At 33.4% G+C, this 67,577-nt stretch overlaps 2 protein-coding genes and 1 long non-coding RNA gene across 4 annotated transcripts in view; 1 reads left to right on the top strand and 2 right to left on the bottom strand.

The window, feature by feature from the left end:
• The first annotated feature begins 7,039 nt into the window (after positions 1 to 7,039).
• LOC134257312 (cytoplasmic aconitate hydratase-like) lies at positions 7,040 to 36,679 on the top strand. Of its 2 annotated transcripts, XM_062739946.1 has the most exons (23): positions 7,040 to 7,080; positions 16,110 to 16,208; positions 16,659 to 16,827; positions 17,275 to 17,412; positions 18,390 to 18,533; positions 18,970 to 19,039; positions 19,424 to 19,607; positions 19,839 to 19,978; positions 20,575 to 20,746; positions 21,196 to 21,296; positions 21,592 to 21,720; positions 22,072 to 22,219; positions 22,527 to 22,662; positions 23,058 to 23,142; positions 23,512 to 23,668; positions 24,449 to 24,513; positions 24,752 to 24,811; positions 25,102 to 25,206; positions 25,304 to 25,446; positions 27,912 to 28,059; positions 28,425 to 28,547; positions 33,787 to 33,972; positions 35,281 to 36,679. In XM_062739946.1, exons 1-23 carry the CDS (start codon positions 7,068 to 7,070, stop codon positions 35,389 to 35,391), a joined length of 2,826 nt encoding a protein of 941 aa, XP_062595930.1. In that variant the 5' UTR covers positions 7,040 to 7,067; the 3' UTR covers positions 35,392 to 36,679. The 2 variants fall into 2 exon arrangements, with proteins under 2 accessions (XP_062595930.1, XP_062595931.1); XM_062739947.1 differs by lacking the exon at positions 18,390 to 18,533.
• Positions 36,680 to 36,972: 293 nt separating this feature from the next.
• On the bottom strand, positions 36,973 to 39,476 carry LOC134257314 (uncharacterized). The gene is made up of 2 exons (XR_009989896.1): positions 39,326 to 39,476; positions 36,973 to 37,389 (listed from the first exon to the last, which is right to left on the bottom strand). It is a non-coding gene; the product is annotated as an uncharacterized LOC134257314 (long non-coding RNA).
• Positions 39,477 to 45,720: 6,244 nt separating this feature from the next.
• The window catches only part of LOC134257310 (uncharacterized protein in xynA 3'region-like), a 25,916-nt gene continuing 4,059 nt past the window's right edge, over positions 45,721 to 67,577 (bottom strand). Inside the window, exons 2-11 of the mRNA XM_062739944.1 lie at positions 65,538 to 65,630; positions 62,376 to 62,422; positions 61,710 to 61,835; positions 57,323 to 57,522; positions 56,655 to 56,962; positions 56,402 to 56,542; positions 48,997 to 49,215; positions 48,327 to 48,436; positions 47,893 to 48,034; positions 45,721 to 46,794 (exon numbers count right to left, since the gene is read on the bottom strand). Of these exons, the coding sequence (XP_062595928.1) occupies positions 46,066 to 46,794; positions 47,893 to 48,034; positions 48,327 to 48,436; positions 48,997 to 49,215; positions 56,402 to 56,542; positions 56,655 to 56,962; positions 57,323 to 57,522; positions 61,710 to 61,835; positions 62,376 to 62,422; positions 65,538 to 65,603 (2,088 nt within the window). The 5' untranslated portion in view covers positions 65,604 to 65,630 and the 3' untranslated portion in view covers positions 45,721 to 46,065. The remainder of the gene's footprint in view (positions 46,795 to 47,892; positions 48,035 to 48,326; positions 48,437 to 48,996; positions 49,216 to 56,401; positions 56,543 to 56,654; positions 56,963 to 57,322; positions 57,523 to 61,709; positions 61,836 to 62,375; positions 62,423 to 65,537; positions 65,631 to 67,577) is intronic.

Here is a 67,577-nt window from a genome sequence, read left to right as displayed (position 1 = left end):
TCAGGAAGTGTAGATTCAAGTTTGTTCAAATCATGACCCCCGGGGATAGGGCGGGGCCAAAATGGCCGACCAAACTTTTACATAGAAATATATAGGAAAATTCTTGAAAAATCTTCTTCTCAAGAATGACAAATCCATAATTCATCATATTTATATGGAAGCATGCTCAGGTAGTGTAGATTCAAATTTGTTCTAATCATGACCCCCGGGCGTAGGGTGGGGCCAACATGGCCGACCAAAGTTTTACATAGAAATATATAGGAAAATTCTGTAAAAATCTTCTTCTCAAGAATGACAAAGACATAATTCATCATATATATATCATTGTGGAAGCATGCTCAAGTAGTGTAGATTCAAATTTGTTCAAATCATGACCCCCAGGGGTAGGGCGGGGTCAAAATGGCCGACAAAAGTTTTAAAGATATATAGGAAAATTCATTAAAATAATTTTCTAAAAAATAGCAAATCCATGATTTGTCATGGGACTATTTTTGGATTTAAACTTTACAATAAAAAAGCCATTTTCTACTTTTTCCTACCATTAGTGCTCAGGTGAGCGGTGTGGCCCATGGGCCTCTTGTTCCTGTATATACGGGAAAATCACACACATCGAGAGCGTCCCACCCAGTCTAAAATTATGAGCAAGGTTCAACCAGTCTAAAGTTATGAGCAAGGTTCAAGTTTATGCGGACAACTATAGACAAACAGACAGTCGGACAGACAGGTAAAAAAATATATAAAACCATATGAATAAAACTTTATTTTGAGTTTTGCAAATTATTTATTCAAGGTAAACTCAAAGATTTATAATTATCATTAATATATGGAAACGTTTTTTTTTCTGACAATAGCGAACTGTGGAAACTTACTGTATCAAATGTAATAAACGATTCTATGAGTGCGCATATCATTGCCCTAATAGCCTTAGAACATTTTAATACATGTAGATATTGTTTTTAGCTCATCTGAGCCGAAGGCTCAAGTGAGCTTTTCTGATCACATTTTGTCCGTCGTCCGTCCGTCCGTCCGTCTGTCTGTCTGTCTGTCCAGCCGTCTGTCTGTCCGTCTGTAAACTTTTCACATTTTCGACTTCTTCTCAAGAACCACTGGACCAATTTTGACCAAACTTGGTACAAAGCATCCTTATGTGAATGGGAATTTAAATTGTTAAAATGAAGGGACATATCCCCTTGCAAGGGGAGATAATCAAGAAAAGACAAAAAAAGGGTGGGGTCATCAAAAAATCTTCTCAAGAACTACTGGGCCAGAAAAGCTGAAACTTATGTGAAAGCATGCTAGGGTAGTGTAGATATTAAATTGTTCAAATCATGACCCCCGGGGGAAGGGCGGGGCCACAATGGGGAATCAAAGTTTTACATAGAAATATATAGGAAAAATCTTTGAAAATCTTCTTCTCAAGAACTACATGGCCAGAAAAGCTGAAACTTATGTGAAAGCATCCTAGGGTAGTGTAGATATTAAATTGTTCAAATCATGACCCTCGGGGGAAGGGCGGGGCCACAATGGGGAATCAAAGTTTTACATAGAAATATATAGGAACAATCTTGAAAAATCTTCTTCTCAAGAACTACTGGGCCAGAAAAGCTGAAACTTATGTGAAAGCATCCTAGGGTAGTGTAGATATTAAATTGTTCAAATCATGACCCCCGGGGGAAGGGCGGGGCCACAATAGGGAATCAAAGTTTTACATAGAAATATATAGGAAAAATCTTGGAAAATCTTCTTCTCAAGAACTACTGGGCCAGAAAAGCTGAAACTTATGTGGAAGCATCCTGGGGTAATGTAGATATTAAATTGTTCAAATCATGACCCCCGGGGGAAGGGCGTGGCCACAATGGGGAATCAAAGTTTTACATAGAAATATATAGGAAAAATCTTTGAAAATCTTCTCAAGAACTACATGGCCAGAAAAGCTGAAACTTATGTGAAAGCATCCTAGGGTAGTGTAGATATTAAATTGTTCAAATCATGACCCCCGGGGGAAGGGCGGGGCCACAATGGGGAATCAAAGTTTTACATAGAAACATATAGGAAAAATCTTTGAAAATCTTCTCAAGAACTACATGGCCAGAAAAGCTGAAACTTATGTGAAAGCATCCTAGGGTAGTGTAGATATTAAATTGTTCAAATCATGACCCCCGGGGGAAGGGCGGGGCCACAATGGGGAATCAAAGTTTTACATAGAAATATATAGGAAAAATCTTGAAAAATCTTCTTCTCAAGAACTACATGGCCAGAAAAGCTGAAACTTATGTGAAAGCATCCTAGGGTAGTGTAGATATTAAATTGTTCAAATCATGACCCCCGGGGGAAGGGCGGGACCACAATGGGGAATCAAAGTTTTACATAGAAATATATAGGAACAATCTTGAAAAATCTTCTTCTCAAGAACTACTGGGCCAGAAAAGCTGAAACTTATGTGGAAGCATCCTAGGGTAGTGTAGATTCTAAATTAAATCATGACCCCCGGGGGAAGGGTGGGGCCACAATAGGTAATCAAAGTTTTACATAGAAATACATAGAACAAATCTTTAAAAATCTTCTTCTCAAGAACTACTGGGCCAGAAAAGCTGAAACTTATGTGAAAGTATCCTAGGGTAGTGTAGATATTAAATTGTTCAAATCATGACCCCCGGGGGAAGGGTGGGGCCACAATAGGGAATCAAAGTTTTACATAGAAATATATAGAACAAATCTTTAAAAATCTTCTTCTCAAGAACTACTGGGCCAGAAAAGCTGAAACTTATGTGAAAGCATCCTAGGGTAGTGTAGATTTTAAATTGTTCAAATCATGACCCCCGGGGGAAGGGTGGGGCCACAATGGGGAATCAAAGTTTTACATAGAAATATATAGGAAAAATCTTGAAAAATCTTCTTCTCAAGAACTACATGGCCAGAAAAGCTGAAACTTATGTGAAAGCATCCTAGGGTAGTGAAGATATTAAATTGTTCAAATCATGACCCCCGGGGGAAGGGTGGGGCCATAATGGGGAATCAAAGTTTTACATAGAAATATATAGGAAAAATCTTGAAAATTCTTCTTCTCAAGAACTACATGGCCAGAAAAGCTGAAACTTATGTGAAAGCATCCTAGGGTAGTGTAGATATTAAATTGTTCAAATCATGACCCCGGGGGAAGGGCGGGGCCACAATGGGGAATCAAAGTTTTACATAGAAATATATAGGAAAAATCTTTGAAAATCTTCTTCTCAAGAACCACTGGACCAATTTTGACCAAACTTGGTACAAAGCATCCTTGGGTGAAGGGAAATTTAAATTGTTAAAATGAAGGGACATATCCCCTTGCAAGGGGAGATAATCAAGAAAAGACAAAAAAAGGGTGGGGTCATCAAAAAATCTTCTCAAGAACCACTGGGCCAGAAAAGCTGAAACTTATGTGAAAGCATCCTAGGGTAGTGTAGATATTAAATTGTTCAAATCATGACCCCCGGGGGAAGGGCGGGGCCACAATGGGGAATCAAAGTTTTACATAGAAATATATAGGAAAAATCTTTGAAAATCTTCTTCTCAAGAACTACTGAGCCAGAAAAGCTGAAACTTATATGGAAGCATCCTTGGGTAGTGTAGATATTAAATTGTTAAAATCATGACCCCCAGGGGCAGGGCGGGGCCACATTAGGAAATCCAAGTTTTACATAGTAATATATAGAACAAATCTTTAAAAATCTTCTCCTCAAGAACTACTGGGCCTCAAAAGCTGAAACTTATTCGGAAGATTCTTTGGGTAGTGTAGATATTAAATTGTTAAAATCATGACCCCCAGGGTTTGGACAGGGCCACAATAGGGAATCCAAGTTTTACATAGAAATATATAGGATAAAAATGTAAAAATCTTCTTCTCAAGAACTACTGGGCCAGAAATGCTGAAACTTATGTGAAAGCATCCTAGGGTAGTGTAGATATTAAATTGTTCAAATCATGACCCCCGGGGGAAGGGCGGGGCCACAATGGGGAATCAAAGTTTTACATAGAAATATATAGGAAAAATCTTGAAAAATCTTCTTCTCAAGAACTACATGGCCAGAAAAGCTGAAACTTATGTGAAAGCAACCTAGGGTAGTGTAGATATTAAATTGTTCAAATCATGACCCCCGGGGGAAGGGCGGGGCCACAATGGGGAATCAAAGTTTTACATAGAAATATATAGGAAAAATCTTGAAAAATCTTCTTCTCAAGAACTACTGGGCCAGAAAAGCTGAAACTTATGTGAAAGCATCCTAGGGTAGTGTAGATATTAAATTGTTCAAATCATGACCCCCGGGGGAAGGGCGGGACCACAATGGGGAATCAAAGTTTTACATAGAAATATATAGGAAAAATCTTTGAAAATCTTCTTCTCAAGAACTACTGGGCCAGAAAAGCTGAAACTTATGTGAAAGCATCCTAGGGTAGTGTAGATTCTAAATTAAATCATGACCCGCGGGGGAAGGGTGGGGCCACAATTGGTAATCAAAGTTTTACATAGAAATACATTGGAAAAATCTTGAAAAATCTTCTTCTCAAGAACCACTGGGCCAGAAAAGCTGAAACTTATGTGGAAGCATTCTTGGGTAATGTAGATTTTAAATTGTGCAAATCGTGACCCCCAGGGGAAGGGTGGAGCCACAATGGGGGGATCAATGTTTTACATAAAAATATATAGGAAAAATCTTTGAAAATCTTCTTCTCAAGAACCACTGGGCCAGAAAAGCTGAAACTTATTTGCACATGGAAGGATCCTGGGGTAGTTGATTTCAAAATGTCTTAATTATGATCAGTGGAGTAGGGTGGGGATACATAATGTATTACAAGGAGGAAATCTGGTAAAGAACAGAATGGTCAAAGCTTCTCAGGTGAGCGATGTGGCCCATGGGCCTCTTGTTCTTTAATATAGGTATAAAACTGTTTGTATTATTAAGGTAAGTTTACTCACTAAGGTATTGTATTATAGCTTTGATTTTGTTATTTAAAATTAAAAGCTTTCAGAAATTAACACTCAAAGCATAAGGCTGCTTGATTATTACCCGTATACTTTCGTCTAACAAGAATATCCCTAGCCTGTTTCCCTGGCATAATTATGGGAAGGCCGGGGACCTCCAAAACGAAAGTTTTTGCATCAAAAAAATGACAGGGGGTCATTATTCTACGGGTCATTTTTCTACATTGCACACGGAGAAAATCGACCCAAGGCCATAATTTCTACAGAAAAAGGGGTCATTTTTCTACGTAGAATATTTACCAAGGGGTCATTTTTCTACGTAGAAAAATGATCCTCGGTCAATATTCTACGGGGGTCACTTTTCGTCGTTACACCTGTAACATACTGTATTTGATTTTACGTAATCACTATATGTGTACAAAAAGAGATCTCTTTTTTGTATACATAAACTTTAAGTATAATGTTAAAATAAATTTAGTATGTTACCGGCCCTTTTGGGGCCCTGACGCTACTTTTTCTAAGGTTTATATTTTCATCAAAGAAAAATAAGTAATGTCAGGTGCCTTTGAGCCTTCCTATTATCAAAATACCTGACCTTATTATAGAACTTTATACTTTGGAAAGACGCTTCTATTTTAGTACTCATCATTTTACAGTTTTAGAATTGAATTTTGAGATAGACTATTAATTTCGAATTTCGAGTGGAATTGAGTTTCATTGGCGAATCACAGTAGGAATAATTAAATACATGTATAGACTTGTATGTTTGTAATCGACATTTTGGTAAATCAAACTGTTAGAATTCAATCACAGTTAAATATTTGCCTTCTTAAAGCCATATATGGCGTATGTACAATGAAAATTATTGACTAAAATTATAAGAACTTAATATTTGTATCATTACTTTATATAAAGATAGAACTTTTCCGTAAATTACAAAATCTAAGTCAATTTGCGTTATAAAGATATTGCAATTTAATTTGGATTCTCGGAATTTTCTCTGACTCGGAAGAAAATACAAAAGATTTAATTATCACATTACAGAGAAGATAAAATTGTATTATTAGATGAAACGAGGTGTTCTCCGTGTTCAGGATTGTATGAAAAGCTTTAATTTAATTGTATTAACTATATTTCTTTACTTAATTTTGTATTTTTCAAAAATATATTTTTTTGATCAGTTACGTCATATATGGTTTTAAAACAATGATTTCGACATACATGCATGTGTAATTGTGTATTTAAAAAAGGGGTCGACCTTTATAGTCTATTCAATATGATTTCAAGTCCATTATGATTGTGTGGTAAAGTAGAGAGAACATACATGTATGATAATTTTTTGTATGTCCAATGTATGTGAAAGCCAGAAACGATTTTTAAATTGACTTTTTACAATTTGAAAAAAATACACATAAGTTTGTGTCAATGGATCGAAATGGAGATACATGTAAGAAGTAATATTAAAAATCATATTATAAAAACCGTTTGGAATAATACCTGGTAATATTGTATTGAAAAAGGTACCAGGTATTTAAAAGAAGAACATGAAAAGGTCTTTAAAAGAATAGCATGAAAGCTTTATATAAACACCATTGGTTTAAATGCATAATTAATTTCTAGGGGAGGGGGGTGCATCTCGATCATCCAATCCGTTTCCAGTTCATTTCAGGATCGAGAAAGAAAGTAAGTAAGTAAAGTAGATTTTTATTTAAAGTCGGCATTTTGTAACATGAGATAAAAATATTATTATAGGTATTACGTATTTTTTTTATTTACTGAAAATTTCGGTCAAATTGATAGGTACGCGAACTCCTGTGATTAAACATAAGAAAGAGGTTAAAACATGTAGAATGCATTCATTTTAGTTAAATACATGTACGAAAAAAATGAATTTAAAACTATAATTTAATTGCTCAGATTGGTATATAATATAGGCCTAGACCTTTACCATAATTATTGAATTTATCAAAACCTTAGAGTTAGAGCGTATTTATAAAATTGTCTTCACTTTTGGCATAAATAAATTAATTTTGTATCTAAGTGGAATTATTCTTAGTACGACTTATTTTGCGCTTGCATTGCGTGCGTGACTTCCGCAACAAGGAAAATGGCTACCGAAGGTAGATTTTCTGTCTCTACTACTGAAGTTGCATTGTTGTTTACTGTTTGTGCTTCCTTTTTTAGCCAGATACTTAAGATGCAAATATCTTTTAATCGGGTGCCTTTCAGTCTTAGAATTTACTAATTTACAGATGATGAAAAGTAGTTAAAGAACCCAGTTTCAAAGTCTTGCGTAATATGAATGATTGTACTTTGACCGTACACTAATTTTCGTTTATTGTAAGTTAGTAACATGAGAAAATATTTGTGCAGAGTTTCCGACGACGAAATTTAAGACCAAAGTATATTTTGATTTTTAATATGATGATTTAATTGTGCAGCTTGTAAGGATGACCCCCCCCCCCCCGATCTCCAGATAATTTTTTACCCTAAAGTGTATTTACTCCCTGATTTGGCTATATCCTGTTATCTGCAACGCGTTGCTTATAAGTTTTGGGGTACTTCAACTGTATTTGAAAAGATAAATGGTAGTGCAACATTATCAGAAAATGGCAAATTATCGATCTAATTTACGCTTTTACGGAATAAGCCGCATGATTTTAAACTACCATAATAACAAACACACTCACTCACAAAAACAATTTAGCAAAAGAAATGTAAGTACCAGGAAGTCGCATATTATCGTATTTTACGCTTTTACGGAATAAGCCGCATGATATTAGAACTCCTTAAAAACAAACGCACAAAAAAAAGAAATCAAAACCCTTAAATGCAATTATACTTATGAAAGGAAAAGTACCACGAAAACGCAAATTATCGTTCTTTACGCTTGATTTAAAACCATCCTTAAATAACAAACACACACAAACTCGAATTCAATAAATAAAACCCTAAAATGTAGTTTGCAAAGAAAAAGTACCAGGAAAACACAAAATAACACACTCATACCAAAGCGAAAGTTAGCAGAGAAAATCGTATGGTATCAATGTTGATAAACTCCTACTGTAGAGGAATAACCCCCGACTGCATAAAATTAAGTATTTTGTTAATATTCATGATGAAACACGTATAAATATTTTTCATCACTTTAATTTTTTAACACAATATGAATGTTGTTTATTTCGATATTAATTTTTTTTATATTTTGTATAAATAATCTTTTTTGGTTCTACAGAAAAAGCCACATGAAGGACATAATTATGATATACTTGATAAATAACTATTTCTATATCGCATGTAATTTCCCTTGACTATTTTGTTAACATTCATAGAAATTGTTCTCTTCACTGCATCTATTTGTAAAAAAAAAAAAAAGACTGCATTCGTTGCGTTAGATATCACATTTTATTTCAATAAATATCCTTTATTATCCTTTTTAGCGATTTAACCAAATTTCTTGCAAGAAAATACATTTTTTTTGGTTCATTATATATTTCAACTGAATTATTCAGTTGAAATAATGAACACGTGAATTGAATAAAACAATTTTTTTTTAAATATTCGACTATCAAACTATCTTCCAGGAAAATAGTTCGTTTATAACAGAAGTTTAAACAACATAACAATGAAATTCGTCGCCTTATACTCCTGTTATTTGCAACGCTCTATGGAGAAATCGATCATTTTACTATGGAGTGATGCGTGCAACGCATGCAAAATGAAATATAGCGCTTTATTCCGTCAAATGTTTTCATTTTAGCTTGATCCCCCCAAAATAACCTAGCCCCATTTTTTGATATTAACCCCCCAAGAAAACCCTCTTCCCGGGAAAACTTCCCCTTTATGTACACTAATAAAGTTTCAATATCAGATAAATAAAATTCGTCGCCCTATATATACTCCTGTTATTTGCAACGCTCTATGGAGAAATCGATCATTTTACTATGGAGCGTTGCGTGCAACGCATGCAAAATAAAATAGCGCTTTATTCCGTCAAATGTCTATATTTTTATCTTGATTCCCCCCAAAAAAGCCAAGCCCCATTTTTCTTATATTAACCCCACAAGAAAACCCTCTTCCCGGGGAAACTTCCCCTTTATGTACATAATATAGTTTCAATATCAGATAAATAAAATTCGTCGCCCTTTATATACTCCTGTTATTTGCAACGCTCTATGGAGAAATCGATCATTTTACTATGGAGCGTTGCGTGCAACGCATGCAAAATAAAATAGCGCTTTATTCCGTCAAATGTCTATATTTTTATCTTGATTCCCCCCAAAAAAGCCAAGCCCCATTTTTCTTATATTAACCCCACAAGAAAACCCTCTTCCCGGGGAAACTTCCCCTTTATGTACATAATATAGTTTCAATATCAGATAAATAAAATTCGTCGCCCTTTATATACTCCTGTTATTTGCAACGCTCTATGGAAAAATCGATCATTTTACTATGGAGCGTTGCGTGCAACGCATGCAAAATAAAATAGCGCTTTATTCCGTCAAATGTCTATATTTTTATCTTGATTCCTCCCAAAAAAGCCAACCCCAATTTTTTCTTATATTAACCCCCCAAGAAATCCCTCTTCCCGGGCAAACTTCCCCTTTATGTACATAATAAAGTTTCAATATCAGATAAATAAAATTCGTCGCCCTATATATACTCCTGTTATTTGCAACGCTCTATGGAGAAATCGATCATTTTACTATGGAGCGTTGCGTGCAACGCATGCAAAAAAAAAAATAGCGCTTTATTCCGTCAAATGTTTTCATTTTAGCTTGATCCCCCCAAAAATAGCCAAGCCCCATTTTTTCTTATATTAACCCCCCAAGAAATCCCTCTTCACGGGGAAACTTCCCCTTTATGTACATAATAAAGTTTCAATATCAGATAAATAAAATTCGTCGCCCTATATATACTCCTGTTATTTGCAACGCTCTATGGAGAAATCGATCATTTTACTATGGAGTGATGCGTGCAACGCATGCAAAATAAAATAGCGCTTTATTCCGTCAAATGTCTATATTTTTATCTTGATTCCCCCCAAAAAAGCCAAGCCCCATTTTTTCTTATATTAACCCCCCCAAGAAAACCCTCTTCCCGGGGAAACTTCCCCTTTATATACTCTTATATAGTTTCAATAGCAGGTAAATAAAATTCGTCGCCCTATATATACTCCTGTTATTTGCAACGCTCTATGGAGAAATCGATCATTTTACTATGGAGTGATGCGTGCAACGCATGCGAAATAAAAATAGCGCTTTATTCCGTCAAATGTCTATTTTTTTGTCTTGATTTCCCCCAAAAATAGCCAAGCCCCATTTTTTCTTATATCAACCCCCCAAGAAAACCCTCTTCCCGGGGAAACTTCCCCTTTATGTACACTTAAATATAGTTTCAATATCAGGAAAATAAAACTCGTCGCCCTATATATACTCCTGTTATTTGCAACGCTCTATGGAGAAATCGATCATTTTACTATGGAGCGTTGCATGCAACGTTTTTCAGAATCAGAGAATTAATATTATAAATCTGCTTCATACTTGTAATTTTAATTATTCTTAGACGCCTTAAAAACATTACCTTATCATTTGCTTTATTTGCTCAATGAACCTCAAATATACCTGAATGAATTTAATTTGATAAGGATCGGTATACGTACGTTATTTCAATTATTTTCTGTGGTAAAAACTTATATGCAACGCGTTGCAAATAACAGGATATAGCCCCTGATTTTTAAATCAATGCAGATTTGGATTTTTAGCAAAACGATTGAAGAGGTATTGTTTTATAACTTATATCTATAGAAATGTTTTGACCTTTATTTTGAGCTTGTAATCGAAGTATGAGTTTTTGAAGAGGGAAAAAACTTCAAAGGTCAGTTCCTGCATTTATTTAAATAAATTTTGTAAATACCAACAAGACTTTATGCTAGGATTGGGAAGCATTCTTCTTTGAGAAGGAAGATAATACAAATAGGTCAAGGTACACTGTACCATAGAGTCAGAGACACAGATAACTTTTCCTTCATTAAAGATATTGTATCAAGAGTAAACTGAAAGAATCTTCGTTAATTTGACAAGTTGAGATAGAAGATGAAAAATTGGCTCTAAACTCATAATAAAAAAAGTTATGCCTAGTGCATTGTCTTTCTACATAGAAATTGATTTTAATCTAAAATCTCAGATTCTTACTCCCGAAATGGAGATCATCGTCATCATTACTAGAATATCCTTGGTCACTAAAAAGCTTTTAAAACTGCACTTCGTTTTGAGAAAAATCAAACACTGAGTTAACCTCAATTCTTATTATTAAGTAAGTCCTACCTGTATTCTTGAACTTGTACGCAGTACTTTCGTGGTGTAATGCGTATCTATGATTGCTAATGCGTAATTGTATGCTCTATTTTAATTTTCAATGCGTATTTTGAAAAATTTAATGCGTATTTCTGCAAACATGCACCTTATCTGGAGCTCTGCCCCCCCACACACACACACACTCACACACACATACACAAGGTCTAGCACAATCTCTTGATTAAGTTATATAGCTTTATAAAGCTATTCAATATAGCTTGTTAAAGCTATTTATATGCAGTTTTTCACAAAAATGTTTTTTGCAAGAAATAAACAAAAAGTCATAAGTATTTTGACCATTTTTGCAGTGGAGTCGCCAATTCCGGGTCGTCTCCAATTCCGGGTCACTCGCGTGTATTTTATGCCATATTGTTAAAATTTAAGCGCAAAAAACTTAATGAATATGCCGGTCATGAAGAACTGGTCTTTCTGTATGTAATTGATTACAAACTTTTGAATATAAACTTTAAGAGAGGATCTGACAATCGAAAGTCTGAAACACACGCATTAAAGACTTGGATGTTTCTACTGCGGTGACAGGCTACTTTCGTTTTTGTTCGCTGCAGAAAGGCTGATATAAAAGTTCTAGATAAATAATAAGAGCTCGAAAGTATGGCAAATGCATTTAGTTTTAACTCAGAAATCAATCATAATGATCGCTGCTCAAATAAATTATAATGATTAAGAGTGCAACGATAAACCGTTTGTCGGTATACCACGGTTTATTTTTCCACGGTTCAGTTCACGATACGTGAAACTGATACCACGGTTCGGTTCAATCGGTCCGTAATTATCCGAATCGTCCATTTTGGTTCGTCATTTACAATTTCAAAATGGCTTCCGCACGAAACATGAGGTCAATGAAACTGCAGAAACGGCAAATAAACGTGTTTCCAGTCTCATATTTAACAGGCCGAAGAATGTTATCACTTTTCTAGTGTTAGCGTAATGAGCATTTGATAAGACATGAGTTTTAGGCATATGATGACAAACGTCTGACTTTTTAACCCAATATGTCATGTATCGTGATATGTATCGTACCGTGAACTGAATACCGTGATACGTATTGTATCGTGGGGTAGGCGTATCGTTGCACCCCTAATAACGATAATTAAATCAAACTAGTAGTTTCTCCAATTGCGGGTCACACAATCTCGTGGCATGAACATGTCAAAATTCTATGTACAAAACCAATTGGCAACCATGTATTTACCTTGATTATCAAAAGTATTCTAGCTGGAAAATATTTTTTCTAAAAATTAAAATCGAGTTAACCCTTCAATGCATTTTTTTTTTTTAAATAAATGAATTTAATTGTATTATAATTAATCCTAATACATTTTTTTAATTCTGCATACTGCAGTTTATTTTGTTGTAATTGTTTTGAAAATAATTTAAACATATTTCTGTGGTTGTTTTACTTTTTTTCCAAGCTGCATGAATTGTTTTATATTTCAACATCATAAAAATCGTGTTCCGAAACGTTCCATGAATATTACACGACCGTGAAGTGACATGACCCGGAAATGGAGAAAATGATTCGTAACTGGGGAAGCTAGGCCTTGCTGAAATACCCCTGTAAATATTGTTCCCGTGTAGCTACTTTGAAAATGAAAAAAATGTTTGGATGACTCACTATTTGCTCTTTCAATACATATACTGTGTAATGGTTAGGGCCGTGGATATCGGCCTGGATAGCTCAGTTTGTAGAGCACCTGACTAGAGATACAGGGGTCCCGGGTTCGATTCCCGGTCCAGCCATACATTTTCTCCTTTCCTGTTACAGATTTGGTGCCGTTGACCACCCCTGGACTTGCAGGTGAAAGTCCTGCCAGGGGCAATAAGAACTTGGGTTGTGTCTTCGAGGGCGAAGACCATTTAAGGAGGGAGGAATGTAATGGTTAGGGCGTGGATATCGGCCTGGATAGCTCAGTTTGTAGAGCACCTGACTAGAGATACAGGGGTACCGGGTTCGATTCCCGGTCCAGCCATACATTTACTCCTTTCCTGTTACAACTGCATAAAATATAAATTGAACAGATTTACACAATATAAATGAAGCACCCTAACGTGACCCAGAATTGGCGACTTCACTGTATATGAAATATGGACTATCATAAATACAACCCAAATCATAGAAAGTTCTAACATTGCTGCTGTTGAATACTTTTAAGCAAAATATGAATTTCCATTGTTTGAATAACTGTCCACTATATGGGTGCAGTGAGGCTTGAGTAAGTATGATCATGATGATTGCTTCTCATTGTCAGATTGTGCTGAACTGTTACCAATCAATTATTCTGTTGGCCATAATTGACCACCTTTATAACTTCATTCAAAAAATAATTGTGTGGTCACTCATCAATAGCCCCAAAACTTGTAAAACTTGGAGTACAAAGTCTCTGAGGGAGTCGAGATGCAATTTGGTGAGTTATTTTTCCATGCATTGTATTCAGAAGAGTTCAAAGTTTAATACTGTATCATCACAAATATTCATGGGGGATTAAATTTCGTTTATTTTGTTGTTAACAATTATCAACGAAATTAAATCCCATACGAAATTTTATATGACTATATATTGAATAGGATTACTTTCAAAACAACAAAATTAAATGCCCACAAAACTATTTTTGATGACAAATCAATGAAATTTTATCCCCACGAAAATTTTTGCTTCTACAGTATTTCAACTGCACCAAGGTGCGACTTTTTGCACATGTTGAAAAAATAACACATTTGAAAAAAAAGTATAATAAAATAGCTTAATTAAGCTATTCCGAATAGCTTAATAAAGCTATAAAGCTAAATTAAGCTATATAGCTTAATCAAGAGATTGTACCGGACCTGACACACAACAAATGTTGAAAATGCATATCAGACAGTTCCATAACAGTAACCATGCCATTGTAAGAAGATTCCTACAAGTGTTAATGAATCACAGCTGAGATTTTCTTTTGGCAATTAAGATTCTTGAGATTTGGGATGAAATTGCATTAAAAATATATACCTGACCACTTTAGTTAAATATATACAGTAAAACACGTTTAGTGCGAACACGGATATAGCGAATTCACGGATATAGCGAAGTCGTTCTAGGTCCCCGGCAAAATTCTTAACAAATCTTTGTAAAATTTTACGGTTATAACGAACTCTGATATAACGAATTAACGGATATAGCAAACTGATTTTGAGTCCCATTGAGGTTAAATATAATAAAATTTACATCTTTTATAACTAGTGATGGAACGATTGTTGGCGAAAATCGATTGTGGGTCGTTAGAAGCTCTTCGATGCTACTAATCGATTATAAAATAAATGTCGCCGACATCGCTAACAAAAAAGTAAAATTGTCATACTTTAATTTTATTACCAAATCCAAGTGCAAAGAGCATAAAAGTAGTGATGAATGTTGAAAACATGGAAGGATCCCGTGTCTTGTTGATACTTTTACCGCCATGATTAAATATGGGGTTAGACTAATACCAGGAAACGGTAATATTGCAAGTAAAGGAAAACATAATTAGTCTAGTCAATCTTTAAATGTAATTATAATCATAAATACAAGTCTTACTTCTGGATAATTACTTTTACAACTTGCAATTTTAACTAATTAAAACTAATTTTAAGAAATAAATATGTACATGTATTAAATGAAAGGTGGCACTATTATCAGTAAAATACCCATTGCATTGACTTTATGAAAAAAAATGAATTCCCATTCTGTTTCAATAGTCCTATATTGTTTAAAGTAAACAAAATACTATTTTCCACTTTTTAAAAAAGAAATTTCAATTAACATTTTTGAATATTTTATGTAAGTTAATGTTTTTTATTGTAAAAGTCTGACAGAAATTTGAATAAGTTTTAACTTTTCTATATTAATTTTATTAATTTCAAAATTTCGATTATAATCGATTATTAATCGATTATGCCCAGCCGATTATTACCCATAATCGATTATGATTTTTTTCCGATTCCCCATCACTATTTATAACGAACTTTCAAAGATCTCAAAATTTGGTAGGTTGAACTGACTTTATTTTCTTTTAGCTTTTGTATATAAAATTCAATTCACAACAAAACCTTAGTTATCTAAGGTATGTTTTGTAATATTTGCTTCACTAACATGTTTGGTAGTAATACTTGAGGGAAAACATGCATATTGCGAATTCGCTATATATGATTATACGAATTCGTTATACTTACATAACGAATTACGGATATAGCGAATTAAATTCACTTGTCCCCAGGACTTCGCTATAACCGTGTTTCACTGTATATCTGAAATCTCATCCCCTTCCCTACAACCACCCAAAGAAAATTCAAAACTGTATACAGGGTTATTTTCGCCCTGTGTTATTTTCACCCTTTCACACTGTATTACCAAATTGCCCTGTTTTAAATTCGCCCAATCATAGTTTTGTTTAAGAAATTATACTGAATAATTTGAATTCGCCCTGTTTTAAATTTGCCCTAATTAGGTAAGGGCGAAAGGGGCGAAAATAAAACGTTGGCGATCATTTGTTTAAATGACAAAAAAATTGTTCTACTTTGCTGTTTTTCCCCTATTAACAATCCAGTACTGGATCATTTCCCAGTGGATAGAAAAAAAAGTCACTGGTTTTAGAATGTTTAGTGTAGACATATGCACACACAGAGTCAGTCTGAAGGTTGAAACTAGCAAAATATTCTAATTTTTAATCCTTTCAAATCATATTTAAGATATGTGTTATAATAATCATTGGACTGTTGAATAAAGGTAAAATGTAATATTTTCAAACTTGATTTTACAGGATTAACAAACCCCTATGAAGGAATAAAGAAGAAAGTTGAAATTGATGGGAAAAGTTTCTCCTTCTTTAATTTGGCAGATCTCAAAGATGCCAGATATGGTGAGTTGTGTTTTTTTAATCTTACCGGACAGAGCATTGCTTATATCTACCATCTACCAATGAACATGATGAAAACTTGTGAAAAACTTCCATCAAAAAAGTTTAGTCATTCATAAATCAATAATGTTGTAACAATCCTATAAAGAGAAAAACACTCTAGCCGTATCAATTTTGCTTAAATTCATGAAAAACATCTTTAGACCATTTCCTCAGTTATCATGGTTATGAATGTCACTTTAAAAAACAGTAAAATGAGATGTACTTCAGTATCTAGACTATCAATATCTCGAAAACCATGGATATGTGATCATAATGAGATGGAAATTCCAAATAACATATATTTATGTACTTTACCCAAGATATCTCAAATTCTCAAAGTATTTTCTTGATCCCATTGAGTTCAAAAAACAAATTTTGACTAGAAATATAGATTCAGCTTTTTCTTTCCAGAAAAATTGCCATTTTCGATTCGAGTTTTATTGGAGTCAGCGGTGAGAAATTGTGACGAGTTTCAAGTGCAGAAGAGAGATGTGGAGAACATTCTGGACTGGGATAAAAATCAGGGACAGAGTGTGGAGATCCCATTCAAACCGGCCAGGGTGATCTTACAGGACTTCACGTAAGCCAGTCAAAAGGGGCAATACTCACCCTCTGGTAAAAAATGTGTGATTTTTAGTAATGAAAAATTTAATTTATACTCACTGTAGCAGAAGATATAAAATAAAAGAAAGTTAGGTCAAATTTTGGGGGCAAAATTTTGATTGATGTTGAAGGTGAATATTTTGTGAAGAATCCTAAACAATTTCATGAATTTAGAGTTATTCCCCTTAGCAAAACATTATTCCTCCATAATTTCCTCTTCCGTTTTGATCATGAAGCCTTTGTTTGGCTGTTTATTTTCTAGGGCTAATAAAACCGATTCTTTTCTCTTGACTATCAAACAGTTCAACATATACAAAGATACTTTCAATTCTTGACAAAAGTGTTGATGTAACCAATTACTTACTACTAGATTAATTAAATGCTCAGACTTGTGCTTTGTAAATCTGTTATGTTTTACCTGTAGTGGCGTACCAGCTGTGGTAGATTTTGCTGCCATGAGGGATGCTGTGAAGAGACTGGGGGGAAATCCAGAGAAAATAAACCCCATCTGTCCAGCAGACCTGGTGATTGACCACTCCATTCAGGTGGACGTGTCACGCAGGTAATGATCGAATGGAGGAAGTTTGTTTATTCTCTTGGGAGGGATTTTGTCTGTTTTTTAGAAAAGATTTTGTTTATTCTTTTAAGAGGGATTTTGTCTATTCTTTTGGAGGGATTTGACTACTCTTTTGGGAAGGATGTTGTAATTCTTTAAGCAGGGATTTTGTTTATACTCCTGGGAGAGATTTTGTCTATTCTCTTGGGAAGGATTTAATCTATTCTCTTGGGAGGGATTTTTTCTATTCTCTTGGGAGGGATTTTTTTTTTATTCTCTTTGGAGAGATTTTTTCTATTCCTTTGGGAGAGATTTTGTCTATTCTTTTGCACTTGCACTGTATTCCTCATGAATATACATTGCCATATGCTTTCAAAAATTTATATCAGTTTTAAACTACTGAATAAATAATGGTTGACACTTTTAAGAAGCAAATGAAAGGAATTTACTGTATGCTACAAATTGTAACTACATGTAATGATAACAAAAATTGCATGAGAGTCTTAATTTTTTCAGCTAAATGATACATGATAAATTGAAGATTTCTACATTTAGATTAATTGATTTTATTTTATACCATAACTCAAGATAGATGCATGCAACTTTCTTTTTATTTTCTTAACACATTTCTTGTTTTGGTCTCACTCTGTTTTCTTGCTTTGCTCCCCACTCATTAGATTTGTATTGTCTAGTATGCTAGTTATTCTAAAATGAAATAAGGCTGTCAGCCTCATTTAAATTTGCCTAAGTGTGGATAAGGGATAGGGGAAGAAAAATATAAAATGGGAGTAAGAAAATTTTTGTGTGTATTCAAAAAATCAAGAAGTCAATTTTTCTACCAAACGAAATAGTGAACGATATTTAAATTCAAAAGTTATCTCCCTCGAGCAGAGCACTGTTCCTCCGTAAGAAACCTCCACACTTTTACCTTGATTATGTATCCAGCTATTATTTGTAACCTCACTCCTATCATTCTGTTTCAGTATATTGAAATATTCTCCCAACCCTGGAGGAGGTCAAAGTTCAGGGGTTCAGGGGTCACAGAGGTCAACCTGCAACCTGTGTCTTGACCCTCGGTCTCCCATCTCCGATCACATATGCCCCTTTCACAAGCAGAAGACACAGGGGTTGGTAGTATATTTTGATAAACTGTGAACAGCTTTGATATTCTTGCATGCTTATTTTTGTAGATTGAATTATATAAATTCTATTTTCATACTACAATGTTTTTTTGTTATTGTTGTTTTGCAGGGCATGGGAAGGGGTGTTTATTTTATTACCTGTATATTTTTTATTTAAATTCCAGTAAAATTCTAATATTAAATTATAATAGTAAAGCATTTATTCAGACACTGTGTTACTTTTGCTGTACTATGACTGTATTTTGCACTTTCTTTGCAGGAAAATCTGCAATGTATGCATGTGCACGTACAGAACAAGAGAAAATTCAGAATGAATTTAAAGCTAAATCTTGTGCAGTCAAATGAAGAATGTATTATAAATGAAAAGTTATATAGCTGTATATATTTTATATTTCATCTTGGAGTTGTTTCTTCTTTACAGTGCAGATGCTCTGGAACAAAATCAAGAGCTGGAGTTTGAGAGAAATAGAGAAAGATTTGTGTTTCTAAAGGTATCGTAACTTAATCCAAAAACACAAGCTAAATAAATTAACTCATCACAAAAAGCAAGCTAGATTGACTTTCTTCATCATTTATTACTAATATTTTCAAACAAGGCTATTGAAAACAACTGAATTAAATTTTACAGGACAGTAAAGCACATTGAAAGCAAACTGCCAAGGACCAACAATTCTGCTTGGTTATAAGGCTTAATTAGATATATATAAAGTTTGCAATATACCTATTTTAGGGTCATTGTGATTGAAAATATTTTTTGCTGTAAGCGTCAATTCATTATAAGCACGTTTGCTCTAAATCACTTATACTGTATTAGGACTTTCCGTTGTTTAAATTCTTAGTTGCTTCTCATTTTGATTCTGTCCCTTCTTTTGTAGTGGGGAGCCACAGCCCTGAAGAACATGCTGATCGTCCCCCCGGGGTCAGGCATCGTCCACCAGGTAAACCTGGAATACCTGGCCCGGGTCGTCTTCAATGAGGGGGGTCTGCTGTACCCTGACAGCCTGGTGGGGACGGACTCCCACACCACCATGATTAACGGACTAGGGGTGGTGGGCTGGGGTAAGTACTTATAATGGGGGGGGGGGGGGAGAATAAGATGGAGATCAAAACAAGGCTGGATGGAGAACAAAACAAGGCTGAATATAAGCCATTAATTCACATATATAAAAATTTTCGTCTTGTTAACAGTGGTAAATGTGAAGTGGACATGATTAAATATGCTAATCTATAAACTATAATGATATATTTCTGCATCAATTCTGTGGGTACTACCCTTTGAATTGTTTGTAGGTGTGGGGGGTATAGAAGCGGAGGCAGTAATGCTGGGACAGGCCATCAGTATGGTGTTACCAGAGGTGGTAGGGTACAAACTGACCGGCAAGGTGGACCACCTAGTGACCTCAACTGATGTTGTCCTGACTGTTACCAAGGTAAATAAACTGAAAGCATTATTATCTCTGATGTTCAAACTAGTTTTCCTTGTAAACCTCTCCATCTTGAACATGGCTGGACTTCTGAGAAAAAAAATGATGAACTACATGTATTTTAAGTTTTCAATGTGCAATAAATGCAGATTGACTTATTTTATGACCTAGAAATTTATGGTATTCTAGAAATATTTGCAGATATTAATTAAAAAGTGCAGAAATGAAGTTTTAGTACATATACAACCTGTGAAGAGTCTTGGACAATCAAACAGGGTCCGCTGTTATAAAACATGCTTAAGTCTGAGAATGTTCTCAAGTCTGAGAATTTTCTCAAATACAAAATTCTCAGACTCAGTGGCCATCATGAAAAAAAGTTGAGAAAAATAAAAAAACCTTAAACTCTTTTATTCTCAAATTCTCAGCTGAGTAATTCTCAAGAGCTTAGTTGAGAATTTTTTTGAGAATTCTCAAAGTTTTATGTCGGCGCACCCAGGATTTCATTTAAAATGCATGTAATAATAGATGCAACCATTGAACATTGAGGAAATGTGATATGGGAAGAAAACAATGAATCTAAACTTTCTTGACTTATTTTGCAGCACTTGAGACAGATCGGAGTGGTGGGAAAGTTTGTGGAGTTTTATGGACCTGGAGTGTCCGAGCTGTCCATCGCTGACCGCGCCACGATCTCCAACATGTGTCCGGAATACGGCGCCACCGTGGGGTTCTTCCCAGTGGACGAGAAAAGCCTGGAGTACCTCAGACAGACAGGTAAATAGCTGTTGCATGATTTGCAGCAAGTTGTCAAATAAATATCAATATGGCAACCTTAAACACATACCCAGGTACAGAAATGCCAACCCTTACGATTTTGGCCTAAGTCTTACGAAATTAGCATCCAAAACATGCCTTACGATTTCTCTCCATATTTTTCCAATTGCATGTCTATTTACAAAACATCGATATTGGCAGAGGGCCTAGGCGGTCCCCAGACGGCACCTTACTATTTTTAATTTCAGAATGTTGGCAGCTCTGCAGGTAATTTTCAATGCATGAGTAACATTTTACGACCAATTAGAGATTGGATATGCTTATTAACAACACATGAACACAATGTTTATGAATAAATTCATATGACAAGTTAAAATTTATCTCTCTTTGATTCCAGGAAATTGTCCTGGTCTGTTTAATTCAATTTCTGTGTTAAATTTATCTTACAGGGAGATCAGAGGAAAGAATCAAATTTATTGAGGAATTCCTGAGAGAAATCAGAATGTTTAGGAACTACAGCAATCCAGAGGAGGATCCAGTATTTTCACAGGTGAAGGGTGAACTAAATACTTGTCCTGCTGGCATTTTTACAAGATGAAGGAAATTAAAGACATTATAGTATAAGGGATTAAAACGTAAAAAGGAGGCAAATTTTTTATTTCACCTGCAAGAGGAGCAGACTTTTTTCTCTATCAGAGCTCTTTCTATCATTCAGAGCTATTAGGGTTATTCTAAAACCTACTTAATTATTTAAAATAACTTGTAAATTAAATTGATATGAACTCTCTTGTGACAGAAGAGGCATAGTTCTCAGTAAATATAAAATACTTTTCCAATATTTATAGGTGGTGGAACTGGACCTGAGTACTGTTGTGTCCTGTTGTTCCGGACCTAAGCGGCCCCACGACAAGGTCGCCGTGTCCGAGATGAAGACCGACTTCAAGGCCTGTCTGGATAACAAGATAGGATTCAAGGTACTGGGTTTGTGTACATTAATTCATGTTGGTATTATGAAGTGTTATTAAGATTAAGTTACAAAGAAGAAATTTTCAATACTTGTCACAATTTTGGGTTAGTGTGATACGAAACGAAAAAGGACAGCTATTTAGATGGCAGAAATATACTCCTAAAATTTAGTAAATCAAATGTAAGAATTTCACTCAGACCAGATATATTTTAAATCTGACATACATGGAAGAAAGACAATTTAAGACTTAATTGTAGGCTATGAAATGGAAAAAGAAGAGAGCTACACTTGTATAGAAGTTTTCAACAATGTTATCAAATGCTTCAAGTAATAACTGTTTTCGAACTGTTCATTTTAGGGTTTCGCAATACCAACTGATAAGCAGGATACAAAAGTTCCCATTGTGTTCGACAACAAAGAGTACATCCTGTCACATGGTTCTGTTGTCATAGCGGCAGTCACCAGCTGTACCAACACCAGTAATCCTAGTGTCATGCTGGGGGCTGGTAAGTGGGGGGGGGGGATTTTATGCATGTCTGAAAACTTTTAATGTTTAGATATAGGTAACTTTTGTCAGTATTTGATGTTACACCTGTACATACATTTAAAGTACATCGTTTCTTGTTCCATGATTATTTTCCTTTTCATTTTTTTATGTATCATTTATTGATGAAATTTTAAAATTCCAAGGATATTGTACATAATATTATTCTGAGTAATCTGTTTTATGTAAGTGCAAAGATTATTCTGAAGTTCATGAGGATCGTATGTACCCTATGTTGTGATTAATTTGCATACAATTTGTTCCTGCAGGAATATTGGCTAAGAAGGCAGTAGAGGCGGGGCTAAGTGTCAAACCTTACATCAAAACCAGTCTGTCTCCAGGAAGTGGAGTCGTCACCTACTACCTCAGGGAAAGTGGAGTCACCCCTTACCTAGAGAAGCTAGGGTAAGTGTCAAAACTCACAGGGAAAGTGGAGTCACCCCTTACCTAGAGAAGTTAGGGTAAGTGTCAAAACTCACAGGAAAGTGGAGTCACTTTAAACTTAAAAAACTAAGCCATTGAAGGGTTAAAATATCAGGGAAAGTGAAGCATCTTGTACTTAAAAAAAACAGGACAAGAGTCAAAACTTTAAAGAAAAGTGGAGAAACTTTATACATAGATAAGCAAAGGTAAATTTCAAAAGTCTATAAACTAACTAGGTCAGATAATTTCAGTTTATCTATTTCTTTTGCTTTCTGAGGTTATATTCTTCTTTTTGTTCCATCACATTGATTGAAAAGAAAAATTCCATTCAATTTCTAATTAATAGTCTACTTCATTGAAATTTAATTTATTGGCAGGTTTGACATTGTGGGATATGGTTGTATGACATGTATTGGTAACAGTGGTCCTCTACCTGAACCCGTGTCTGAAGGCATAGAAAAGGTAAGGGCACAAAACTAGCTTTATAATAGTGTTTTGATACTCAGGAATACAGCTCATATTGAAATTGTAAGTTTATTTTGAGTAACAGCAGCCCTGAAAAATGTGTCGGAAATACTTATTAAAATGTATTAATTTTAGAAAAAACAACTATTATTATAATAATAGAACAAACAAATACAGTCTGAGGTGATTGTTGGTGTTTTATGAAAAGTACATCAGATGTTTTTTAAACCCATTTATGCAAATGTATAATAGTCTCTGTAGCTTCATTGAAATAATAAATTTTTCTTATTCTATGTATAAAAGATGATCTGAAGACGTTTCATTTTGTTTACTTGTTTGCTATTTTCCTTTTCTGATGTTTTACAGGGTGACCTGGTAGCCTGTGGTGTTCTGTCAGGGAACCGAAATTTTGAGGGGAGGATCCATCCACTCACCAGAGCTAATTACCTCGCCTCACCACCCCTAGTCATCGCATATGCCCTTGCTGGAACCGTCCTTATCGATTTTGAAAAAGATCCCCTAGGTTAGATGTTAACATTTACCCTGTACCTTTACATTTACTTGGCTTTGTGGATTCTGTTGTCCTTGTATATAGTCTTCCTCCTTTTTTATCCACACACAACAAATTTACGATGTGTATGTTTTGTAGTACTTACCATTAAGTTATTTGTAAGACTTATCTAACTTGACATTTCCGTGTAAAGTAATTTCCATGACTGAATGATTAAAAGGGAAAAAAAAACAATTCAGTTCAGGATGCTCACACCTTTAAAAGTACAGCAAAACTCGGTTTTAACAAAGTCACAGGGACCTATGAAATTTCTTAGCTATATCCTTAATTTTTTATAAACCTATAAGAAATTCATTAAATTGATATAGCTGGGAATCCAAGATGACTTGGCTATATCTGTAAATTCGCAATGTCTTTGTTCGTACTAAACGAGTTTCGCTGTCGAGAAATTTCATCCCAAGTTGATTTTTGCAGCCAAGGGAAATGAATTTAATTTGTCAGACTGTGAAGAAATCATTTCAATTAAAACTTACAAATATTGCACTACTGTAAATCTATTTTTATTCGCGAGAACTTTATTTTCGCGTAATTACGCGAGACAGTGTACTTGCCAAAATTTGATTCTCTTGTATGATTGTAATCCTTTAGATTATATAGAGCAATAACCACAATTCACGAAAATTTTGTCCCGCTTATCAAGAGTCCATGACAATCTCGCGAAAGTAAGATGTCGCGAAAATTAGGTGATTTACAGTATTTATTTTCAAAGTCCCTTGGTTTTCTTTATACTAGGTACTAATCCTGAAGGCAAGCCAGTTTATCTGAGAGATATTTGGCCAACAAGAGAAGAAATCCAAGTATGTTTCTTATGTGTACAGACAGGGAGTAATTGTTTCATTTAGAGATTGAAAAGGAGTAAAGGGGGGGGGGGGTAAAAATTAAATGTATTGTTGAGCTTATATTCTAAGCTTCACATAAAAATGGTTCACTTTAAAAAAAAAAGGCTAAATGTAAACATAATTAGTCAGAATTTCTGTATCATTCATAAAATTATTAATGTTCTTACATGTGTGCTAATGTTGTATTTTATTACAGGCAGTGGAGAAAGAATTTGTTGTCCCTGCAATGTTTACTGATGTCTACTCAAGAATCCAGGTTTGGTTTCAAATTATTCTTGCACACTTTGTCAGGGACCGATAAGCATTTGTACATTTGCCAACTTTTTCACAAAAGAGCGCACGAAGAACTCTTATGCTTACATACTGGAAATAGAATGTATTTTATTTTCTACTGTCTAGAAAATTGTTTAAATAATTTTTTTTTTACACATTTCAGCAGGAGTGATTTAAACTTACACTAGACAGAAAATGTTCTCTGGAAATGTTCTGTAAAATATCTCTGATCCTTGTTTATCATAATTAATGTTTGAAATCTTTATTTAACAGCAAGGAAACAAACGCTGGAACTCCTTAGTAGCTCCTGAAGGCATGCTTTATCCATGGGACGAGAAGTCAACCTATATTAAGTCACCACCTTTCTTTGAGAACATGGTAAGGTTTGGTCCTCAATAACGATTACTGATTTTTTTATACCTATGGAGTTCAATTTTTACATTGAAGGTTTTTCATGATTTTATTTTCATAAAAGGGTAAAGAAGTCGCTAAACTAGAAAGCATCAAAGATGCCCACGTTTTACTTAACTTGGGAGATTCCGTGACCACGGATCACATATCCCCTGCTGGCAGTATCGCTAGAAACAGCCCCGCAGCACGTTACCTAGGCAACAGAGGGTAGGTATTCTGAGCTTTTAGGACTTGTAAGCTCTTCTGAGTGAAATTATGAAAAATCCACACCGCATTAAGTATCCTTTATAATGATCTTTCTTTGGGATGTTGAATTCTTTGGCTTCAGAAAAAAACATCTTTTGTTCATATCTCCTAAAGTTTAAAAATGTTTTACAATTTGTGTATCTATTTTATGTATAGTGACAGGCATGCAGGGAGGGGGGGGAGTGAGTGGGGAGCTTTGTTCCCCTTCCTCCCCACATTTTTTCCAGACATTACTTTTCCAAAAATTATGCAGCATCCTGGAATGAAATTTTCTTTGCTTTCATTTTGTTTAATGTTAAAAATTAAATTCACTTTAAGTTAATTGTTTGCAGACCTGCTTACCCTTCCGCTTTTTGTGTAATTCTTCCGCTTTTTACCACAAAATTACGCTATTACTCCACTGATATTAATTTTACGCTTTTCATATTTTGGTTGAAATCAATTATGAACGTCTCAATTTAGAGTCCAATTTCGACCTGCTGAAATGATATGAGAAGTTTTTGTTAAAGTTATTAATAGAGGACTAGTAGTTATATGAAAACCGGTATGGCAGAGATTCGGTAGAATACGAGATGATTGATTAATAGTATGTTTATTAATGTCCCTCTCAAGAATTTTTCACTCATATGGAGACGCCAACGATTGGCGGTGGAGAGTTACAAATTTTGTTCTGCACTCGGGTCTTTTAGCAGTAAGGGATCTTTTTTGTGTTAGCACCAACTGCGACACAGGACCTCGGTTTTTAGGTCTCATCCGTAGGACCGGTCTGCACGCAGGCGCGTAGCCAGCATGGGCATGAAGTGTAAGCAGAAAACGGTCAGGGGTCTTGGGGCCCCCTTCAGGCCACCAGTGGGTCCAGGGCGAAGCCCTGCTGGGGACCCAGGGGGAAGCCCCCGGAAACTCCTGGATTTTACGAAATTTTTCAGTCATTTTCTTGCAAAAAAAAATCATGATAATCACTTTTCTCGAGCAAACACTTAGCTAAGTTATATACTGCTTCCTTCGATACTTCGGGAAGAGAACAATAATTAATCAAATTAATTTACGCATATTTTGTTATTGGAAAAAAATTTCCAAGTGTATCAAGATAAAAAAGAGTAGCAATTTCAATATCGTTATCATTGGAGTTTAAATATTTCAAAATATAAACAGGGGTGTTGTTATCTTTTGATTACCTTCATATTTGATAGCTGAAACGATTCGAGTGATAGCTGAAACGATTTGAGAATGCTTCAATTATAATATAATTCTTTAAATTGGTAACATCAGTAAAAGAAGCTATATTATTATTTACTTTGTTCACCATACTTTAAATTGTTTAACGACATTTATTCATTACCTCTACGGAAATTAAAAATCTTAAAAATTAAAAATTGGTATAGTTGTCCAAGACCTTTGTAACTTTTTCTTTCGATTAAAGTCCCTTAGATCGCTTTCTTTCATCAAATATTTGTCCGGATAATCAGGATTACGAGGAATAACAGTTGAAAATTTTGGTTCAACAATATTTTTTTCCTCAAGAATGTTGAAAGATGTTTTTGGAATTGATTTTATAAAGGACTAAATTTGAATGTGCAGACATGCTGAACAAAATTTGAATCGAAACAATAAGACGCAAAATAATTTGAAACACAGGTAGTGTCTCTTTTTCCCCGAATAAATTTCTCCAGAGCTTTCTTTTTTTCCTTCTTTTCTTTTATCCCTCTTTCTTTCTTTTTGGAAAATGATGTGTACGCACTTGCGTACTTGCGTATGGGCAGCTACGCGCCTGGCACGTCCCACTTTGGGATTCAAACCTGAGACGTAATGATTGACTCCTTTCTTCTTGAATTTAGAGCAGACGCTCTAACCATTGCGCCACGCGGGCGACGAAGAACACCAGAAGGCACGGCTTATGTAAACTATTAAATGACATTGCAATAAATACACCCTTTTCTATGCTCAATTTAGTTCATTTTAATATTGCTTTGAACAAGATAGAGAAATGTAAGTGTTTAAAACAAAAAAAGTGTTATGTGCAATTTGTATAAACATGCACAATTTTTATAAACATCCAAACGCAGACCTTTAATTAAGTGATTTAATGCATATTGACCAAATGCTCCATTAAGGGTGTGTGGTTGATTTGAGTTAAATGTAGGATGCTGGTATTTTACAACACTTTTTTTGCCAATAGATGATTCGAAAAAGAAAAGTTTATGCCAGGTTTGTTTATTTATGTACATTTTTGGTGGTTTTGAAAGAAAATAAAAAACTGTTTGTAAAACAACAAAATAGGAAAACATGATTAATTACGCTTTTACCTCTGAAATTCCACCAAATATTTTCATAAATTACACCCTTGCAACGAAAAGGGTAGGCAGGTCTGTGTTTGACCTGAAAAGGAAGCTGATTTTAGTCATTAAAGTTGTATGTTTTCTTTACAGGTTAACCCCTCGTGAGTTTAACTCGTATGGATCTCGTAGAGGTAACGATGCCGTGATGTCCAGAGGAACCTTTGCCAATATTCGTCTAGTCAACAAATTCATGAGCAAAGCCGGTCCTAGGACCAGACACATTCCATCCAGTGATGAGGTTAGAGAAGAAATAAGTCTCTTGGTTTATTTAAAAAGTAGCTATCATTTCTGTGCTGCTTACAACCAAAGGCAATCTTAAATTGATTATTATTTTTCATTTTGGGTAGGTCCAGTTCTGATTTGGATCAGTTGCATTCTGATTATCATCTCTGATTTTTTTTTCCTACACCAACCTTTTCATCCCTTGCTAGGTCCTATTCACTGTATTCATTATTCAATCATCTTGACCAAAGCAATTTTGGAAATAAAGTTTTTCCAATAACGCTCTTCTCTATTTTACTTGGAAAGAATTCCTTAATCTAACATCACATTTGCCATCATTTAATGCCAAACTCAAGATTGTTTTCATTTTTTTCCCTGTAGATGGACATATTTGATGCCTCTGAGAGGTACAAGAAGGAGGGTCGACAGGTCATAGTTCTTGCTGGGAAGGAATATGGGTCAGGGTCGTCCCGGGACTGGGCCGCCAAGGGACCCTGGATACTGGTAAGGAGATTTTAGGAATGAATATAATTGTAAAATTTGGAGATGTCATGGAGACAGATTTACTTACTTTGCGTAAAAAGACAAAGATTTTTACATGGGACAAACAGTGAAGTAGAATAGATATAATGAACATGAGTTAAATGGAAACAAATTTGTCTGTCTTCGGCACTTCAATAAAAGCATTTGTTAGCATCCACAAGTCATTTTACGTTATTTATTACGCTATGTGACAGTATACAAAACTACCAGTTTTAAAAAGCGTATTTAACATACTTTCGTGTCTCTAACTTCAAAAAATCTAATTGAACTGTAAAGATGAATTGTTAAACAATCTAAAAATTATAATTTTATAATTTTTTATCGCTGTTTTTTGTTTTAATTCCTATCAAATGTTCAAGCCTGTTCTGAAATAAAACGTCACGATTTTAGCGCATCGTAAAAACCGCATTCTTTTATTCCGCTGTTTATAGGACAACAGAGGATATATTCAGATTTCTTTGTACAGTGGTAGATACAGCTGATTATTCTGAATATAATGATACCAAACACGACCAGCCAGATTCGTATATTGCTATGATTATGGATAGTCAAATGTAAGCATTTTTTCGGAGAGTATTTTCACTCGTTTGACGAACCGGTTGCATATGTGTTACAATAATAGATCGAAAGAGAATCTTCTCCTCTTTAAGAAACTGTGTAGATTTATTTTCCTTACATCGGCGCTAAGAAGCGATCTTTCAAATAACAACACAACATATAGCCAGCGCGAATGATATTTGACGTCATTTTCACGCCCTCCACGATTCATGGAAATTGTTTTGTAATGGAGTTTGTTTACTGTAACTATAGAAATATTCAGAGGGGGATAACTCTCGGTGTCTTTTTTATAGGGTACCCGAAGGGGTAGTTTTAAATATAATAATTTTTTATCTAAGAAAAATACTAATTAAAAATGTCAAAAATATAAAACAAGGAACGATGATTAGGACTGAAAAAGAAAACTTCTATAAAGTAAAATTGACGTTATAATTTTGAAGCAATAAAAAATTATAATCATGAGTAAGAAATAAAATAAATATGTAAGAAAACAAGTATCTAGTGTAAAGAAAAAAAATACAATAGCCTTCTGATTTTTTTATTAAAAGAAATGTAAATAAATTCAATTGAGTTCATGAATAAATAAGCTTATTGTATGATATGCTAAATACCAGAAGAACGTGTTTACAAAATTCATGTCACAGAAAATTTTGTACTTTTGGTACGTGGGATATCTTTTTTTTTATAACGTTCATTCAGCTTGTCTCATATGATTTTTTTCTCATTGAAATACAGTTTATATCCATACATTGGCATTTTATTGAAACTTAATACATATGTTTTTATTATTTTTATATACGACACAAATGTAAAAATAGTATTTGCCAGGTGCTCATTTTTTTTCAAGAGACAAAAAGGCCTACAAATATTCTTGATTCGTTTTCCATGGGTATAGATCATATGCATTTAATCTAATACGTTGTGTAGATTTTATTATTTTACCTAGATTATATTTGACTGGTAAATACTATCTCTGAAATTTCTAAGTATTCTTGATTACAACACTAACAATAAATTACATGCATGTTAGGGCATAAAAGTCGGAAACAAATTGAAAGTGGGGTGGCTGATTGAAAGTGGGGGGGGGGGGCTAAACCAACAAAAAAGGTAAAACACAATTTTCAATGCCTAAAAATATCTATCTTTGAAAAAAAGGGGGGGTTAAGACCTCTATACCCCCCCCCTTACCACCCCCACCCCCTCGGTTTCGATGCCTATATGTAGAATATGAACATATGGATGGGTAGACGGATGAATAGTAAAATTCAAATAGGCAAAATAATATTACTGATGCATCAAAGAGGTCTAAAATTTTTAAACAAGAAATTAAAATTGTGGTGCCCCAGCTGCATTTCATTTCTGGTATTTTTCACCTAGAACATCTCAGGCGGCTCATATATCGCACCTCGGAAGTTTGAATGGAGCCTAGCGGAGTCAGCCGAGGATTGCCGATTGGAAATTTTTCGATATTTCAACTTTTCATGGCCGACATGTTTTAGTTTTTATTTCTTACATTTTAAAATTTTTATTTCTGACTCTTTTCAGATTGTACTTTTTGGTTATTAAAACAGTATTGAAGAATTCACTTATGAAAAATTTCGTTTACGTGATGAAAAAAAAATTTAAAGTGTATATCAAATGTCTTAGACATTGACATCTAATTTAATGAACATACATGGGGATGAAAGTGCTGCATGCACCGATGTACATGTACTATACATGTACGTGTATAGACAAAATCTTTAATTTGTTTTACTGGCTGTTTGTCTCTATGTGGGTAATATTACATTATTTATGGCATATTGTTCCAAATATGAACGCCCTATAATATGTCATTCAAAAGTTATAACTAAAGTTGATTTTTTGAAAATTAGGTCAAACATATAGGCCCAGATCAAGGGGGTCAGAAATCATATCAATGAACATGTTAAATATGAAAGTATTATCTCTTCTCAATCAGAAGTTATTAGGGGAAAATTGCATTTTTGAAAAGTATATCAAACGTCAAGGTTCAAGGTCACAAGGTCAAAATCCATAGTGTATTTAGAAATGATAATATACATATGAAATATGAAAGCTCTATACAGTGCATTTTCCATCGTCACAAACCACGACTAAAATGTACAATCCTATCACATACTAGTAAGCGGACGCCAAACCGTGGCTTGTGACTTTGTATCTTTTCTCATTCAAAAGTTATGACCAAGGTTCAAGTTTTTGAAAAGTATTTCGAACTTCAAGATCAAGTTCATGAGGTAAAAAATTATTAGGGGCCGCCAGGAGGCGGTCGGTTACTTGATATGAAAGTTTGAAGTCGCTGTGCGTTTCTGCGGACTTAGAACAATTTAAATAAAAATATTTAATATTTATATTATATAGAATATTAAAAAAAGCTATTTTAAATGTTCAACAAAAAGCACAATAATCATAAAATCAAAATTTTATAAATATTGGGGGGTAAATGTTTCATCCAATCCTGATTGACAAACTCTAACATGACAGAGACTTGAAAGAGAAGAAATGTAGTTGTGGATCTTGGGGGAGTTGGAGGGGGGGGGGGGGGGGGGTTGTTAACATTCTCTAAGAGAGAGCGAGGAGCCCCACATATTTTATATTTGTTGCGAAAACTACTTTAACATTAAACTTCTACCATAGTTCGTTTACAAGTACCAAACTGAGTGCAGATACGCAGAAGTCTATGGACAGTTTGCTTATACAAATACAGTTTATTGTATATGCATTATGCATGAAGAAAATTGGCAATGTCGCATGCATGTGTTTTTTAAGTCACGAGGATATTTTAATAGATAAATGTAAGAAATTTCAAAAACAGATCACGCAAATTTCAGTTTCTTATTACTATATCAAAGGAACAATTAATTGTTTTTGCGGCCGATTTTTGACGCTTGCGACAATATATTGGTTTCTTGTAGTGTATTTAGAACACATGAATAATATAAAATTCCATCTCTTCTCTGTTCCAATTCTAAAGAGATGACCAAGGTTGAATTTTTGTGACATACAAACAGATTTACAGTCTGACTGACAAACAGACAGACGAATAAGATTTAAAGAAACCTCGATCGCTTTCTCAAAAGCGGGGCAAATCAAATGTTTTACATCAGAGAGAGAGAGAGAGAGAGATCTAGAGAGAGAGAGATCTAGAGAGAGAGAGAGAGAGCTTTAATAATTCACAAAAAAATTCGGACAACCTTTAACACACATTAGGAAAGATCTACATGTTTAATTAAATGTTCAAAGGAATTTTAAATTAAATTCCCCCTCCTTTTTCAGAATTTATCATATGCTGCTGTCATATCTATGACTTATATTCTTCTAGTTTTTTTAGTTATTCAGAATATTAGTCTCCACTTACATATCGGAATAATTTAAGATTTACACCACGCTCCCAGTTAATACTAGTTCATTACCAATTCTCCGCATCATATCAAATGTTTCGTATGAAGAATTTAAGATACAACTTTTTGTTTTTAATAATTTATATCAAAAATTCATGATTCTTAGTTTCCTTAGGGCTATATAATTTATCACTCTGACTCTCTATAAATCCCATGCGCGGATCCAGGAATTAAAGTTAGAGGGGGCGCCCATAATCGGCAGGGGTCTGGTTTAAGCTGAATTCTAGAGATTTTGTAGGAAAAATTGAGGTTAACCGAGTGGACATTTTTACATTTTCTCGACGAAACTATGATTTACGCTAACTTTGACAATTTTAGGGGGCGGATGCGACCCCCTTTGATCTGCCACGGAATTTTGTAATTGCAAGCATTGTGCCCAACACAAAGATTAATTTTACAAAAGGATAAATACAGTCTTTAAATTTCTAGTTATTAAAGACAAAAACCCAGTGACCTTGACTGTGACCTGTATGTTAAAAATAGTTTTTTTCGTTTTTAGTTAACCTTTGCAATTACTTTTGAACCGCAAGAAATAGAGACTTCATTTTTTGTATCCATATTTTACTAATCATGTTCTCTCAAATGACACCAAGGTCAATTGCCTTGTGACCTTGACTGTGACATATGTGCCAAAAAGTTTTTTTTTTAATATTTTGTCGTTTCCGGGCGCATAGTGTTTCACAAACAAATCTTGTTTTAAATTAATTTGTGATCATTTTTATTGATTGGATTTGTTGACGTCTTTTTATAAGCATAACGTCAACGCAACGTTGCGTGTCCCATGTGACCCAATTTATTATACTGGAAGAAGACTCTCACTATCTGATGATTTAAGTCAATCTAGGTGTTTGATGCAATTGAACTTTAATAACTCTGATTCTGGGCAAAGGAAATAAGAAGAGAGAGATTATATTTTGAATACATTACCTTAAATTACCTTAAGTTTTGACCTCAATGCTACAACTAGTAGGTATTTTCTTCAGAAAAGTGGTCACACACTAGAACAATACCTTTACATTTCGCAATCTATTTTTAGTAACAATGCTTGACCAGAAAATTTCGAAATTATATTTTTCGTAAACAATTTTTTATAAGCTTTAATTTGATATATAACACAAGTGGTATATACTAAATTTAAAATTTGACTTGTGGTTGCTACATTTGTTACTGTAGTTGCAAGAATCAATGCATGTACAACAATCTTGATTTTTTTTTTTCAACAGGGAATTAAGGCCGTTATAGCAGAGAGTTATGAACGAATCCATCGCAGTAACTTGGTCGGGATGGGTATCATTCCGTTCCAGTACTTAGAGGGACAGACAGCCGAGACCCTGGGGCTGACTGGTACCGAGACCTACTCTGTAGACATCCCAGATAACCTCACCGCAGGTCAAGTGTTAGAGGTCAAGGTGAGTGGTGATAAATGTCAAGGTCAACATTCTTTGTATTGAAATGGTTCTTGTTTATTAGAATTGTGGGGAAAAAAGGATAGAGGTACACGGTAGATATTGATATGATCAGTGGTACCATGCCGTATTTTTAAGTGAAACCAAATCAGTTCAGTGTAAATTGGTTGTTGGTTTTGTATATTTTGAACCATCTTGAATGACATAATAACAAGAATATTGTCTGTATTTAGTAGTAAAATTGTTTTACAAAGAACGAGGGCGCTTTTGATTGGCATTCGGCAGGAACCTGGGCGTACTTGAAAAGTGAAAAATTTATTGACATGTCACATGAAATTTTAACATTTTTTTAATTTATCGGGTTCCTGTGCAACAGGAACGGAAAATATTTTCCCGAAATTGAGCTTTGATTTGCTAAAAAATAACTTGAAAATTGGCCATATCAGACTTTTGGTACAAAATGGTACTTTTTTAAACACGTTTTTCTAAAAATTTTCTATGTCTGGGTCTTCTCTCCATGATTTTGAAACGTTATTTGTGTGTATTTCAATTCAAAGAAACGAATACACTTTTTAAAAAAATGGAGAGAAGACCCAGAGACCACGAAAAACGAACTTTTCCCCAAAAAATCCAAATGTGTCAATGTGGTGCGTCTTTGTCCTTTTAAAAACATCTTTACATGTGTAGCGGTGATAGCTCAGTTAGTTAGGCTACCTGTTCAGTGCACTCCACGCAAAAAGCTTTTGGTTCGAGCCTGGCATGGGGCGTTAATTTTTTTTTATTCAGGCAAACAACCATTTATTTTGTCAGTTTCGTTTTTATGTACTGATGTATTAAAATTTTGAATTAGATGAATTTTGGTTCAGTTTGGTTCTCAAGTGAAATCAATTCTAATCTTCTATTTTAATAAAGTACATGTACACGTATCATGCATCTATGCAGTTAATATATTTTAGGTTTAATCTTTTGTGAAATATTACTATGTTATAGTACCCCCTAGAAAAAAATGGACATAAAAGTTACAATTTTACAATGTCTTTCAAACTAAATGAAAAAAATAAACCATGGACGTTTTTGTAAAATCTGACCAGGTATGTTCAGCCAACCAAATCATTGACATTTAAACCATAAATGTTTCGTACAAATGATTCCTGCAGATCACCCGCCAAATGCGCCCATCTTCTTTATCCCTTATCATTTGACCAATGTCATTATTTTACCACTATGTACGATTCTTTTGATAATTTTTTAACATGTTTAACTGTTAATCAATCAGTTGACCATCGTTATGATGTTTTTCTCCCTTTTCAGCTGAGCAACGGCAAAACATTCCAAGTGAAGACGAGGTTTGACACAGAAGTGGAGCTGACCTACTTTAGACACGGGGGAATCCTAAACTACATGATACGACGAATGTTATGATAGGATAGAATCCACAAAACACTTCAGTGATTCCGCGGCCAGCCCAATCAAGACATAGTTATTCCTGATGTGGACACTGAATTAAAGAGTTGATTGTGTAGATAATTTGCATGAATAATTGTGACTGGGTAATTTATGTGGGGGGAAAGAGCTAGTTTATAAAGGGAGAACTTTTAAGGGTAATTGATTCAAGAAGAAAAGGCTCAATTCATTGTTTTGATTTTGTTATGATTGGTTTTGATATTTTTATTTTTTAGTGAATTCAACATTGGAAAGTAAAAGGAATTTATTGATATTATGTGTAGGATATGTGGTATTTTTTTCTTGAAAAAGTATTATATTGAGGGCTATTTCTTTTTTCTTTATGGGCATCGTGAACATTTTTTAGGTGCATTAAATATAAGTGAATGTTAATGTACTTTAAAAAAAAATATTATTAATGAAGACTTTCAAAGAATGTTTGAATATATTTAAAATGTTAGTCTTCACCAATACTTTGTTATGGTAACATTTAAACATGTATCTGCCTGTTCAGGAAAATTTAAAATACACATTATATAGTTGTATACATTTTTCTGCTTTCACCTTAATTGATAGTTACACTGAACGGTATATTTAATTTCTCTGATTTCTTATCAATTTTTCTGTATTCTTCTCAAAATTGATATCTTTGATATAATTTTATATGTATAGAACGTTCTTCATCATATCCATATTTTAAAAATCTGCCAAAATATGCATTTACAATGTATATGCAATTATAGTAAAAAAATCTTATTTTTAGATTGTTCTTAAAAATAAGCATTTAGTTTCAGATTTTGTTTTTCTTAGCAACATTTTTTTCCCAAAGAATATCAGTGCCATGTAAAAAGATAATTTCTTTCTGGTCATTGATTTCAAGTTTATTTTTCAGTATTTATCGAAAGCAATGTGTTTTAAAATTAGTATGAATGCAAGATGGTTGATATGTCGTGATATTTTAAATAATTTTTTGTGAATTATGAATTTATAATGTGAAAACTTGAAAATAATGCAAGGTTTGTCATTGTTTCCACTAGACATTTATATAGATTGTGTAGATGAGACAGTTCCCACAAAAACGTTAATATAATCAATTCTTAGTACATTTTATAGAATGATGTGATCAAATTGATTACAATTGAACATGTGTGTGTAATTGATATTGTAAGGGGAAAAAAGTAATAGTTTACCAGTGACTACAAAAAAATCAGCAATACATTTTTATGACATTGTGGCAATTAAAAAAATCAGATGTATGTGAACAAAATATTTTGTTTTTATGTTTGTTTGAAAAAGAAAAATGTTTAGACCTATAGTGAGGGTGGGGGAGGGGTGATAAAAAGAGTCTTAAACTTAATTAACTAAAAAAAATAGTACCCAGTTCTCTAACTGTTGAATGCAAAGAGTAATCTGCAGAATACAAACTTTGAAAAAAAAGTTTTAAAGACTGGAAATCAAAGTACATAATTGACTAAAAAAAGCCTAACATTGGGAGAAAATCAGCTCGATGACCAAAAACATACCTAAGGAAACTAAAAGTTTATAAAACAGAAAACGGTGTAACAAGTTTCCATTTATTTTGTTTCTAATGTTTGGATACAAAAATGTAAAATGGCATGCATGCAGACACAACAACTAAAAATATAAACATTTGATATAAAATAAATAACATGATAGTTTGTACTTTGCTGCCTTCATAGTATGCAAGAGTACATTTAAAAAATTATATATGTTTAACACATGGGTTTCATTCCAACCATATTCTCTGCGCATGTCAACGGAAGTTGCACAACTCGAAGTATTTGTTGGTTAACGTCTTTGATTGGTGCAATGCAGGCTCCAAATGGAAGTAGAAGAACGTACAACCAAGCGATGAAGAACGCGATCGGCCATCCGAGAAATATTAAAACCAGAAACCACAGAAAGGCCCATAAAATTCCGGCGCCTCCTTCACCCTTACCCATTTTAGTTATTTACCTGAAATGATAAAAGGAAAATTTACATTTGATGTTCAACCTATGTTCAAGAAACTGGGAAAATGTTTAGATTGCAAATCTTTTCATCATGTACAGGACTCAATCGCATCTCATCGGGCCTACATGTACATGTATCTAGTGAGTTTGGAAAAATCTCTAGGAAACGTCCGAGAACTTACATGTACCAATGGTACAAGAAATACATCTTCCATCTTCGTAAGCCAATTATACGGTTTAAGATCCGCCCCATAGAGGAGTGGATCGGACCGTAAACCTTTGACTAACGACGATGTGTACATGTAAATTATCAAGATCTCCTTTAGTTTGTGCAGTAGCCTTCCGAAGGGGGTTGTGCATATGGAACGTTGTTTGTATCTTTCTTTTATAATTATACTCGAATCAAATATGAATTGACGCTTCTAGATTTTGTTTGAAATGACACTATTGATGAGTGCATCAGAACTCACTAAAAAATTTCCATTTAGCATGATTTGAGCATAGAGCAGGGACACCCATCCACCCTCCACCCCCTCCCCAACACACACACCAACCCCAGCCCTCTTCCGCGTTAACCTTTTCTCTGGAACCTAGCGATAGTCCTCAGAACTGCTTACAAAGAAAAACAAGTATTAATTTATTTTAATTTGTGTGGGACAGTGTGGAGGTTACATGTATGAGGACGTTCATGTATTGTAAGAGTCGACAAAGCGTTTTTTTTTTTTTTTAACATAGAGACGGTGGAATTATTTTTATTATCGATTGATAATGTGTAAGATGATGGAGTACAGTTAATTCCGCAGTTGAACACGTGTTTCAAGTAACAGATTGCGCATTTTTACTCGTAAACAATGTAAATGAGATTTAGTCATAAAATCCGGGATAATCGGATCCTATAAACATGTATGAAATACAAATTACATGATAAGACAAATTTTAAAACATGACATAGAAATAGTTACATGTCCACTAGAAGGGATACCGCTCATAGCTGACATATTTATTTTTGTAAACTGTATCTCGCATCCCGGACATATTATTAATATCTTGAGCTCATTTAACAATTCTTGCTTTCTTTCTTTTGATTTACGCAAGCAACTTATATTTCCTTCCTGGATATAACATGTGCATGGCGGAGATAAATTTTAAGGTCAGCATGTTACATGTAGAGTTCTTTGTATTTCCATTATTAAAATAGGCGGAGAAGGAAAAGTTATGGACAATTTCGGTATTATTTCTCGTAATGACAGTGGCGGATCTAGATAGATTTTTTTTAAACGGCACTTGGAGGGTAGGGGTTCAACAGCTCAGGGATAAAGGACCACCCATAAAACTCCAATTGATCTATAAATAGAGCAATGCTCTGATGTGATTCCAAAGATTAAAGCTCCCAGTTGTTTTACAAAGGTTTTCTTCAGGTACTTTGCAATATTAAACAACATAAAAAGGTGTCATATTTATTTTCAGATCGGCACATGAAGGAAGGGTTCTAAATCCAAGTGAATCCCCCCCCCCTCTTCTCTCTCTCTCGCTCTCTCTGTGCGTGTAAAATTTAATTAAAGTTCTCGGCATGAATAGCCCAATTTACCGGCTGTTTACAAAAATATTTATCTTGGTGTGAATGAATGGAATAGCCAGCGAAGGATATTGTTTACGCTGACATACTTATGTTACAATCACGGCAGTAAAACAGGGTCGAGATAATCAGAAGGCATAAAATAAAAATTAACATGCCAAGTTAATAATTTAACTGCATGCACAATTGTACATTCTCTCGCTCAAAGTACTTACGTTCAACTGCCAAAAAATACAAGCCAAACCACACCTTTCGTCGGTTACTGTTATTTTACACACTATCTCAAGACGTAAATTGTTCCTCATGCAAATTGCTCTAGATTTGCTTTTTTAAAAATTCCAATCGATAAAAGATAAAAACCTACCTGAGGACGAGATATAATTAAGTTGACTTTTTGATAACCGTTGATTTCTCCTGGTATGTTTAACTTGTGTATTCTCTCAGTTAGTCACGTGAACTAAGTAATAATAGTTTATCATGTGAAAGATGATACACATCCACAAGGCGCGCGGCCGGAAAATAAGCTACGAGTTCGCTATGTTTGGGGCGGGCGCGGATCTAAATTGTAATGCGAGCAAACATAATCATGATAATGGCTATGATTTTTCATTAAAAATCTCGATTAAGTACTGTATAATAAGGCTCCAAATATATCCCTGTTTGTACTTAAAAAAAAGTATCGATCAGTAGGGGGTTAATTAACAATTAAGTACACGTTATTGCTGATTTTTAAAAAATTAATTTTACAATTTTTTCTCTGCATGATTGCATTTTCGATAAGCTACAGAAATTTTTAATTCAGAATCTTGTTCATTTATTATATTCATTTCGATTGTAATCATTAATCAAAATAAACAAGATGATCTTTCCTTTTCCAGTGGTACCCTTCGGATAGGGAGGGGGAGTTACTTTTTATAAAATTAACGCAAAATATCAAAGACACCAGACGAATAGATGGTATATTGGTGTACTTTACCCCCCACCCCCGAGCTTCTTTGAATTTTTATTGTAATGCAAATTAAGAAAGATCTTATTACGCCTAGCTACGAACCGAGGAATATTATAATTACGTGCCTGTATACTATATATGAAACGGAAAAAAATAATGTTCTAAATTTGAATAATTTTTTGTATGCAAACTGTGGTTGTAAAAAATACAATAAGTATGGATTTCTGTATGAAAGCAACTTTAACACTCCTGGAATATTTTCCTTAAATCCTTTTTAAACTTCATTAATTGTATGAAGCGGTTGATTTGTGTACAATTAATTTGTAGAATAAATAACTTGACCCGAAAATTAGCCTCGAAAAAAATTTACACTTCTTGAAAATTAATTTGAGATTCATGGGTGTTGATCCCTGGCAATAAAAATCCGTAGTCTTATTTCTTTGAGACTTACACAGTAAACCTTTATGCTACTAACAGCTCCTGATGAATAGTCCACATGAAGCAACTTGTTTAGGAAATAAATTTTAACCCATTAGTATAATATTAAATTTATTTCCGAAACAAGTGCCTGTGGAAAAGTGGAATCTTTGACTGAATAGACTCATAGTATTTTTCGGCGATATGTGAATGTTCAGTTTAAAAGTGTACTTCTAAATAAGGTATGGTTTGTCCTTGCTCCATGTTTTTGTGAACTAAAAAAATGAATTATTTTTAAACATTTTAAAAAAGGAGCGAGACCCACTCATATTGAAAAATTCTGCTAAAGTATGAGAAAATGATTCTTTATGTCCTCTTTAGTGTGTGTATGCTATTTCTTTGGCATATAATTTAAGTCTTTGTAAGTTTATGTAAATTATACAGACTTTATACTTAACCTATATTTTAATGCTAAATGAAATATTAAAGAAAATGTTGATATAAATGAGCTTTCAAATTTTTACTTCATGTTTGTCGCATTATATATAATTATAGAGTTCTCTCGCCTCGATCGTTAACTCATTTTCTTCTGTAAACACATGCACCTCAAACTCAATAGAAGACGAAATTCATTTCACATTTGAATGTTCTAAATACATGTATGTGTCGCACAGAAAAGATTACATTTCCTTATCATAAAATAAAAAAGAATTATACGTATAAGTAGATGTGTCTCATGACTAATCAAAATAGTTAAATAGTAAAATCGTTTTGCATCTAATATATGTATTTAATTTTTTTCAATTGACAAAAAAGTCTTTTTCTTTTATTCAATTAGTTCGCGAAGCTTTGGATTATCCCTCATTCATTGTATCTCTATATTAAGATGTGGAGTGCCAATGGTTCTCAAAGACTCAGAATTAGAAATAAAGTACTTACTCACTTACTCAAAGGGTGCACCATTTCGAAGGATATTTTATTGAACCCTAGTACCTCATATTCTTTTAAACGAAGACGAACAGACGTATTTTGCATCTCAAGCTGTAAATTGGTTGACTTTTCTATTACTTTATAAAATTCCCACCACACCCTGTTTTATCTGCAACATTTTTTTCTGCCTCTTACTGAGTATTGTCTCTGCTTTTAGCCTTGTCCATTTCGAAGATCCAGTACCTATTACCTTATGTAACGTTATTACTATGTACAAATTAATATCTATTGGGTTCGCTTAGTGATTGGTAAACTGACTAAAAACAAACAATAACAAAAGAATCACCAATAATTTATCAAAACAATGATCAAACCTTATCCTTGTAGTTGCAGACTGAGTGGTTTAACTAACTGTTCTGTTGTTTCCCGACACAGTCTGCTACTACCTAAAACACACCCTAAAATGACACTCAAAGATACATCTAAAGACACACAAACACAAGCTTAAGTCACCAAGACATCATAGCTAGCAACAGGACACTGTTTTACTTTTGGTTAAACACAAGCTAAAGTCTCAGACACTAGGGAAATGGGTCCCTGATCCAAGTGGTCTAACTAACAATTCTGTTGTTTCCCGACACAGCCCAGGTACCCTTCCTAAGTCACCTAATTTCGACAAAGAGTTACACCAAAAGTAAACGAAGCTATATTGATCCCTCTATTTATACTTTTTTCTGTTCAACTTGTACTGATTGGTTAATAATTCTAATCATTTGATTGGCTAAAATATCAAGTTTTACACATAAAATAATTTGATTGAGTGATTCAAATTCTTTTTTAATCCACTTTACTAATTCTGATTTATTACACTTACTTTGCCTAGGCGTACAGAATGAATTGCTGCAACCTCTATTGTGCCAACGCCCATGAAGTAACGCCACGAAGTTACTGATGTGTGGAAGTTACAATTTCAAAATGTGCCTCACCATCGTACATTACATTATATTTCCATTTGATATTAATTCTCTGTGATAACTCTTTGAGAGTTTAGTGGAGTTTATATCTTGATTATTCTACCGGAATGTAAATAAGGCAGGTCGATAAGTCAGGAGCTAAGGGGGTCTAATATATGCATGCAGATCTCGTGCGAATCTTTCACTGTGTCTGACCCTAAGGAGGCCAAATATGCATGCAAATCTCTTGCGACTGCCTTCGTGTTTGACGTCAATGGGCCTCATATTGCTACATGTATAATTTTACAAGTCTCAAACATAAATACGCAAGATCAATATTAAATATTTGTCCTAAATTCGCGTCTATTTACCTTTTTGTTCACTTGCACAGAAACAGAAATTTGATTGCAGGTTTTTGAAAACATCTAAGGAGTTCCAAATAGCTATTTTCGGATTTTTCATTTTATAGATCACATTCCGTAATGCACAAGGAATCATCCTTCAAATATTTTGCACAATCAACCATGGCTCATGAATATTTTTCGAAATGACTTTAACTTATCAAAATATTGCTGAATTGTACTTCTTTTTCCATCCATGTCACAAATACCAAGGCAGAAGTTAATGAATAAAACATTTCACAAGAATAAATTAAAGCTTTCTAGGATGCTTATCAGAAGGCAAGTTAACAAAGTTAACAGAAAGTTTAAAGTTAAAGGGATGGGCGGGGTGAGCAATAACTGATGCAGTACTCAGAAGGCCTAAAGTCTTTAAAGAATTATGCTGATTAGGCCATATATTTCTTTAAAAGTTCAATATCTGCTATATAGGAATGCTGATCAAATGTTGCAAACCTCATTTTTTTAAAAAAACATCCATAGATCTGACACTAATATTTCTCAAAAGTTTTCTGAATTATGCAGTATCTAAGAATCTCTATATTTTGGTTTTTGAAGTCCTCTCGGCTTTCTGGAGAAGTGTGTCATTTATCGCACATCTGATCGCTCCTTAACCCCCTTCCCTGCGGTCACGCATTTTGACGCATATACCATTTCCTATTTCTAACGCAAAATCACGCATATACCGTTACCCCAGAATCACGCATTTTCACGCACTTTAAAAAGTTCATTTAATCTTCATTTTATTGCTAAATTCCTTCTTTTTTTATACTTGCTTAAACATCATAAAATGAGAAATTAAAGTTATTTTCATATAAAATACTACTTCATGATATTATTTACGCTAAAGTTTAGAGAAACTTGTACGTTGCTATAAAGTGCTTGCGGGGTAATGGTAACGTCATATTTCTATGACGCGAACATTAAGTGCATGTTGCGTCACAGATCAGCAAGTTGTAAAGAGTTAAAGTATTACATGACAGAGCCAAAACAAAAAAGAAATAGAATTAGAAAATTAAAGCTTTTAATTTTATTCAAAAAGCATATTATACACTATAATGAAAATAAACATAACAAGAGATGTTTGTAAAACACTTATGCCCCCCTCCCCCCAAATTGGAATTTTTCCAAGTCCAAGGGGTATAACTCTGGCAAAAATTATGCGATTGTACCCAAAACAGAACTCGACCTAGATATTTATTTGATATATCTGTATACCAAATTTCATTTCAATATGTACAACGGTTGCAAAGAAAATGAACGGAAACGGCAAATAATTGAATTTTTTCTAAGTCCAAGGGGCATAACTCTGTCAAAGATGGTGCTATCGTATCCAAAACAGAACTCGACCTAGATATTTATTTGATATATCTGTATACCAAATTTCATTTCAATATGTACTGTACAACGGTTGCAAAGAAAATGAACGGAAACGGAAAATAATTGAATTTTTTCTAAGTCCAGGGGGCATAACTCTGTCAAAGATGGTGCGATCGTACCCAAAACAGAACTCGACCTAGATATTTATTTGATATATCTGTATACAAAATTTCATTTCAATATGTACAACGGTTGCAAAGAAAATGAACGGAAACAGCAAATAATTGAATTTTTTCTAAGTCCAAGGGGCATAACTCTGTCAAAAATGGTGCGATCATACCCAAAACAGAACTCGACCTAGATATTCATGTGATATATCTGTATACCAAATTTCATTTCAGTATGTGCAACAGTTTTGAAGAAAATGAACGGAAAGACAGACCGACAGACAGCAGCAAAGCAATATGCCCTCCCTTCTTCGAAGGGGGGCATAACAAGCACACATTTGAAAAGCAAAGGCACGGTCGCTTTCATTTTCTGTATCAGAGTTGAATATCAATTGCCATGGTTTCTTATTTACATAATTATAGCATTTACTTCACTTGTAGTAGTAAAAATTCTACATTTTCATACCAAATAAACCATTGTCAAGAGAGAAGCGTTTCAATAAACAACATGAAAAATTTATTACATTGTATATTTTACTGATTGTTCTATACAGATATTATAATACAACGAACCTTGCATATATTCTGCGCAGTTGTTATTTAAGGATTGTTTTTAAGTTTTGTGTGATTCATTGGTGTGTAAATCACACAGACTTGTCACGTAGGCATATTTCATGAAGCGCGCTAGCGCTTCATGAAGAATATGCCTACGTGCAAGTCTTGTGTGATTTACACACCAACGAATCACACAAAACTTTAAAACATTGCTTATATTTACATTTTACATGTTTGAAAGCATAAAAAAATATACCCAATGCTTGAATTACTCGCTGCCCTAGCTATTTCGTTTCATTTTTACTAACGTCCCTGTTGCCTCATTGTGACGTCACGTTAGCGCACGTTTCTCCGTGTATAATTCTACATGTGGGTATACAAGAAAATGGTTTTCAAATCAATTTCGCAGTTTCCTTAGTAGAAAAATACAGCGAATGTAAATATTTTGTGGAGTATCACACGTCGTCGAGCTAGTTATGCAAAGGAATTATAGTTTACTCAATATAAAGTAAAAATGAATAAATATATATGTTTTTTATTTCAATCAATTGTCTATATACTATGAAAACGTATCTGCAAACTTAACTTATAAACAACTTGCATTGAGAGAAAACGTGATCGATATTTTGTGCAATGCATATAAGTTTAATTACCATGCATGTTGGCGTCACAATATATTTATTTAATATTTATATATTATATTTTGCCATATTAATTAGGCCCTGTCTCCTAATATATAACTTAAACTGAGCTGCATTATGAATATTTATAATTAAATTTGGAACATATCAACTCTTTTTAAATTGTTTAAAGAAAATACCAGGTTTTCTAAATAGGTGTGTATCAGTTCATAAAACTGATGCACCTTTTTGGCAGGGAATCAGTCTTTTTACTGATTTTAAAGGAATCAGCAACATATATTGATTCTGTGTCGATATAACAAAAGCCGGCAAGCTGCGTGACGTCCTTTCAACCAAAAAAATTGCCAAAATTATTTTGAAGTTCATAATATTCATAATATATAAAGTTCAGAAATATATTTTTTTTAAAAAGCGAACGCTACATATTACCAAATTAACAAAAGATGTTTAAAAAAGAAATGTTGACTGTTCTGGAGTAAAATGTATTTTGTCGACCCATCTATCGAAACTGTTAACGCAGACAAACTGTTTAATTCTTGGGTCCATAAAAACACCTGTTGCCCTCGGATCCAATCAATATATGCATACTATCATGCATTGTCATCTTCCATCCTTACGTTATTTTACGCAGTTTAACTACATAAAAACTCGAGCTCCTGAACTGATCGAGTACAATATCGAAATTATATACATTCCGTCTACATAATTGATTCAACGCTCGTCTGCAATTCTAATTTTCTTTGCTCGATGGATTTTAACTTCCTGGAAAGATGTTCAAGCGTTTCTTGATTGGCAAGTATTCGCTGACGGTTTTTTTGATAGGTCATGGATCATTTTTTCTAAAGCTTTTATCCTTCGTGGTAGGATTTCAATTACAGTCTTTTGAATCAGTGTTTCAAATAACTGCCCATAAGCTTCCTCAAGATGATTACATATTGTGCTTTGAATCGATGACCTGCACATCTCAAACTCCTTATCTATTACTTCTTGTCTTCTTTCTTTCCGACCAAGATATGCGAGGACTGGCGCAACAAATGGCGATATAGCAATACCAACACCAAGAGTTGCAAAGGCCAAGCCAATGCCGACCGCTAGTAATGGTATCCATAGCGGTGACGTGGCAATTACACCAGCCACATATGGTACCATTGATCCTTCTTCAACATTAACTGTGTGTGTTCCTTCAGAATATTCTGTCCAATCACTTTCCAATTCTGAAATCTCAGACAGCATTTCAGTATAAAAAACAAGGACTCTCTCCTTAAATTCAATAAACTTTTTTTGATTTTTTTCCGATTGCAATACACTTTGGACATATATCCGTACTCTGTCTTTGATCTGTTCACTGAGCATATTTGGAATATAAGGCATTTCCATTAAGCTCATTTGTCCCGGAGGATTCAATATTCGATCTTTTCCAAGAGGTGTTGACATATAATCATAGACCTCTGTGGCCGAGTCTTCAATCATCTTTTGGAAATTATCTCGCAACTCCCTTCCCTCCTAAAGAAAATTATTTCTTTTTAATCTTTTCGTGATGTTATGAACTAAAGTATTATATGAAAAAAGAATTAAACAAAAAGAAGCGAAATATTTAATATAATAAATAACTGATACTCCAGTATTGCAGCTTTAAGCGAATGTTGAAGTTTCTCATATGCAAGAGGAAGACCGATTTACAGTGCATCTATGAAATATGGAAGATTCATTACTAGGTACAGGTATAATTTTTGTGACAAAATCATCCTTTGGATACCAACAACTCTGAACTTTTGACCTTTAAATTTGAGTTTGACCTGCATTTTGAAAAAAAGGTCAGTCCTGCGTAGTTCAAATTGGATTTGTTCGAACAATCAACAAAAAGACGTTTTTCATCATGAATCATCTAATATTTACAAGAGTAAATTGAGAGAAATTTTCGGTTCGAAATTTATTGCAAAATATTCATTTTTATCCGTTTAAAGGTGATTTGGTGTTATTTGATTTTCTTGGAAACGCTTTGAAATGAAAACAAGTTGATGGTTATACCTCTTTAAAGTATTGCAATCAAACACATTTAAAGAAATCGAATTTCCTTTTGTCTAGCCTAAGATACCAATGTTTATTGGCATGATTTCAAATTAGAATTGATTTATTGTGTTTTGCAATGAAAACAAACGCTTTATACACAATGCACTATAAAATCATTTAAGTATAAGTAGAAAAAACTAAAAGTAACATATATAAGCATACAAAAAAATCAAAAGCCTACAAACCTATACTAGTATTTTCACCCAAAATGTATTTCCTGATCTATTTTCAATTCGAAAATGCAAAGAATCTGTTTTCATTTGCATATCCTGATAATATTTAGGAGATTTACTATTCCCCCTTCCCTTTTTTTATACTATATAACTAATTTAAAGATAAGATTGACGATTAAGCGTATTATGTTACATTCAGATTACTTCATAATTCAGAGACATTTTTTGAGCATTTTCAATTTTCAACAACTCGTTTTCAGCACGCGAGGATCGGACTACCTTAAGATACCTAAATGAGTTGAAAGATGGTCTTAAATCATGAAGAGAACTACTATACTTTCATTTAAATTTAATTTACCTCTTCACATTTACTTTTTAACTCCTTGATTTTTTCCATGTGTTTCTCTGTTAAAGCCCTCTGTTCCTCTTCACTTTTCTTACCTAACACTAGTCCAGAATCTATCCCCTTTAACACATTTTTCAACAACTCATGCAGATATCTTTAAAAGAAAGAAAAAAAAAGATTGTTAGATCTAGTCTAGAATTTATCCAATTTAACACATTTTTCAAAAATTCGTGAACAACTCTTTGGACGATGGAAGATGTAATATATATGAAAGAAAGAAAGACGGAATACAGAAAGACAGAAAAACAAGAGAAAGAGAAAAAATGGAGAGAGAGAGAGAGAGAGAGAGAGAGAGAGAGAGAGAGAGAGAGAGAGAGACCTTGAAAGATCCAGTAATGAAAACATGTATTCGTATTTTGTCGAAATTAATAATTTCAAATTGTCACCTTAAATGTTGTAAAAGTCTTTTATTTTCACTTTTCTTGATAATCGATTTCAAGGAAAGGTGAAATTTTTCAAACTCCTTTGTTGAAGCATTCGTTTTATTTGGTGACACCTTTGTAAGTAGATGCATATATCAAGATAAGATTGAATTGAAATGAATAATCATATTGTTTCAAAAACAAATCAGCTAAAGAAGCATCATGGTATCTTTTCTATGTGAAAGAACCACCAGTAAAAATAACCTCTTCAGCATTTACAATGCACAAGCTGTCTTGTAAAGATGGGGATAGTATATTAATTGTAAATTTTATTTCTAAAAAATCAAGATGTACATACTTAATGAGATATAAAAAAAAAGTATGCGTTCACCGAAAGAAGATACACTTACGTACATATAACACATTTTCTTTTAAAAAGGCCATTATATCGGGGAATCACTAGTTTTCTTGGGGACTTTCATTTTCCTCAAACCTCGAAAATATGACCACACAAAAAAATGTAATTTTACAGTATGAAATTGTTGTTACATGTTAAAGTTTGTTAAATGTCTGTAAACAGAATGTTAAATATGAAGTATAATTGACATAATTTATGTCAAAGATAGTTTTGTCTATTTTTTTTGAAATAGAATTTTCCATTTAAGTGGCCATCTAAATATAAAGCAATACATACTTCTTGTAGACTCATTTTGAAAATATTTTCCTCCTTTATAGATTGCCAGCTACTTTCGATATCTTTCTTCAGATCTTCCCAGATCTTTTGTTCATCATTGTCTTCATCTTTTCCAATAGCATCCCACTTATTTGTAATGAATATTACCTCTCTTGGATCGAAGCATGGCATCTCATCTTCAATTTGAAGTTGAACTATTGACTTCAGAATATGTGGAAGCTGTTAATGGATTAAGTAGTATACAAAAAACTTCACTAATTAGGATTATATGCAACATATATACTGGTTTGAATAAACTAATTAGTTAAATCATTAATCATTTTATGAGTCATCTTGGCACGTTAAATTTTCCATTAAAAAAGGATTAAAATTTCAAAAAAAAAAAATCAAACAAATAAACATGATAAATGTATACCAGGAAAATTCCAGTTCCCCTTCTCTCTTAAGAAAATTGAGGTAGATGAATATCCCCGCTCAAATTTATCACATACACATGACTTCAGGGGACAATGTAAAGATAAAACAAACTAAAAGCTTCTATTGACAATGAAAAGGCTGGTTTTTATTTAGCTGGTGTAAAATCTGAGCTGAAAAAGTTCACCACAATATGAATGCTTAGATGCTGGAATCGGAAAGAGAGGAGATGGAGGTAAGTTAAAAAAAAAATCAATTATATGTTCTGAAGATAAGGCCGTAAATGACGACTGCAAGGGATATAAATACTCAGTTGTGATATTTTAACCTCACAGAAGCAACTTGAATGATCTTTATTCTCATAAATCGACTGACTAATTATTCCTTTAGACCATTTTAAAAATTATTGAGTTCTCTACCAAAATTGTGAAATTCCAGGCCTTGGGGTCATCAATTCTGGTGTCAGGGTGGGATTCTAATGATTATATATAGAAAAACATTGATTTCTTTGAAAATCTCCTCTACTCCTGGCCACCAAATCTGAGAATTTCATGGTCCCATGGTCAGGGGTTCTGGTGTAAATGCGGGGCTCAAATGATGACATAGTGGAAATGCATTAATTTTTTTGAAAATCTTCTTCTCTGCTCCTGGTTATCAAGCTGATGAACTATATACATGGTCATAATGAGGAAGTTGCCTCTTCCAAAATTATTTATTACATGACCCCTGGGTTAGTTGTTTTGGTGTGAGGTTGGAGCTCAATTGATTATATGGTGAAAATGCAATAGCATTAGTTCTTCAAAAAAATTTTCCTCGCTCCTTGGTATTAAAAAATAAAACATATGCAGATACCGAACAGTATCCAAGATCAAAAGTCCATAAAACAATACAAAACAGGAGCGATCACACACGGACCACCCAAACATCAGAGGTGGGATCAGGTGCCATGGATGAGTGATCATCCCCTGCCGACCAGTCACACCCGCTGTGTGCTCCTTGTCATGATCGGTAAATAACGGAAATAAGTCGTCGATTCAATGTATTAATAATGGACTAAGAATAAATATGAAAAAAATTAAGATAAAATGTAACTCATTGATAAATTGTATTTGCTGACAAGGTCATTGAATTGACAATAGAACTTGCGAAATGATGACTTTAAATGAGGCTGCTGATATTCTTGTTTTAAATTTTGTTTGTCAATATTTTACCATATTTTAGAAATTCTTCATATGTAGATTATGCTCTTGCGTATCGAATCAACTGAGATATACAGTGTATAAACTCCATATACATGTGATGAAGGTATATTGCTGCATACGTAAGGGAAGTTGGCGATAGAATTGAACTATTACCTAAGTATGATAAGGAAAGGTGCCTCTTTCAATCTTGTGAATTTCATACGGGTGTTTGTATGAAGTATGTAGTGAAAATGGATGAATTCTTCATGTTGTTTATGATACTTGGTTTAATGCCAGAATTGCGAGTTTCAAAGCCCTTGGGCAGGGTAGGGGATTCTAATGAATATACGTAATCGTACAGTACTGAAAAAGAGTTAATGATTTGAAATCTGTTTTTTGTTGGTGTTTATTATGTGCAATGATGCCTTTACCAAAATTGTGATTTTTGTTCAGTTCCCAGGGATGGGGCATTACTTATTAAAGTGTAAATGGAAAATTTTCTTTGATCATCTGCTCTGTCTCTCGGTAAAAAGTAAAGTAAGTATGCCAAAAGCATAGTTAGTTGAGCAATGTGCCTCTTTCAAACATCTGAAGTTAATGACATATTCAAATATCCAACTGCCTATCGGCAGGATATCTAAATATCCAATTGCGGTGCATAAAACATAAAACAATGAACGAAAGAGATAGTTAAAATGTATTTCCAATGCACATGAAAAATAATAATTACTCCAAATTTGCCACACTATTAGAATTAATTTCCAGTGCACACGGAATTACCGTAATTACTTCGCATTTATAACATTTTTCAGGTTTCAAATGCAGTTCCAATGCTCCCAGAAATGATAAACAATTCCTCCGAATTTTGCTCACTTTTAGAAATGTTTTAGTCTTCAATTTTGAAAGCATAACTTTTTGACATAGAAATACATTTTCACCTTGAATCTTAAACTACATCACTTCTTATTGCTGAATATTATTTCAGGGTCCGTTATCAGTAAATCACTTCAGATTATCCGATATACTTTCCCGGCGTATACTTCCAAACCAAACTTATTCAATTGACAACACATCTAGTTTTCGACACCGCTTTTATCGCATATCTTGCACCGCCAATCTTTTCTTCTGATTAAACACTACTGTAGGAATTGTCCGAATGGAACTCCATAAGAACACTTCTTCTCAACACGCCATCATATTGGGCTGCATCCTATTGTATTGCAGCAAAGTTGGATATTTGAATGGATAATAGTTTCTTTGGGACCCAAAGAAGGGAATTGTTTTAAGTAAGATAAATAACGAGATGGTGTTGAATAGTTTCGGCCCTCGGAGAGAATGTTTTATCTAAACTATTCAACACAATCTCGATATTTATCCCTTACTTAAATTGCTTGAGATCAGATTCGTAGTTTGTTATGCTGAATATAGATCATGTGAAATACAATCAAAGACTTTAGATAACCATAGTAATTGCTACAGTATATTTATTTTTTATGATCAAGATCAAACTTCTAATAATTAACAATTTTTAGCATTACACCTTGTAAGCCAAATAACCTGGTGTAAAAGTTGATAACACATCATTATAATGGCATTTGAAAAAAAGCAAATATGTTGTAACTAAATGAGAATGACCCATTGAAGATTTTTGAAAATGTAAGTAAAACACGAACTGGTCTATAGCTTCCTGTATTCAAAATACCTTTTTCTTCTGAAGAGAACCTTATGCTATTTTAATACGATCTTCAAAACATTATGAGAAAACAAAATATTACAACTTTATTTAGAGTTCAAAATTTGGTTTTGGCCAACTTAAACAATTTTTGTCGAAATACTATCATTTCCAGTAGGAGCCTTTCTCAAGCCCAATTTGTTAATGCATTTACTTACAAAGTATTGTCTACATGATGAAAGGAAAGCAACTTAACACATACATATCTTTGAAACTGCTACCGATTTAAAAAATACTAGGATGTTTACCTTTAACATTAACACAATTTATTTCAATATTCATTGCAACATTAACCCAAAAAATGTTGACGATATTGCATACTTGAACGTGATCAGATGGTTTCTTTAAAACTAAGCAAAGTACAAATTAAAAAAAAAGTGCGGTCAAGGTCACAGGAAAGTGCAAGATAACAAGTTTTTGATACAGTGGAATAGTTCTCACTTAAGGTCAGACGAGACGTTCCTCAAAATATGTTTTGTTTATCTTCGTAATATATGGATAATATTCAAAATTTTGATTACATTCTGATTTCTAAACCAGTTTCTCAACGTCTTTAAAAAATCAAAACACTTAAACATTTGAAATTGGAAAATTATTTTTCCTCCCAAAAGGATTATATAAGAAACCTACCCCTGGTATCTTGCAGAAATGCCTGGTAAGGTACCTCAAATTTTTGTGAGTACACATGTTTAAGTAGCAATACTTCATTGACAAAATCTTGGAAAATTTTATATATTATTAAGGAACGTCTCATCTGTCCTTAAGGAATAACTGTCTTATTTTTCGATTCATGATGTGATCAATCGATTGGGTTGCGTGATAATTTGCATAAACGCCGAAGGCGTTTATGCATAAAATTATCACGCAAGTCAATTGATTGATCATCTTCATGAAATTGAAAAATCTGACAGTTATTCCTTATATTTATATGCTTTGATTCCGCCAATCCACGTGCTCCAAGCCCCGCTTTTGTCTAGCTGTCTGTTCCGCCTTGCACGTGTTTTTTTTTTTTTTTGGAACCGCGCCAATACATTAATGGGAAAATAAAGTACATTTACAATTTGTAATTTATCTTGGACAAAGACATTGGAAATGTAAATATTATAATATATATTAGCTTATTAGGTTTGATAAATATACTGTACCTTGAAAGGTTTTTTTTTTTTTTTTTACCGAGATAAACACTAATTAAGACAAGAGGCTCATGGGCCACATCGCTCACATGAGCACTGTAGTTAAGAAAAAACATCAAAAATCAATCTTGTGTTGAAAAGCTTTAAAGGTACTTGGACACAGATTTGAAGTTAATATTTTCTCATTTTTTCTGTATAATATCACGAATTATATATTTAAATAGCTTTTCACACAAAAATTAATTAAAAATCTTATTTTATTTAAAAGTTATTAAAACTTTAAATTTTTGGCGGGTTTGATCGACACATCCTTGCACTTTCACAAATTTTAACTTTATTCTTAATCCTTAGGAAAAGTGGCAACTTTGATGTGTTTTAATGAGAAATATTAAAACTTTTATCAAGAAAAATAATTTTATTCAGAGTAGAAATGTTAGAAAGCAAAATAGCATAACAAGTATCGTCATTCCGAACTAAGAGATGCGTACAGAGTTTAGCAAATCGAGCACACTCGTGTTATGTACACAGTTTTTGTAAACAGGGTTCGAGTTCTGTTATTGTTTATATTTAGAATTCACCGGGTGCGTTCAATCGTCACAGTCTGCTTACCACAACTGCACGGACTGACAATATATTGTATGTTTGTTTTGCTTTCGAACGTGTCTACTCTGAATTTTCTGGATTATAGTATTAATATTTTTCAATTATACAAAACGAGATTGCCACTTTTCCTAAGGATTAAGAATAAAATTAAATTTGTGAGAGTGCAAGGATATGTCAATCAAACCCGCCGAAAAATTTGAAATTTCAATATCTTTTAAACGAAATAAGATTTTTAATTAATTTTTATGTGAAATGCTATTAAAATATATAAGTCGTAATATTATAGAGAAAATAATAACTTCAAATCTGTGTCCAAGTACCTTTAATGCATAAGTGCTCCCAATCTACCCCTAATAACGGGGGATCATGATTTGAATTAATTTGAATCTACATTAACAAAGAATGCTTACATATTTCTTTGACATACTGTGACTTTTTCCCTATAGATTTGAAAATTGCATTTTTGCCAATTGTAGTTTTGTTGTTACCTAAGAAGAAGGTTTTAAAGAATTTTTCATATAATATATATTCTTTTGTTAAAACTTGATCAACCATTGTAATCCTACCCTACCCCGGATCACGATTTGAGTAAACTTGAATCTACGCTACCTGAGGATGCTTCTATACTGTAAACGTATTACATTTAGTGGTGTATTCTATCTAGCGATTTTGGCGGAAAGCATAGTCCGCTAATTCAAGTACATCGCTAAATGTCTTCTATATTAACTTTTATAAATAGCAACTTCAGACAGCGCTAAATCAAATCTACGCTAACTTGTTGAAAATTGAATTTCCGCCAAATATCATACACTCCAATTGTAATACATTTACAGTATAAATATGACCAATCATATCATTGTTGTTCTTGAAAAGAAGATTTCTAAAGATTTATTCTATATTCAATTGTCAACATTTGATTACATGCTGTGGCCCCAGCCTATTCCCGGTGATCATGTTTAGTACCTGGAGATGCTTCCATATGAATATGACTTATCATGACTTTGTTGTTCTCGAGAAGTAGATTTTTAAAGATTTTTCTTGTGTATTCCTATGTAAGACTTTGAAAGTCCAATGTAGACCCATCCTGCCCCTGAGGGTCATGATTTGAACAAACTTACGTCTACCCGAGGATACTACATTAGTTTCATTTTTCAAGACCAAGTGGTTCGTGAGAAAATATTTGAAACAATCCACCAAAATTTCACTACGACAGGCAGACGAACACCGAACAAAATGTGATCAGAAAAGCTAACCTGAGTTTTCAGCTCAGGTGATCCAAAATTTGAACTCAAGTTCAAAGGAAAGGTTAAATGTTGATGCAGTTGAATAGTTTATTTCAGTATGTATCATCATATGAAGTTCAACAAAAATTTCAATGATGGTTTCTTTAAAACCACCGGTAACTGACTTAAGAAAAGAGAGGTTAAGGTAAAGGTCAAAGGAAAGAAGGACAAGATAAAAAATGATACTGCAGTTTACTAGATTACATCAATATTTATCAACATAATCAAGTCGATAAAAAATTAAGCTGCAGATCTGTAGCTCTCGGAAAAAATATATATCGATAGACCAGAGAGCTACAGTGCCACCCATTGAAAAAATTGTATATTTATTGCGCACAAAAGTTATGGCTTAATTCTTCCAAATTCTTACCTCAATTGCAAAAAATGGAATATTTCAAAAAATTACTCTCTCCTGTATCAAGTTCACTCATAGTTGACATCTGAACGAAGCATATTGGACCGAATTATCTTTGAAACCAAAATGGCAATATAAATAAGCGAAATGTCGAATGATTGCAATATCAGGGCAGGGAGGACAATTTACAACAATTATGCGGAATGTTTTGTTTTTGAAAGAGTCCAAGAATATGTTAGGAACACACGTTTAGTAATATTTTGAGATTACATCTTTAAAAACATGGAGAAATAAATCGAGAACCCAGCGCAGTTTATTTTGTGTGCAATAAATATACAGTTTTTTCAATGGGTGGCTCTGTAGCTCTCCGGCCTATAAATATATATTTTTTCGAAGAGCTACAAAACTGAGCTAAACGCAAAGCTAAATGAAAGGAAAGACGGAAGACCTTCCTTACAAAAAGAAGTTGAATTTCTATTTAGAGATATCAAGTTATACAACTTATTAGTTTTCTGAAATCAGCACTTTCATTTTCAATTTTAGACACAATATTAAGATGCTTTTTAAAGTTTATAAATAATAGCTTAGTTTTATATATGCTGATATATAATTGTTCTTGTGATCAAGTTTAAGAGCTGAAATTTTTAGGGAAGAGTTTATTATGTCCAAAGTGCTTACAGTTAACATTTTGTAATTTAACGTACCCTGTCATTTTGCATTCCACCGGCACTTGCGACATCGACAACGAAAATAAAGGAAACTGCATTTGGAAGGTACTCCATCAGTTTTTCGCTATAGTCCCCAGAACCACCTATTCCTGGGGTATCAACGATAATTGTGTTGCCCTGTCCAATTTAATTAGCATTTTCAATTATTAAGAACAATTATATTATCCGACAAACAACATGTATATACAATATATAAACTTGTTTTTTTTTTTTATTCTTCTGATATAACCTTGAGAAAGGGTAATGGGAATCCAACGTCTACTGATCGGAAATAGTTGCTGACACTCGCTGAGGTCATGTCTGTTAATTTTTTTAATGTTTCTCTCAGTAACGTCTGTCCATCTTCTGTTTCAAGATTGCACTTTTCTTGAAAAGCTTCTGTTCTGATTTCCTCATTGATGTCTTCTGTGATAATCCGAACTTCTGATGAATTTCTTATTTTACAAATCGTAGAAGTTGATTCCTTCAACTTGGCTTTAAAATTTTTTTTTTGTAGAATTTTATTTATTAACGTCGATTTCCCTGCACTTGTTTCACCTACAATGAAAATGTGCGATAATAACATTGCTAATACCTTTACTCTTATCATAAAAACTGCATTTCGTCAAACTGTATAAAGTGTTACAATGTGACAGAGTGGCATGTATAAATTGGAAAGGAAATCATTTAATTTTTCAGAAGTAAACTCCGTCACTCTTTTCAAAGGAAAGCCGGATTAAAGACTAAATAAGTAAAAGGCATGTTGATCTTCAACGGTTAATATGGTGGTGAGATAGATTGTCTCAGTATTTTTTAATGACTGATTTTCAAATTTAAATTAAAATAATATTTTACTTATATTATGTCAGCAGAAAATATTAATGTAGCTTCCATTTCAAATTTCTATGTCATATTTACCTGCAACAACAATTCCATGGTCTTCTTTTAACAGATCTTTCTTTCTTTTTTCGATTTTTGTCTGATATCCTGGATTGGATTCTTGTAGACTCTTTCTTAAGCCGTCGTCATACTCGTCACTTTCAAGAATCAACTGCAGCTCGCAAAACAGGATAATTAATTTTTCTTCTTGACTAAAAGTATCTTCTGTCATCCGATTCCTTAAATTATTTGCAATTTACTGAGTTACACACCGATAATTTACACTACACTCTTAAGCATTCATTATATCTACATTTTGTATGTTTCAAGCACCGAAATGTATCCAGTCTTTAAAGAAGAAGGTATGGTTTTAGCTTTATTGCGCCCTAAAAATTTAATAACATAAAAAAGTTTTAAAACTGGCTTAAATATTAGTTAAATAAATGACTCAGATAAATCAAGAAAGAATATGGCATGAAGGTTTACCGTTCTGCAAATATGACGTCAATAATGTGAAGCATTTCTCTATTTTCAACAGAAAAGCCTCAAAATGGCACATTTCAAGGGTGATTTTCCTTTTGAAAACAGGGTCCACAGCCCACGTTAATTTTTTTTATATTTTGTGCAAAATTCAATAACAAATCAAATATCTCATGATCTTTGTGGGCGATGTTATCTGAAAGAAAATTCCGTTGAAAATTGGTGTCTTCTGCAACATTTTAAGTATCTACGGGAAAATGCACATGTTTATGACGTCATAATTAGCATTTAAAAACACATGTGAGAAAAATGACGTGTATGATTTTTCTGCATTGAATTTCAATTATTTAAAAGGCATGAGTTTTCAACTTTTACACCAGTTTCATCTTTAAGAAAATAACAGGGCAAAGTTTATATGGAAACCACACCTTCTTCTTTCTCACTACCCTATATCGATCGTTTCATTTTTATCAACATCTCTGTAGTTTCATTTTGATGTCACTTTTTTGCGATTATATCCTTGTATATTTCTACGCGTGAGTATACACAAAAATGACATTCAATTCAATTTTAAATTCGGATTAGTAGAAAAACACAACAAATGTTCATATGTGTATTCCTTTTTTCAATTCTTTCTTTTTTGATTGATATTGTCTTAAAACCCCGATCCTTCATCTGACGTCGGATTTTCATAAATATTATGGATTCTATTGAAAATTACGCCAGACGATGGGACATATATGAATAAGAAGACGTTTACACCTTGTCAAAATAGATTAAAAGTATCAGATCCATATCAAAATCACGTATTAAAAGATTAAGGGGAAATATGAAAACCACATATTCTTATGTGTTCAATATACCAGAAGTGAAAAAAGAATTAGATAGATTACACGATCAGTACGTACTGGTTCCTGCCGACAAAGCAGGTAACAACATTGTCTTCGTTCGTAAGCTCATTATATAAACTGCATTCTAGAAGAACTTGGATTTAATTCTACAAGTGGTAATCCTACTTATACTCACACTTCCCTTTCTAAGGAAGAAATTCTTCAAAATCACCGGTCAGTTTTGAATACTTTTAATATTCCACAGAGCCAAAATGAATTTGAACTACCATATATACATCGGATTCCGAAGCTTCATAAGAATCCTTACAAACAAAGATACATTGAAGGTTCCAGTTAATGTTCAACCAAGCCTCTTTCGTTACTCCTAACTAAGATACTGACAGTAGTAAAGGAAAAACTTCAAGAGTACTGTGCAACTATATATTCAAGAAGTGGTGTGAATCAGATGTGGATACTAAAATAGTCTAAAGAACTTTTGGACATTTTTGAAATCACAGGACTTTACAAAAATCAACAGCTTCGAAACTTACGACATTTCAAATTTGCAAAATTATTTGTTAAAACAGATTCTGATTGCACACATAAGTACTCTGAAGAAGATGCTTGAGTTTCTGATCTATGTGGGTTTTGGAGACCAGGTATTCGAACGATCTATTGGAATTCCCATGGATACTAATTGCACTCCGTTATAAGCAGACTTATTTTTATATTCATATGAAGCAGAATTTATGCAAAATCTTATGCGTGAAAAGAAGAAAACACTTGCTGTGGCCTTCAACTCGACATTTAGATATATTGACGACATATTGTCAATTAATAATGGTAATTTCCATTCCTACGTCGATACGATATATCCTGGTGAGCTTGAGATAAAAGATACAACAAAGTCCGACACATCTGTTCATACTGGATATTTTACTTGAAAAAGACACTTGTGGTAATCTAACAACCAAGCTGTATAATAAACGTGATGACTTTAACTTTTCTATCGACAACTTCCCTTACTTATGCAGCAATATACCTTCATCACCTGCATAAGGAGTACTGTAAACCAATTTTTATTCACGACGACTTTATTTCGCGATTTCCCGGGAGTAAAGTAGTTCGTGACATTTAATTTTCGCTAACCTCACAAAAATTTCTCGCACGCGATTAAAAGTTGGTTTACAGTATATATCTCAGTTGATTCGATACGCAAGAGCATGCTCTACGTATGAACAATTTCTAAGACGAGGTATATTATTGACTAGGAATTTGACGAAACAAGAATATAAGCAGCCTTGTTTAAAGTCATCATTTCGTAAGTTTTATGGTCGAAACTATCACCTTGTCAGCAAATACAATTTACATTGAGTCAAATGCTGACTGAAGTTTTTCATATCAATTGTTAGTCCTTTATTTATGCACTGAATTGACGACGAGTTATTTCCTGATCATGACAAGGATCACACAGCGGGTGTGACCGATTGGGAGGGGATGCTCACTCCTCCATGGTACCTGATCCCACTTCTTATGTTTCGGGGGTCCGTGTTTGCTCTGCCCTTAATTTGTACTGTTAAATGGACTTTGAGATTGAATACTGTTCGTTATCTCCATATCCATCTTTGAAATACAGTTTTATTAAAAAAAAATGAAAAGAGATTGTATTGTTTGTGTGAAAATATATATTTTTTTCCTTTCTGTTTAATTTTCTTATTCTAGAAATTTCTTCTTCACTGTGTGAAGCTTGCACTTATGGAGTTATATATTGTCGACTCGTCGCTAAATAATAAAAGTCAATCAATCAATTAAATCAATATTTAAGGAACAGAATACAAATCTTGTGCTAAAGTTGCATCTGATTTTAAAAAGAACTTTACAGAGTTTTAAGCATTCTTTTCTTTTTTGCATGTTTGATATTTATTTTTTAGTTTACAAAAGGTTTTTAGGAAATGCAAACTACCGTCAAACTTCAACCAACATGAAAATTCTAAATAATCATTTACATTTCTTTTCTTTGTGAAATATATATGATCTGCATTCCACAGCACTTAAAAAAACCGTCATGTTTACTAAAATGACGTCTTGTCGACAAGTTAGCTTCGATCAGTGATTTGTTAACGCACTGTTGTCTGGGATTTATCTAGTAATTATTTTTAATGTTGATAAGATTTGATGTTGTTTATTATGCTTATACAGTTTAGAATTGCAAATTATTCGATTTTCAGGTGTTATGATGAATAGCTATTTTGTGTGATGTCACAGTATACAATAGGCCCCGCCCCCTTTTTTCAAGCCTTAACAATGCTGCAATTTCTTAAATCTATATTTAAAATTTTATTTCGCAATAAAATGCAATTTATGTAATAAATAATTTTATGCTGAAGACTGTACATATTTAATTTTGTAATCCATGGGGAGATTCTATTATTTTAACAAAGCTAATGCCAAGTCGTCTCCAAAATCATGTTGGACATGATCTTTTTAACTTATGGGTAATGGACACCACTTTTGCCCTTTTTTGATTATTGTGAGATATTAAAATTGGAACTTATCTGTTAGTCTCATACATATAACTTTGTAGGTTTACTGGTGATGGATATGTATTTATGTGTGAAAATTTGCATGTATGTCTGTTTATTTTTCGAGACAGGTTCAAAGTCATTTGTTAACTTAGATATGTTCATTGTATGAAAAAAGTAAACTTTTGAGTGTTTATGTTTTGAAGGACTGATTGCATTTTATACGTCCTTTTGTATTTGCTTATCTTTTTTAACCGATAATTGCACGTAGTTTTAAGAATATATTGGTAAATATTTTGATTTGTTTCTATTACATGTTTGGATTGTTCATCAGGATTTATTTTATCAATAAATTACAATTTCAACAGGTTTATTGTTAATGTTATGTTGTGGCAAAGGAAGGAGGAGAGGCATAAAAAATTAATGTAAATAAGAATTAGGAATCACTGTCTAGTATCCTGAATTTCCCAGAGGCATAAACATTAGTTAGAAAGTAGGATAATTTATGTATAACTGATTTCGCGATGATTCCTTAATTATTTTACATGTGACTGAACATTTGACAACCACACCCATCCTCATATGCATACTAACACTTTCTGATTTTGACCAATGATATTGGAAGCCGCTGGTGGAATCCAAATTTCCTGTGAAGTGGACTCTTCACTTTCATCAACAGCAGAATTTTGGTCATCCTCTTCACAATGTAAGATTTCCATACTATAAGAAATTGTGAAGCATAAAATAAAAAATTGAAATTGATATAAATTGAACAGTTATTGTAAGTTTAAGACTATCTGTACATAATGTACGTTGCATTGTACATAATTTATCGGATTATATCTGATATTATATCTCCCTTTCCTGAATCTGTTTCTTTGCGGATAAAATATGATTCTTTTTAAAAAGAAAGAATACAAAGCACTTTTTATATAAATTTGCAGTGTTTATACTAATATGACAATTAAAAGAAATCAGTGTCTTAAAAATACTGACGGCAAGAATAAGAACCCTTATACATTTATAGATAATATTATTTTTAGATCTATGTCATGATTTTGAACAAAAAATTATAAATATGAATTAATAATTTACATTTGAATTTTGTTTTGAAGTAATTTATATTCTCTCTACAATCTCATGTTCATGGGAAACAGAGTATTTCTTTTAGATAAAGACTGATTAAGATGCAGGAAGAAAATAATAAAGGATATGATAGCTGTGATATTGGTCAATTATGCTAAACTGAGGGTTTACTACCTCTTCTCTTCTTCCAGATCTTTTTCCAAATTTGATATTTTCCCTGACTGTAAAAATAAAAAAAAAATACAAATCTAAATTGTTTTCAAACCTGCTATTTTTACGATGTTAACATTTTGATACGGATATATTAGATAAATACACAATACAATACATGTTAAATAAGAACTTTTAGTGTGCATTGTATAGAGGGTTTATGTTTTATTAATGAATCAGTGTTCTTGTAGTAAAACTGGCTGATATTTAACCATACTCAACTACATGAGATTGTTCAACGGAAATCATTTTGCGTGTCGATAAATGGTGGGTTAAATGTCTCTTAAAATCTATGTTTTCGCGTATTTGGAAAGATGCCAGGGGAAAAAAGACAGTTAAATGTACAATATGTGATTGTAATTCTAGCAAAATGAAGACAACGATAATTCTTCGAAATATCAGTGAAAATACTAATTATTTTATTATTATTATTCAATTGTTATAGGACACAATGCATTACTTATCATACAATCTGTTAAACCGCATGCATTTGTAATTATGCCTCTACAGTACTGAGTTTTTTATTAAATGTCGGAATATCTGGTAAAAAAAAATTATAAATCGCCCTAGATTGTTTTGGTATAATAAAACAGTATATGGAAGTATTGTAGGTCAATATGATGAATTGTTCCTGTTTCATCTTTTCGGTTACAGTTTGTTTGTCTAAATGTCTCCTTAAAACTTTCAATTAAAGAAAAAAAGTTATAAAGGAGTTTGCTATTGTTTACATTACAAAGATATATTGCGGGTTCCAGTAAATGTTCAACCTAACCTCTTTGTTACTCCTCACTAAGGTATTGACAGTAGTAATTTAAAGGAAAAACTTCAAGAGTACTGTGCAACAATGTATACATGAAGTCGTGTGGATCAGATGTGGGTACTCAAAAATTCCAAAGAACCTTTGGACAATTTGAAATCACAAAATTTTACCAAAATCAATAGCTTAAAAAGTTACGACTTTTCAATTTACACACAACCATTCCCCAAGATAAATTAAAGTCCACGCTTTTTGATATTATTGATAGCTGTTTATTCAATTAAAATGGAACTCGTAAATTTACTTACCTGGTCATTGGTCATTTACAAAATTATTTTGTTAGAACACATACTGAATACACATACAAGTACTCTGAAGTTGAAATCAAAAAGACCCTCGAGTTTTTGATTGATAATATCAATGCGGTTTTTGGAGATCATGTCTTCCAACAATATATTGGAATTCCCATGGGTACCAATTGCACTCTGCTATTAGCAGATCTATTTTTGTAATCATATGATGCAGAATTTGTGCAAAATCTTATGCGTGGAAAGAAGAAAACACTTGCTGTGGCCTTCAAGTCGACTTTTAGATATATCGACGACGTGTTGTCAATTAACAATGGTAATTTCCATTCCTACGTCGACACAACATATCCTTGACAGCTTGTGATAAAAGATACAACAGAGTCTGACACATATGTTTCATACTTGGATATTTTACTTGAAAAAGACATTAATGATAATCTAACAACCAAGCTGTATGATAAACGTGATGACTTTAACTTTTCTATCGTCAACTTCCCTTACTTATGCAGCTATAAACCTTCGTAATTTGCATACAGAGTTTATATATCTCAGTTGATTCGATACGCAAAAGCATACTCTACGTATGAACAATTTCTAAACCTTTCTAAAACGAGGTAAATTATTGACAAATTAGTGATTATTTATACACTAAATTGACGACGGATTTTTTCCGTTATTTCCCGATCATAACAAGGAGCACGCAGCGGGTGTGACCAGTCAGCAGGGGGATGCTTACGGCTATTACAAACATGATGAAAATGGATGATCTACCCCCTTACTGCTATAATTTTTAAGGGCCTTCAAAAACTATTTGGATGCTGGTTCATAAAAATTAAATTCTAACCTTTAATAACTTTAGATCAAACATAATGCGACTATAAAAGAAAGGAATGGAACAAATGTTTGCTTGTTTGTATGTGGCGGAACGTCCCTCTCAATAATTTTTCATTCATATTGAGACGCAACCACTTGCCAGTGGAGTGCTGAGAGTTGTGTCCTATACTCGGCATTTACGGCCATTTCTCGTGCAAATTCCCACTTCCACACGGGACCTCGTTTTATGCAGCCTCATCCGAAGGACCTATCTCCACGTCCGACAGTGGGATTCGAACCCGCGACTAAGGATCAACTCCTTACACCGCAACCTAGAGCAGACGTTCTAACCACTGCGCCACGCAGGTGACGAAACAGCTGTTACATATTTGTAAATTCATTTTATTTCGGAACAGTGATGCACGTAATTTAATGTTCGTTGTTGTTTCTTTTTTCGTCAAACTGTTAACGGCAGCTCAGTCGGTAGAGCGCTCGCTTCGTGATCGGGAGGTTGTGGGCTCGAATCTCGGCCACGACTGATCTAAGTCGAAAAAAAATGGTAGCAACTGTTCCTTCGCCATGCGCTCGGCATTTTGAAGTGAAAGGTGCGGGTCCCTCGGATGAGACCTTAAAAACCAAGACCTCGTGTCAGCTGCAGGCATTCGTACGAAAAAGATCCCTCACTGCTCAATGGCTCTGAGTGCCGAGTAAAGGTCAAAATTTGAAGCCCTTCACAGGCATACGGAGACGTCTCCATATGAGTTAAAAATTCTCGAGAGGGACGTTAAACAATATACAATCATCAACCAATCATTCAATCAATCTTTCCATCAAAATTGACATGTATTAATTGAATGCACAAAATCTCTTTATTAAAATCTATCGTAAACTCTCTGTGTTTTTAACTCTGAGTTTTTTTACTCTGTGTTTTTTACTCTTTGGGCAAGCATTTAATATCCTGAATTTTGTATACTAGCTGAAAGGAGCTGTGAATATCAAAAACGTATTAGTGCCACTTGGGCACTTTATTCATTTTTTATTCAACCAGTGTTTCCGAGAAACCTGTTTGAAAAATTATTTGCAATGGTTAATACTTATTAATAATTTAATTCATACACATATACCGGTATATTGTGTCCATTGCCTGTAAGATTTTTTCACATACACTTTTAAAGCATGAAAATAAACAGAAAGTATGGATGCGCCGCTTGGTTCTTAACATGCATCTGTTTCACGACTATACAATACCTCATCAATGCTGTCTGAAGAATTCTCTGCATTTGATTTCAACGACGTGGTTCTTGATTGCGACATCTTGACTTTACTTATGTTTCAACCACGCTAGAAATCAAAATATAAAGATTCTATACTTACAACTAAATTTCATTGAGACAAATTCATGAAAATGGGGTTTTAATATATGTTTCTAATATCCGACTTTTTTAATTCATTTTCATTGACGACAAATAATGTTTGGAATTATCATGTGCAAGAAAATGTAACAAATCATAATCAAAATAGTAATCATTCGTAAATAAGTAAAATTGCATTATTTATAATTTGTGATGCAATTACAAACTTCAGAAAAGTAAATCTGGATATTGCTTAAAATGTCAGTTATACAGCATATTTGCTCAATTGATTTTCGTGTAATACTTTTCTGAAAATTGTAAGTCAGCTGTCATTTGAATAATAAATAATGGAGATTATGAAAACAGCATAATTAATGTAAATTGTATGAATATCACTATGCGTTTTTCGGTATTTTGGTATTGCTTGACACGAAAACATTCTAAACGAGGCCGAATCTAATTCGAGTGCGCATGACTTTTGCGCAGCCTTTTAATTTTACACAGTCATAAGTGCGACAGTACACCTTTCCAAAATATTGTTATTTTTATATAAAATTCACATTATCTGAAATACCTACCGGAATGAAAATGTGATTTTACAATATAATTGGAAAACACGCTGAAATGGCTCTAACGTCGTAACTGTTTTCCGATTTTGTAAGCAATGCATGACGCTGAAGAATGGCTTATGACTCGCTTATATGTTCGTACACGTCCATGGATATTTTACTAAAAACTAATGTCAGAACATCAGAAAAAAACATAGCTACTATCTAAATATAGGTATTTTGTACCAAAACAAAATTATCTGGGCCTATAATTCATCTGTATCAATATTGGCAGTTTTAGAGTTACTGGGAATCGAAAAAATTAAACTCTGTAATTAAGACACAGACCAATCTAGATGGTCAGGTTGTTTTTAAATTTTATAATTTGGTGATTTTTTTTTACAATAACTTTCATCTACTTGAGTGAAGAAGAAATCTCTAGGGCAGAAATACAAAAAAAAATTCCATCGAATTTGATAATTTGGCGCTTTTCCAACAAACTTCCATAGGGTCCAATAGTAAATATTGACAACTTTTGAGATGACCCCCAAAGAAATCGGGGATAGTAAGCATTCTATTTTTTAATTTTAAAACAACAAATAAAAAAGTAAAATTTAATTAAAGAAAAATAATCGAAATACCTAGGGTAGAAATAATCAGACTCGACTTCGTTAATTCGGATACTTAAATATAGGCTACGTATAAATACGTATGAGATTTAAAGCATACTTTATCATCTTTATAACTGGGCAAAAACAGTTTGCAGTGCATGTTGTGCAAGATTGTTTGCTTTTTATGTAGAATATGAATGTAAAATGGACGAATTGTACAAAATGTTCTATAAACGTATGTGATGTATATTAGATGACTGGTTTTCATTGTTGAAAAAAATTGTCGTTAAGAGAAAGAAATATGCCCCCAAAATAGTGTTTAACGTATAAAAACTACTTTAAATTCCGTATACAAAATATCCTTTTACGAGTTTATAGGTTTATTTATAACCAGTCTTTATAGAAAAATTACAACAAGCTTGTAACTTTATATCTGTTCTGTATTTTTTAAATAAAGTACACTCTGCATAGAGGCTAAACAAAAAAAAAACTGGAGTGCCTGTCTTTATTGCTATAACATAATTTTACAGTATGAACAATTAAGCATCCTGAAAATATTGCATTAGCAATGCTAGTATACCTATATGTATATAACATTTGTAAGACCTACACTTGATATTCCTCAGTTGTCTGGGATTGTTGCTCTTAAACTGATGTAGAAAAATTTGAAAAAGTGTAACTAATGGCCACTAAAAAGGACCTGACATCTATTCTTTTTTCTCCAATCATGGTATTTTTTCCCTAAAAAATAATTTATTTAAATGTTTTTAACAGTCC

Source organism: Saccostrea cucullata, unplaced genomic scaffold, assembly GCF_032062105.1.
Source record: "Saccostrea cucullata isolate Sc308-1 unplaced genomic scaffold, CSIRO_AGI_Scuc_v1 ctg3659, whole genome shotgun sequence".
In the NCBI taxonomy this organism is placed as follows: Eukaryota; Metazoa; Mollusca; class Bivalvia; order Ostreida; family Ostreidae; genus Saccostrea; species Saccostrea cuccullata.
Note: the sequence above shows the minus strand (reverse complement) of the source record. Positions and strands in the feature narration are given on the sequence as shown.

Coding starts and splice junctions, on each gene's coding strand:
- LOC134257312 (XM_062739946.1), top strand. Junction 16,209..16,658: donor TCTCAAAGATGCCAGATATG/GTGAGTTGTGTT, acceptor TTTTCTTTCCAG/AAAAATTGCCATTTTCGATT. Junction 22,663..23,057: donor CCTTACCTAGAGAAGCTAGG/GTAAGTGTCAAA, acceptor ATTTATTGGCAG/GTTTGACATTGTGGGATATG.